Source organism: Sinohyriopsis cumingii, chromosome 2 (genome assembly GCF_028554795.1).
Source record: "Sinohyriopsis cumingii isolate HCF-2022 chromosome 2, ASM2855479v2, whole genome shotgun sequence".
Taxonomy (NCBI): domain Eukaryota; kingdom Metazoa; phylum Mollusca; class Bivalvia; order Unionida; family Unionidae; genus Sinohyriopsis; species Sinohyriopsis cumingii.
In genome coordinates, this window is record NC_142962.1 from 51,699,822 (window position 1) to 51,771,910 (window position 72,089).

The 72,089-nt window shown below is 35.3% G+C and overlaps 1 protein-coding gene and 1 pseudogene across 1 annotated transcript; one reads left to right on the top strand and one right to left on the bottom strand.

Annotated features, from left to right (window-relative positions):
- Positions 1 to 3,601: 3,601 nt before the first annotated feature.
- LOC149804845 (uncharacterized) lies at positions 3,602 to 6,921 on the top strand (annotated as a pseudogene).
- A 5,328-nt stretch (positions 6,922 to 12,249) lies between these two features.
- Positions 12,250 to 59,712, bottom strand: LOC149804846 (tubulin epsilon and delta complex protein 1-like). Its single transcript, XM_089945223.1, has 8 exons — positions 59,528 to 59,712; positions 50,110 to 50,209; positions 48,020 to 48,225; positions 40,428 to 40,595; positions 31,221 to 31,319; positions 29,870 to 29,956; positions 20,141 to 20,335; positions 12,250 to 18,213 (listed from the first exon to the last, which is right to left on the bottom strand). The coding sequence occupies exons 1-8, from the start codon at positions 59,639 to 59,641 to the stop codon at positions 17,803 to 17,805; spliced, it is 1,380 nt and encodes a 459-aa protein (XP_089801349.1). The 5' UTR covers positions 59,642 to 59,712; the 3' UTR covers positions 12,250 to 17,802.
- Positions 59,713 to 72,089: the final 12,377 nt, after the last annotated feature.

Sequence of the window (72,089 nt, forward strand, 5' to 3'; positions counted from 1 at the left end):
AGACACAAAGACACAGTGATCCCATTCAAGAGTACTCTTAAAACTCTTATGGTACGTGTTTAGGCTCGAATAAACATTAACACAAGAAAGAGTGAAAACAACAAGCTTTGAAAAAAATTATAATAATTTATTTTCCTGGAAAAATTCTGTATAAGTGAAAATATATGAAATTACGGTTTAAGAATTAAATCCAAAAATAATTCAAGAATAATCCACGAATAAAATTTTTGAAGTCCTAATAACAAAATGTTCTAATGATTTCAAATTCTAGTCCCGACGAAGAATCCAAGATGGAAGACGACGTACGCTGTACCCTGTAGTGTTGAAGTCTACAGTTCCTTGTAGAAACTAGAATTATCACTCCGGTTTTGGAAATTTGAATAAATTGTTATAAAAACTGCCCTTGTTCAACAATTTCACATGAGCACACTATTTTTCAGGAAAAAGAATTATTCATTTTGGAATCCAGGTAATTTGAAATAACTCCAAACAGCACAACATACAACTTCTAGTATAAGATGTCCAGCTTCTACTGAGAATAACTCTCCAAAACAAAGGTATATCGTCTTCTAAAACGCAAAAAGGGGGTCATGTGATCATGTTCCATAACTCCGTAGAAATTAGGTACTTGTTAAAGATCACGCACACCCAGTGTGGCCCCGACGAAAACCAATCATTTTACCCTAAGAAATAAAAAATAAAATAAAATTATTGTTCACATCTAAAACACGTATTCCCATCATAACCTCGACAACAACCAATCATTTAAAAATAAAAATAGAACTTATTTATGTGAGTGCTACCAATTTTGAATCAAGGTCAGGATCTAGATCAACACTTGGTGTTTATAAAACGAACGGTCAAGGTCAAACTATTTTCTGGAAAAAGTATCATCTCCAGTGAATAAATTTACATTACAATAGCATGTAATGAAAACAAATATTAAAACTGACAATTAAATTGAATAAATTAATATTAAATCAGATATAATTAAATCAAATATACATAACAAAACTCACCTATTTCGACTGCAAGAACAAACTTAAAGACCTAATAATGTTTCCTACCTTAAATATTTTTAGCATATTTTTTAATGTTTTCTAATTTCATGGTGTTTGTTTTTTTGTAATCATATCATTATATAGTCTTTTGTGTTATATGTGTTGTCTAATGTTGAAAAGTGCTTAGAGCTTCTAAAGATGAGGCGCTATACAAAATTCTCATTATTATTATTATCATTATTTTCTCATCTTCAAGACTGGGAAGTATGACTAAAGAGCGTCAAAATGTCCCGAATGATTTGATTCACTTTCAGTTTTCTGAAGGCTGCATTTCCGTTGGCATAGTTTTGTAACATAGAGATCTGTATAAGTCTGAAAGACCATACCAAGTGGTAAGCAATATCTTTATGTTTGTGCAAAACATAAGTTTAGAATTTAATCATATTTTAATGTAAGAAAAAGCTAGCTGTAGACAAAACGAGTCACCAATCAGCATGAAGCACACCACTAGCCAGATGGAATGTAGTTTAACATTAACAATGCCTTGAGATTTGCCACTCATTATGCTGCAACACATGGGCATTTAATCGAGTCTTATAAAAGGTTATTCACTAAAAGCAGAGCTTAAAACAGTGGAAAGGTGTACAATATATGTTCATCTTACATTTATGTCATGAACTGTTTACCTGAATATATTTTCCGTTGCAAAAATATTTTTTTTTCGTGTGTGTAAATAGTCTGTTTGGATTGCCACAAGCTGTCTCATCTATAACGTAATATACCCTAGTTTGTGTGTAATAAATAAAGTATGTTGATCTGTCCAGTTTTTTTTATGAAGAAATAGGACAAATATGTATAGCAAATCTCTTTCACTGATAAATTGTCATGCTAAGTAAAGAAAATGGCATGTTGCAACTTATTATTTATATTTTAATGCTTTCTAACTGATAAATTATTTAATCCTAAGATACATCTAGCATTTTCTAAAGGGGAGGTTATTCACAGAACTGTTTAATCTGAATCTTTCTGTGTTAAACTCTAGTCTGTTAAAAGCAATACTTGAACTTTAGAAACTGATTTAGACCAGGTCAATGACAACCACTGAAAAAATGGCGGAGACCTTGTTAATTGCCGATGCTTAAGACATAGTTAATCCCTTTTTTCAAAAAGTATAATTTTTGTAACTTTCCTTTGGCTTGTAGGAAGAAAATCTATACTGGATATTGCAATGTTTTTAAATTTGAAAAAATTACAAGACATTTTTATAGTAGAATCTAAGAGATTAAAGGTTCCAGATGCCGTCCATGGAGACAAACAATTTAGCCCAAACATTTAAACCATATAAACTTACGAACAACTGAACATCAGTTTTTGACATCAACATTGTTGCCTTCTTATTAAACCCAATAATCTGATTAATAATATCTGGATTTAAGGCAGTATAAAGATATATATTGTATATTCTGGAGAACATTCATTAGCTTAACATTCAAAGTCAGTTAAAGTGCGCCAATTACAAATATCGGGGTCACAGACGTTTTTTTGATGACCAATAGTATATTTTTGATGGGAATTTGACTTTTAAGTTAACCCCTAGGCAATAACGAGTTGAAAAAATAACAATAACATTCTGTTTGACTCATTTATTGGTCAACACGGACTCATTTTGAAGCCTACACAGTAAAAACCATTGTGTCACAAATTTGGGGTACTAAATTTATTTACATGGCAAGAAAATTTGTAGCGAAATAAATAAGTGAAATAAGTCTTCTATGATAGAGAATTGTCTGAATTTTGATAAAAACACTCTGTTTTTATGTCAGTATATTTGGAATTTAAAAAAAACAACAAATTATTTGTGTCCCATAAAATGCTGTGAATTACGTTACAATTTTATGATAGCCGTATTGCAAACATATTTGATTAATACAGTAATGGTACCAGAACAAATATGTACATTAATGCTTCGAAATATTTATAAATCATGATTTAAAGGTGTAGGAATAATTTTGTCCTAAAAACCAGTCTTTGATTTCAATTTTTAATTTTTTGCATTTAATTGTGAATTACGTTACGGTACCTACCTCATAATAAGTATATGGTATATGCGTCAAACACTGTGAGTTATAAACACACTTATGTTAACCATAATTGCCATATAAACATTGCTTTTAGCTGTTGTAACATTTCTCATATATTTGAAAATGCTTATGTCCGTGAATTACGTTGCGGTGAATTACGTTACGGTATATTCAGTAAACATGGTTTAAAACTATTTCCTAGGAACAAATTACCTGGAAACATTATTTTCTGACACCGCCTAACATACGGGCGTTTATTGAAAAACGGAAGTTGCCAAGCGGGAGACATTTAAAACATTTTCTGGTGTAAACATTACCATCACTCGTAAGTACACATTTATTTAACAAGAAGAACACTTAGTATATAACATCAATTGTCAGCGAAAATCATTATAAAACGACAAAATATATAATATACCGAAGAACTGTGAACATGGAATATTGATTCCATTTGTATTTACGTCACGTGAAGGCACACAGTTTAGTGTAACGTAATTCACTACTGTGTAACGTAATTCACCAACATCTAATGATTTGCATATTTCGTTAACTGCTTTCAGGAGATGACTAGAATGAGCAATGCTGAACGGCAAAAAAGATACAGAGAGAGGAAAAAGGAAAAAGAAGGCGAAGAATACCTAAAAAGGGAGGTACAAAGAGTGAAACGATATTATGTACCAACAACAGAACTTTCTGATCGATCATTGTCTAAAAGACGGAAGAAGATACGACAATGCATGCGAAAACATCGTCAAGGGAAAAAAAGCACACAGCACCGCCAGCAAGATCAGAACGAAACAGAAATGAGATCTAACGAAGAACCTGGACCATGTGACTCAACAACAGATAGGGAAGTACCAAGCACATCAACCCCTGGACAGCCTTTTTTTGTCAAAATGAATTTCAACGAAAAGAAGCGTAAAAGGAGAACAAATAAATCTCTATCAAGAACAAACAAGAAGATAAAGACTTTAGACATGAAAGTTAAGACACTAAACACAAGAAATGCTACACTTAGAAAGAAAGTACAACGATTGAATAGAAAACTCAATAAATCTTCATCACGTGTAGATACAATTAGAACTCCACAACCAAGTACTGACACTGAAACAGGTGTTCCTAGTACTACCACACCGAAAAGTCGAGCTATTACGGAAGTAAATCAACTCAATATGACTCCAAGATCAAGAAAGAAAGTACGACAAAAACTCCTTTTTCAAAATTGTTTAGTTGGAGACACTGAAGAGGCAGCACAGAGATTGAAAGGAAAAGCTAAAATAAGAACAACATTGGGAGTTATATGTGGTAAACTTATTCACCGATACAGAATGGGCAGGCAGATTAGCCGAAGTCTTGGAGTACATAGAAAACAGTTGCTTAAAGCAAGGGTAGGAAAGAGCATTAAAAAACAGCGACTTAATGCTGAACGACAATCAATGAGGACAAGAGTTAGGCTGTTTATGGAGAGGGATGATAACAGCACATGTCTGCCAGGGAAGAAAGATGCCAATAGAGGAGACGAACACCAACAGAAAAGAACATTGAATGATTATATTTATAACTTGCACAGAAAGTTTTTAGCGGAAAACAGCGACACAAAGATAAGCTTGACAACATTTAGAAGAATGAGACCTAAACATATTAGCGTTGTCAAATTTAGCAACAGAAAGACATGTTTATGTCAACGACACCAAAACATGGTTTTAAAGTTAAAGGCACTTAAAAGTTTGGGCATTCCGACCTCCGAAAATCCAGATGTTTACGTCGAGCAAAGGTCAGACGAAGAAATCGTCGAAGGAATAGAAAGTATCAGCGAAGAAAAGATCAAGTTTTCAGAATGGAAGAGGGTAGACATTGAGAAAAACGGAAAGTTCTTTAAAAGAATGCAAATAGTATCAGTGGAGAAAAGTAAGACAGACTTTGTTGCACTTTTGAGATCAGAACTGACAGAATTTAGGAAACATATTCACAGAGTCAAAGAACAATACGGTCAGTCAAGACGTTTGAAAGACATATTGCCGACAACACATGTCACATGGATTTCGCAGAAAATTATACTTGCGGGTTTGCGGAAGAAATCCAGTCAGCATATTTTGATAAGAATGCTGTCACGTTGCATCCATTTGTAATTTATACCAAGGATAAAGAAGATGAGGTAAAGGTAAAGCATAAATCACTAGTAGTAGTATCTGATGAGTTGTCTCACACTTCATCGACAGTCTTTGCAATCATGAAGCATGTTGTAAAAGAAGTGAAAGCTGTATTACAGAATGTTGAAATGGTTCACTATATGACGGACTCGCCTACGTCACAGTATAGAAACAAGCAGATTTTTTCTATAGTAGCACATCATGATACGATCTTTCCCGGTATTAAAGCTTCCTGGTTATACTTTGAAGCTGGACACGGGAAAGGCCCCTGTGACGGGGTCGGGGGTACTGCCAAACGACTAGCTGATATGGCCTTCAAAAGACACTCGGCAATAATTCAGTCAGCAGATGATTTTTTCCAATGGGGGAAAACACAGGAAAATAGCGCACTTAAGTACATATTTGTCCCAAAGTCTCAATGTACAGAAGCCCATGAAGAACTCTCGAATCTTGTCGGAAAGCAAGTGAAGGGTACTATACAGGTACATGCAGTTATTCCACTTGGAGAAGGCAGCATTGCCGTGAGGAATACGTCATGCTTTTGTGATAAGTGTTTCGTCGACGGTCAACCAGTACCAGCATGTGATGGATGGACAGTACATCAGATGAGCGAAACCAACATAGTCCAAAATTCAGAAGCTGAACAAACAACAGGACATGATGAAAGTGAACAGCAGGCTACAGAACTAATGGAATGCAATAAAATAAACACAGATGAACTTTATCAAGTCAACACATACGTAGCAGCGATTTATGAAAGCAGGTGGTACGTTGGACAAGTTTTAGAATACGACGAAGACGACCAGGAATATAATATTAATTTCATGGTGGCTGGAAAAAACTCTTTCAAATGGCCTGCGAAACCAGATCAGATTTGGATACCAAGTTCCGACGTATTGTGCTCATTGGATGAGCCGATAAAGCAAGGAAAGACCCGCAATATGTTTAAATTCTCAGGACGAGACCTTGAGAAGGTCAGAAATCTATTTGACAGACTTTGACTGTACATCATGAACATGCAACAGGATATATACTGAAGCGACCATGTGCAGTAAAACGTTAGTGAATTACGTTACAGCATCATTTGTGTTTTATACAAGCAATATAACAGTATTGAGTACACAATCATTTGTTCCAAAACATTTAATGGTGTAAAATGATCATAGCCCATTGTTTATCTTTGTTCAAACCGTTGTGAACAGCACAATTTCATTTGTGAAACTTGGGATTTTTGAATATTTCTTCGCGTTGGGAATTTAATGTAACATTTTAAAAGATTTTATGTTTTATGTGTTAATATAGTTGCAAAGATATTGCAAATCATTGTAACAAAAAATAATCATAACCCAAAAGTTCTTTTTTTCTACAATGGTTCCAGTTTAAACATAAATAACAAGGATATATATTTTATGGACTTTTGTGAACTACGTTACAAATAGTACTACTTCTGTAAAGTCTAATAAATATCTGTTTGGTAAAGTTTCAAGTCATATTAATTGTTAAGTATTATCTTAAATGGTTAACAAATGCACAGATTTAATTAAATGGTCTTTAGACTTTAAAATAAAAGGGTATCAACATTGAAAAATAGCCACTTTTTCTTAAAAGCGTCTATTTTCCTTTTTATTGTTTAAGTATAAATGAGTTGACCGATATGTTTTAGAGTTGGTTAGTGTATTGTTTCTTAAATGTTTTATTTGGTAAAACAATCATATATCTATCATATAAATGTGTTTTATAGGCAATTGTGGTTCTTTTTACGATAAAATAGATTTGATATGATTACAGTAGTAAGAAGTAACGTAATTCACCATCCAAAATACCCCCACATGTATATTCATGTTTTTCTTGGTGTGAATTTGTTATTCAAGAGCTACCTTTTGTGTTTTCTAATTGTTCAAATATAGTTCTTTCAAAATAAATACATTTGTCTTGTTTTCAAAGCCGAAAATCTTCAGCCGTTTTTCGTGTGCAAATGGCGCACTTTAACTGACTTTGAATGTTAAATGTAAAATGCTTCGCATTGTTGAAAAAATGGCACAAGGCAGATAACCCTGAGGACCATATCTAGAAAACGTCCGGTTATATCTAAACTTAGGTTGATTCAGACCCAATTTCCAGGGAATGAAAAGCATATGATAGGAATTTATAAACACATAATTTCGGGGGGACAAATGGGTCCTAATGTGGCAGCTAGTGGAGGGTGTAAACCCCACCGGCTTGGTGCAACCCCAGGAGATGACTATGATGACTTTGGAACTTGACTCATGCTTGCATACAACTCTACTTCGTGTACAAGAGCCCTGAGTGGCCGAGTGGTCTAAAGCACTCTCCGTTACGGATCACTGCCATCTCACCTCTGTCTGCGTGGGTTCGAGTCTAGGATTCGGCCAATGTGGGTATGTGAGAAAGCTTGCCAGTAGCTTCTCGTGGGTCGGTGGTTCTTTCCGGGGTTTTCCCCGGTTCTTCCTCCACCATTAATACTGGCCGCCATGTATAGCTTATCGTATGCTGAAAAATGGCGTTAAACCCTACAACAACAACAACAACAACTACTACTTAGTGTACATTAGGACTGAACAAGTTATCTGGATAAATGGGTGTACTCTTGTTACCAGTGGGACACACTTTATCTTTCATACAGAAGGAGAGTTTGCCTACCTACAAAGATAACCAAGGATTCAGGTGGCTAAATGGACATTGGCCACCACCTGTAGAACCCACCATATCTTCCTCTCTGACCAATAAGGCCTAGGTGAACCAGCTACCTTTGGTACCAAAAAGAGATGCTGGCATGCCTTGTTACTTTTGTTTGGCCTGTCAGTTTATCTTCCAAAATCTTTGGGATAAACCAATGGGTTTCCTTTAACTGTGGCCAGATAATACAACTATCAGTATTTGTGTTTTTGAAGAATGAATAATTCATGAAGGTGAAGAGGGTGATGAAAATAAATAACAAGAATATCAATAAACAAACTTTTTATGGATATTTTGAGTCATATGGTGAATACCCTGCATGTAAATCTGACTAGCGAAAACCTGGATATTAGTGTTAAGTCCAGTGTCATGACAGGGAGCAAAGGAAAATGAATTTTGGCCATATTTTCTTCATATTTCTTCTTTCCATAACATGCTTGTTTTTGTTCTAAGAAAATAATCCCCCCCACTCCGTGAAATACAGCAAGTTAATTTCAATTTAGGGACATAATTATTTACAAGCAAAACAAGAATCAACATAGTAGCCACCCTGTATCAAGCCTTGGTCCTGTCCACACAATTTATGCCACCCCTGCATCAAGCCTTGCTCCTGTCCACACAATTTATTCCACCCCTGCATCAAGTCTTGGTCCTGTCATAACAAGCTGTGCCAACCCTGCATCAGGTCTTTGTCCTGTCCACAAAAAGTCCTGTTTCAATGACATCATCATAGCTGCTGAAACACAACTTGACCCATAAATCATATATATATATATAAATGTCAAACCAAAGAACACAGAGTTTAACAGTATATGCAGCCACTGTCATGGTGATCTGTTACAAGGCACGTTTTCTCATCAACTTATTTAGTATTCAATTTACTCCTATGCACAAGTCCATATCTCATCTTCAATCAACATAACCGCACTTTTTTTCAAACATGCACTGATATTAAGAGCATAACTATAACATCACATTTATTTCACAAGTTTGATGTTTGCAGAAATTATAACCTTAGGTTGATGGTTAAATCTACTTCAAACAGATTATCATATATCTGTCAATGGAATTAAAATATTGTTAACATTATCTAATGCAATCACAAAAACTAAATGATACGATTAGTAAATGTTGGAACTTCCAACACAGACTTTGTGAACACATGTAGAAAGGAATGTATTGGGAAACCAATTTACCATGAATTGATACAAAGCAATAAATGAATCGCAGTGCAATAATTTTGGGCTAAAGATGATGTCGACAATATTTAGAAGTGCATACATGTGACAGAACAGATAAGTCAGCTTAGGACAAATTGGGAGATTTGCAAAATTTGATTGAGAGTTTTGTTTTCAAAAGAAGGAGGATTTTCAATAAGAATGGTGAATTTTTTCTTTGTGATTCAATTTTCTTATCTCACTGAAGATCCAAACCTTGGTCATTTTGCGAGTAGTTTAAAACTTTTCACTTGCATGGGAAGTTTTGTGTGATTTCCGAGTCAGGGAACGTTATTTTAACTAGAACTGAAAAAAGATCTGCTACCATAAAGATTATGTTTGGCTATAAAGCTGGCACACAGTGTCTTGGCATGTGTAACTTTATCCACATTTTATGCAGACTCAGTGATGGCATATGTTTTGGTCACATTTAATGTGCTTTGATGAACTGGAGTTTATGCTTGACACATGATGTTATTCTTTCCACCATAGCAGATTTTAAAACCAATTTCTTGGGAAGAGCAGAATGCCTATTCTTGTCCTTTTGAACTTGATTCCATGCACTGAAATTCCCATTTCCATCCATCACTGAATTTTGTGTGATATTTAGGTTCCTTAGATTCTGGTATTTTAGCACTGTGAGAAGACACACACGTGGACATCTTGACCAAAACTAAACTGACCCAGTTTTATGCCATTTGAGCTCTTGAGTAATCCAGCCATGGTCATTTAATATCTTTAATCCTGTCCAAATTACTTTTGATCACACATATCATAGGCTTTAATCCATCTCGGCAACTCTAAGCATGAAAGAAAAACCTACCCAACAGAAAATCAGCGTAATGTCAACTGGTTTATGCTGATTGAGCTCTTCAGTTATCCAACCATAAACAATTGTCTTTAATCCTTTCAGAATTACTCTTTATGATCACACATAGTATAATCCTTGTCAACAAAGTTCAAACACTGAAGCCAACTTACCCTGCTGCAATAATCAAAGGAATGTTAATTGTTTTGTACTACTGGAAATTAGCAACTAAACCTGTATTGCCCTGCTTATGCCAGTTCACAGCCATATTATCAGTATTACAGCAAATGTACCACACTGGAAACAGGGTGTGAAAATGGAAATGTTTTTTTAATGATTTTGCATAAGCAGGATATATCAATGAGTAGTTCGAGTGATGAGAGACACCCCTAATCTTGGAAGAAAAACCCTCATGGCTAGGAGGTTCACATGTATGAAAGTCTAACTATGTGTCTAAACAAGATCTGTGCTGCTGTTATGCACACAATTAAGTGAACTAGTGCCAACTGTCTTTGTGGGCAGGGCTAATTCAAGTACCCATCAATTTTTTATTTAGCTTTGTGTACAAAACTGTTAGGTGATTTTTGCAAGTGTTTCCAACCTGGCCATTTCAAAGTGTCTGGGAAACTGAAGTTCCAAAGTGACCATTGCACAAAGGTTAGACCATCTAACGGATAATAGCCTTTGTGCTAAACCTTACATTAATCCATCTAGTATCTTTTAGTTTAGAAGTGGAAATGAAAAACAGGATATAGGTAAATTAATAAAGTCCGACACATGGACATGGTTAAAAATCCATGCCTCCTTCCACTACATGTGATGGGCATAAAAATACTCTTTCTTCACATGAATGGCAATACATTCCCTATTTTATATCTTTTGTTTTGCCCGTATGTTCTTTCCACCCAGAAATTGTGGAAATACATGTAGACGTTTTATCAGAACCATGTACCATATGCTAAAAGACTATATATAAGGATCATTTCAATAGAATTGTTTCATTCAAAACTATCAATGGAAGAATATTTTTCAAGGGAAAGCATATTAACCCATTTTATCCTGTTTACCAATTTCAACTGCAGTGCCTGATTCCTGAGAAGCAATTCTAAATACATTGTGGTAAAATGGAGCATCATACAGCAGCAGCTGCTGAAATTGTGACTACCTTCACCATGTTTACTAAAAATGTAACAATGTTATTTCTTTTATAAAGTATATAAAACTACATATCTCTGAAAAGGTAATAAAATTTGCAACACAGTGATATATGTTTTGTTATCATTTACCAATGTACATGCTCACAACTGTATTTTGAAATATGACTTGAAAGAAAAAAAAGCAAATTAAATAACTTACCAAGATGTTCAGTGAATCTTTTGTCCATGAAAATGAATGAAATGCTCCTAATAGTATGCAAATAAAGATAATTCAATTTCTAGTATTTTGGTCCAAATTTGAAGTTTCTAGCACTGTTAGTTCAAAAGTTATAAAAATTTTACTAAAATTGGACAACATGACACAAGGAACAATTTGTTTACTTCACATTCTGGAAAATGTACTTCAGCGTGCAGTTTCTCATGAAAACTTGTCACAAATTAATCCTAGAAATCTTTCAACGTAACGATTTGTTTCATAAAGTTTTTCCAGATTAAATCATCCCAAAATAACTCAAAATAATGTTTTGCATCGGCTTCTCTTGGGTGTTGTTCCTTCTATCAATTTAAATCTTGGCTGCAACCGAATTGAAAAATCATCCTGGACCCATTTTTCTTGAAAGCCTTCAAAGTCAGCTTCATTCTCCGAATCGATGTCGAAAAGTGCATGAAGCCATGCATCATCTCTTTCATCAACTTTATTAAATTCTAACCAATCATTTAAGTCAATATTATCATCAGAATCATCCAAATCGTCAACTTCAATGTCGCTACCCTCGCTATCAACATCCATGATTACATCAGAGTTGTCGTCCATCATTTTATCAATCGACTTTCAAGTCAACAATTTCTTTTCCAACCGCGTTTTTAAAAAAAAATTCACTGCGCATACGTGCTTTAATCATTTCCTGTGTAGGTGAAGAGGTACACATATATATGTGATGTATAACACGTGTTTCTAGAGACGCTACACACATACATAGTAGAGTACGACCGTAGTTATATTCAGGATAAAATGGGATACTACGACTCCAGGCGTATTCAGGATAGAATGAGGTATTACGACCGCAGTCGTATTCAGGATAAAATGGGTTAAGACAAGATATAAAATACATTAGGAAAAATATGACATTACACAAAATAAATTTATGCACTTTTTACTTGAAAGATACTTCATACAAAAGTGTTTTAAAAGTTTAAAACAAAGAACAATGCTTAAATGTAACAACAACATACAAACCAGCAATCATACTTCTTACATCACAGTCTGAACACAAAATGATTTTTGAATGACTTTTCCAATTTTTAAAAAGGTGTAGAGAAACAAATCTGAAATCCAATTATGGTTGTATATGGGTCTAGATATGGGTCTAGTCATACTGCTGTGTCAAAATATTTGACGACGGAAAGTATCTGAAGATCCTGGTGAATAAAGTCAACCAATCTATTATCAAAAATGCATTTGTTTCTTGTGAAACATCTTTATCTCACTATTTTTATATTAAACAAGATGTCCTCTACTGCACTGTATGAAATTGTTTTTGTTTTTCATTGTAATTTTCCATTAAAACATAAAATAAACAAAATACCAACTTATCACTTTCACATATGCTGTACCAATATTAGGTAATGAAGCATGGTGAAACTGTTTTGTTAAATACAAATGAATACATGTATACTTTATACTAAAATCAAACTTGTGCATAACATAAAACGTCTTCACTATTATTTTCTTCAGCAAAAGAAAATAGCATCAAAATGAGATAAAATTAAGGGGAAACTGAATAACGTTACAAACACATGACAGAACTGTACGGAAATGGTTTATCTGCTTTAGCCTTATGTTCATATATTGTAAAACCTGTCCTGAGAGACCACCTCTTCTGCCAAAAAAAGGTTTATTCTTTCATGACAGGTGATCTCTCATGACAGATCGTAACACTATACAATCAATAAATCTGTTCACTGAGAATCTAGTCTCTCAGGACTGGTGGTCTCCAGTAGCAGTGGTTTTTCAAGACAGATTTTACTGCATATGAACTGTAAAAGGTAAATTGCAAATAATGTGAAATGGCTATAAGATAAAGGTCTACAATTTGACCATTATTGCTTATTTGATCATATATCATTGTGAAATTCAAATAAAAAATTCGAAATATCCAAAAAAAGCATGTTCATATTCAAGTTTTTAACTAATGAGCACTATAATTAAACCATAAGCAAGATTGTGCCATTTTCAAGCATATTGAAAGAAAGAAAAAACCATTAAAAAACACAAGTGCAAAAGTTGCAGATCTATCACAAAAAGAAACAAAGAAAATCAATCACTACTCTTTGAAGATTCTGAATTAAGTACCACAATACACGATGCAAAACAAAAAATGCCAAGAACTTGTGTCTTGCCTGCTGCCCTGTAATACATGTTTCCCAATAAATGGTCTTGAAGATGCCCAAGACTTGTTATAAATGGACAGTGTGTACTAAATCAACAGTCCAAGTATGATACCTATAACTCCATAGTATGGGAATGGAACCATTCAAAAATACTTTAACTGGACACTTAACCATCATTTTTTAAAGAACTTTTATCTTGTCTGATGATCACAGAAAATATATGGGTGTGTGGACAAGAATTCAGGGCATATTACTCTACAATCTGATGGCTATTCCAAATTGACTTGAGATCTATTGCATGTAAAGCAGAGCTTCCTAGTTCTGCACTGCAAGCACAATAGCCACACCTTGCAGTGTTTAGGAGTTATTATCACCCAAACTTATACAGTTTAACCTTGACTAAAGGTCAGACTGAAGGCAGGGGTGCAAGTAACTGAATGGGCAGTTTCTTCCTGTTTTTATAGACTAAGGATGGTGAAAACAGACAGCCATTTGTGCCAGATCTGGCCAGTGATCTGGTTTTATGCATTAGGGGTGTGGCTTTAAAAATAACTTATTCAGCCCGTTCCCAGTAGCAAGTTTCCCATGCTTGTTATAGACCAAATATAATAGTTACTAGGGTTAGGGGCTCATGACTTTGTAGAAAAACATAACCAAAGGCTCACCCATTGCTGACACCCATGCGGTAATAACTGTTTTCAGAACCTTTGAAAGATTAAACACCAATGTCTTGCATACGCTACAGACGGGGAAATGAAAAGCAGAAAAAGTGGAATGTACAAAAATGATATAAATCCTATACAATGAAATACACTAAAACCTTTATAATGAATTCAGACGACCAGTAAAATTTCTAAATCAAAAACAAATATTTGCTTTAAAAAAAAGTGGAAAAGAGTTTTGTATTTATAGCACAATGATTTGGACTTAACTTAGTACTTTGTTATATCTGACAGTTGGCAAAATGTTGTTTGTTATGAAAGGGTTACAGTTAAGATGTTTATTAAGTTCTTGGATAAAATATTTTCTCTGTTAGAATATGCAAATTTAACTTTTCTGGCCAAATTACTGATCTTACATACTTCAAAGGCTTTGTTATAATGCTCCTTTGCAACAATGCTTTAAGTACATCTCTCTCATGTTCCTATAACTAGCCTTCGAGAATATGCAAATTTAACTTTTCTGGCCAAATTCCTGATATTACATACTTCAAAGGCTTTGTTATAATGCTCCTCTGCAACAATGCTTTAAGTACATCTCTCTCATGTTCCAATGACTCGCCTTCAATATGAAGTCCAAGTACTGACATGCTCTAATCACAGGTCTTGACAAAATATTGAATACAAAGTTTTGTTAAGGCAGAGTTTAGTGAGCAAACTGATGTCAACACAAGTGAAGAGGATAGTGTGATGTTCTCCCTGGATCAGTGCATGATGCATTATGCCTACTTGGGTCTAGTAAAGAAGATATAAATTTTCTGGATTATGTTAATTCTGATAGAGCCATGGTCACATCTGTGATGTGAACAATTTAAGATACTGTTTGTGAAATTTGTGGTCATGATGAAGCAAACAATTTTTCTGCTACTGGAAATGACAAAGACAAAGTTAATTTGGTACCAGCCATTGTATTGACAGCCAGCGAGATTCTAGATATCATAGTGGACATTAGACTGTACCTACAAGTATATAAGCATTTACAAGTCAATGAAAAACATATCAAGAAAAAACAGCCGACTACTGACAATATTATTCTGGCTGGTAAATGCACATGTATGCTGTCAGACACTTTCTATGGATGGTAAACTTGTTTAATTTATGCATTGTATCATCAACATGATCACACACATAAACAGTTTAAAATATAACAGTACAGTGGTCTACCTTAAAGATAAATTCAATGTGATAGTTTTTTGTCTCAAAGATTCCCAGCTTATGTTATAAAACTCTGAAAATTTAATTTCTTAAAGGAAGGAATCCTGCAGATCTGGATGTATGCATTTTGCTAGGAGTACTCAGTTGAACAAAGACTTTATCTGATTGTGGTTTCTGGTTTTGTTATATGTGAATATAATGCAGTAATATCATAATTCTCAGCATTACATCCATCAAATTTAGCAGAGACATCATAAATAAATTATCACTGTATTCATCACCTCTTTTAGATCCCTATAACTAAGGAACTGCTCAGTCAGTAAAGTATCAGACATGTAATCCATGGGTTGCAGGTTCGATCTTATGAGAGGCACTTAGATCCCATTTCTTCTGCATGATATAGCCAATAATGTGTATATAGTGTTGCTAAAGTCCCCAAGTGGTTTCAGGGTTGATACCCACCCAGGGCAACCCAGGTCAGCTGCCTTGGTGTGTTCTTGGGAAAGGCACTTAGGTCCTATTTCCTCTGCATGATATAGCCAATAATGTGTATAAATTGGTGTTACCCCCCTCCAAAACAAACAAAAAACCCTCTAACCAAATCTCAAAATATTTACAGGTACCAATGTTATTTTAACCCTCTCTTATAATGCAAAACAGGAGCAGCTGTTACTCAGTGGTTAGCATGCTGGACTCACTACCAAAAGGGTGCAGGTTCAAATCCTACCACCAGACCAGCCTGGGGCAGCCACCGTGATGTGTCCTTGGGCAAGGCACTTTACTCCAAAGGTTTGACCTTTTGATCTTAAGTGAAACAGCAGGACTTACTTACAAGCAAGCTATGTAAGAGATATTTAAAGCACATGCTCTGGTTGCCTGAGGCATTAACAGACCAAGCTCAGATTATAAGTAGTAATAGGATAAGGACTTCTATTATCTGTGGGTTAGATTTTAAATTAATTACTGAAATAAATGCCTACATCAGAGACCTGGTCTAACAAACCAATGTCTATGACCAATATTCAGATAAAAAATGGAAAATAATGCTTTTGGGACATGACAAGAACTGCAGTTAATTGAGGGTTACTGAACTCAATGCACAGCCGTATCCCTGAAGTGTGTACAAGGTCAGTAGCATCTATTCTCCAATTATATTAACACTTAATTTTCATCCATGATTCTGATTTTGGAAATAAACTACTATACTTATCATAAATATCATTTATTATTAACATTACTATTACTTAAAATATATGTACTCTGTAATTTTGCACAGAGACAACAATTCTATATACTTTACTTAAGACTGTTGATTCAGTAATTGGGAATTTTGAAAATGGTGGTACATGAATAAAGAATCAACTTTCTCATTAATTGTGACAGGATCTTCTGAGATTTGAAGAGCAGTCTAAATCATTGCTATTTTCAAACACAAACATACCAAGTGGCAATATATGATGGAATTTCATCGTATGGTTTACAAGTACTATACTGTTAGCAATTTTCTTTGCAGCAATAAATGCTATGGTGGGATCTTCCAAGTTATGATGATTAAGTAAAAGTGGAGAATACGTTCTGGGTCATATCTCAGAAGAAGAAAAATATTGACTAATAAATTGAAAAAATACAGTAATTTCTAAAAATGTGTCAGAATGGAAATAACGGACGTAAGATATGTTGATGGCTCTTTTGAAAACAATCCTTAATCAGTGAAGTGTACACTAACAATATTCTAAAATACTGAGATACAATGTATTTTTTAAAATAAACTTTTCTTCCAGAATTTGTTTCATGGATAAGGAATAATGAAACATGCAAACTTTTAAATTAAGCTGGGCAAAACAACAATAACTGAATGAGATTTCGGGCAGGATAAATGTCAGGGATCATTGTTATATCGAGATTTAAGATTAAATATGACAAGTTTTCCCACCAGTCTTGATGGCCCAAAAGATAATGTACAACTTTTTTGCTCCAACTAAAACCAAAATTCTGACATTTCAATGACTAACATCAAACACCCTCCAATCCAAATCTTCAGTTAGAATTCTTGGGGACTGGTTGAATGAAAGACCTTAATAATTAAAATTCCATCTGTATGCATTATGAGAAGATGTACTGTGGATTCATTTATTTTCATGGATGTCAGTTTTCTTGGCTGTCTGAAAAATGACATTTGTTATGTTGCTACTTAAATTTGTAAAATGAGGAAAGGATTCTGTTGCTTGCACAAAAAGGTTCACTGCTTGGTTAGTCTCTAAGTTTGTGCACTGTAGCAACAATGAAACTGTGGGTTGTAGCAACAATGAACCAAGAAATACAGGTCCTCCCCCCAAAATTGTATGTTATAATTTTTATATAAATATCATTACTAAGGAAGTGTATTTTCCCAACCATATACAATACAAAATCAACATTCATTTGATTCATCGAACTGTCTTTGGTTGTATACAAATAGCATCTGGAATTCTCTCTGCTAACTTGTCCAGCTCTGCAAGGTAGCCCCTCTGCTTTCCACTGGCTTCAGTCTCCATTCTTTGAAGATATTTCTCAAGAGCAGCAATCTCTGTCTGTATGTCTGTAGGCATGTCCAGTCCCTCCACTGAACCCAGCACCCCATGTGCCTGCAGAGTGCCGGTCCCTGCCCCTTGCTGTCGGAGATTTGTGGATTTCTTGGATGGGTCGTTTTTTAACAGCACAAGACGAGGCTCTTGATATCTGTCTTCAGATCTGAATCCATCTTCATGGTCAATGCCAAGGGCAGCTCTTTGATAGGCTATCTCTTCATTAATGGCTGCTAATAGGTTGTTCAGTTCTGGTTCAGTGATGGCACGCCTCTGCAAATAATAAAAATATGATATGGAGAATATCGGGAATGTCAATTTATGCCAACATAATGTCTACTGGCTATGCAAATTTGACCTCTTTGGTTTAATCTCCTTTTTCCATCATGTACAAAGGTCTTATAATCCATAATTATTTCTGGGTACACAAACTGTCATACCTTAGAGAAAAACATCTATCAAAAGCCATGCTGCTGAAAATTGTGGAAATAAATTCCTGTTCAAATGATTTAGTACAGTGGTATTTCTTTCATAATTGACATACTAGACACAATGATTCTGTATGCATTAACAGCTTTTTACAAACTATTTTTGCAATCTCTCATGCAAACTGTTTCTTTATAAAAAATGATGTGGGGTAGAGCTAATTCCATTACAGTAATGTGCTGTGAGAGACACACATTTTCGTTCTATGACAAACTTGAATCGTCTGACAATATTATTGGTGTCAAAGAATAGGTGGAGGATGAGGAGTCATCTGGCAATAATACTGGTGTCAAGGAATAGGTGGAGGAGGTTGAGTCATCTGACAACAATACTGGTGTCTAGGAATAGGTGGAGTAGGTTGAGTCGTCTGGCAAAAATGTTGGTGTCAAGGATTAGGTGGAGGAGGTTGTGAAAAGAGTAATGAAGCCATTTTCTCAATATAAACTTGCATACAAGTTGAGTCCAATTGAGTCCAACTGAAAACAACAAAGGCCTTGAGATGCCTTTGTAAAAAGCACTCGCAGATCAAGGTTAATGTTGTTTGTTCTACTGAGTACTCCTAACAAACTGCATAGACCCAGATCTGCCAATGCATTATCTTCACAGCAGATCTGGGTATGTGCAGTTTGCAGTTGGACTCAACTTATAAATGAGTAGATAAGGTATATCAGACAGGAAAATTAGGGATATTAGGAAGAAACAATTCCTGACATTGAATGGAAAACCTAGGATGAAAAGAGGCTAAAATTCAAGTTGAGGGAGAACAATGAACCTGGTTCAGAGGTATTGCAGGTACTCTGAAGTAAAAGGTCCTGACCACTAGAGATGTACTTGAATTAATGAAAATGGAATTAATAATTCATGATGTCACCCCTTTCTTGTTCCAGGTGGTTCATCATCTATCTTAATGGGATTAAAAAATGTGGCACCAATGTCACTCCCACACCAGACAGGAGCAAATAAACCTAAGCTTATGGATGGGAACAGCAGTCATCATGAAATGGAAGAAAAATATATTAATGGATGTCCGCTGGTCAAAATATAATGCAACCAGTGTTATGTAGGGCCATGAATTACCGCATTTTCTGAGAGAAATAATCTTGATATTTCAATGAAGTGAAATCTGGAGTTATTCTTAGACTCACCATGTAGTCAAGAGGTAAATATGGCCACCTCTCATTAAATACAACTCTAGTTCAAATCCAACAAGGCTAAAATTATTTTTCTTCTTCTTAATGTGCTAATTTACTTAGAATTGGCTAGGTGAATTATGATAAAGTTTATATTTTCTGTGCAAATAATCACAAAAGACTACAGAACATTAACAGTAAACAACTGATATCAAGTGGGATCCAGTAAGAAATCTGCTATTTCAATCTGTTAAACAGTACATCTTGCTAACCAATATGTTCCATCATATAATAAAAGGAAAGTTTGCTTGCTATGAGTGAATAATGAATATAATTCATCTCATGGGTGAAAAACTTGTGTATTTTAGCTCATGGTTTTGCCACTTGTGACAATATTGAGTCTTTCATCCACTCAACAAAATATATTCGTAATTCACTTGTTTCAAGCAAACATCCTCTCTCTCTCTAAAATATATAGAGTTGTTGAAGTGATGAATAAAAAACAAGCAATACAAGATGTAAATTCTTTTTGGTTTTGAAGGATGTATATAAGACCAAACAATAAAATTAACATTTTCTTTCACCTTTGTTTCCCACAGCTCCTCCAGGTGTTCAATAATGGATTCATATTTCATGATGGCTGCTTCCAAATTTTTCCTGGCAGCATGCATTTGGCCAATGATGTCTGGAGGAATGTTGTAGTGAACCATTGGCTTGGTGTCCCTTTCTTCCTGCTCAGACTGGCTCAGCTTCTTCAACCTCATGTCCAAAACACTCTCCTTAAAATAAAAGTTTCATTACAAAGACCAAAAATCTGGATGAAACCTTAAAAATCATTCTAGTAACAACCACTCTGTAGATGTATAGTTCCAGTTTTCATCCTGGTTGCTACAGGTTTTAAGGGGTTGGTGTTTTGCATACAAGTTACCAAAGTGACTGCCATACCTGCATGTATCTTAATAATGTGCACATTCATTTAACTTAGCTACTAACATTTCCTACCCCTAGCACTGAGCCCTACTGGAAAACTGACAAAATGCATCTTTCCCAAATGTAGACAATACAGACTATGAAAACAATATCCATGGGAAGTAACTCTTCCAAAGAGACTTTAAAATAATAAACAATGGGAAGTAACTTATCCAAGACACAATTATAATTACCTCCACTTTGTCACTGCTTTGTTGTTGTTGTTGTAGGGTTTAACGCCATTTTTCAGCACACGATAGGCTATACATGGCGGCCAGTATTAATGGTGGAGGAAGAACCCAGGAAAACCCCGGAAAGAACCACGACCCACAAGAAGCTACTGCAAGTTTTCTCACATACCCACATTGGCTGAATCCAAGACTCAATCCCACGCAGACAGAGGTGAGATGGCAGTGATCCGTAATGGAGAGTGCTTTAGACCACTTGGGGCCCTCCTTGTCACTGCAAGGTGCCTACTAGATGTTGTTCAGTTTAATCTAAAGTGATCAGGTTCTTCAGTTTAAAGCAATGAATCAAGTGAGATGCTTGAATTTTTTGAGAGGTACGAGCTGGCTCAATGATGTGATCAGATAAGTATTCTCTGAGAAACATAATTTACAATAAATATTTTCTATTTCTTTAGAATAGGTTAGCAAATCACATTATTGTTAGGATTATAGGTAAAAGCATTATGCATGAGCACCCAACTTTTACTCAAGTTACTCTTTAAAAAACATGTGATGGATAAAACTATTCTCCTAATGAGAGGCAGTATGGAATAATTTACTAGCTACATGTATCTACCAAGGAGCCTTAGATAAAGAGCACAGAGAAACACATGGCATTTCCTTGCCAATCAACAATATTCCTGGCAAATCCAATAAAAGTTGTAAATGACTGGCTACAACGAGGCTGCACTGGCTTAAAAAATCTGGTGCACATATTGGCAACCACCGCCAGACAACACATTTTATTCTCTTTCTTGCAGAGCAAAATCATGAAGATGAAACCGAGAGAATACTGACTGTGAGTGCCAACAGGTAGTCTCAATAATGTCTCAGATCAACCAGTTGCAATGATGCAATGTTAGCAGAAATGACTCTTATCTCATGAGGTAATGTTTTTTTTTTTATGAGGCACATTTGATACCATGAGATCATATGAAAAAACAAAAACAAATGCCAAGCAAATCACTCAACAGAGCCAAGAGGTCAAAGTTTGGAAAGTGATGTCTTGTTATTTCTATTTCATCAAGTGAAAAAGTCTTAGACAACCAATACAAACGCTTTCAGTGCATTTCAGGATGCATTTGAGAGCATGAACTGGGTCTCAGAATCTCACCTCTCTTTAAATTTCTGGCTAGGACAGGGAGCAATTGATCATTTTTCTAACTAAGAATGGATAACAACCATTTCTTTCCTTGAATCCTTGCTGTGCCAACAGAACCACTAAATGATATGAATGGAAAGAGCTTCATTGATGTTCTGTTCAAAGGCTCGAACTTAGGACAATCAGGTCATGTAAGAACCCATTAAAACTTTAAATGGTGGAAGCTCAGATCAATGTTGGTCAAGAAGTCCAGAAGATCCTTGTTATGGTCTATATATGCTCTCCAATGATGTCCGAAGGTCTCTGAAATTATGGTGGTAGCCTTTAATAATAATTGGTGCTATTTTTGTCTCCTCCAGGAACCAGAGAAAGAAATTAACCAGCTGCAGGATCAAGGTCCACATGTTATCCCTGCACCAGCATGTAAATACATAACAAAAGTATCAGCAACATAAAAGACCAGGGAACATAGATCTGATGATGTGGTCTCCCAAACTCTGGAGAGGTGCTGTGAATCACCTGTAATTTGTTGGGTATCAATTTTTTTAAATAGTTTTCCATGGGTAAGCATAATCACACATTCAGAGTCACAAGAAACTATGCAACAAAATGATGTTCAAAATGCCCCCTTCCCTGATGCTATTGGCTAGGCACCACTCTTTTGTTAAATTAACAGTACTGTGGTATTTATAATGTTGAGGATTATATATCACGATACATTTATGCAGACAAGGAATAATTAAAATCAACTGATTACATTTATTATGCATGCGGCATTTCATGGAATTTGATAAACTCTGTGCTAATATAATAAAAGCAAAATTACAGGTGGTAGCCTGCTTTACTTTGTAAACCACATATCATATTCATTTATAATAATATTCATTTCAAATATGCAGTTCAATGAAATCTGGAAACAATGAGAAATTAAAAGCAATAAAGTTCAAGAATATTACATGTCAGTCACAGTTTGCAGAATCTGTAAGCACTTGTATCCTTGAATAACACAAGTCACTATTTATTCAGGAAAATATCCAACTTAATGTATGGATCCTGAAGCACTGTGTTTACTACTGGACACTTCCATACTGCATAGATATATTAAAATGAAAGCAATTACCATGTCTGATTCAAACATTAGTACTTTTATGAATGAAAACACAACTTCAGTGCATCTTGTTTCTGTTTGTTCACACGACTATTCATTATTTCACTGAGCAAATGAAACACAAGAGCACTTTGTTATTACTAAATACATTTCTAAGTATATTATCAGCATACAAGTCCTACTTTCTCAAAACCCATTCAAATCACATCAATTCAGAGTGATGCTTTGTCAAGTGTCAGGCATATTCACTTCATTAAAAGTGACTCAAGAGTAGCAGTTTTCAAGCTGGGTCATCCAGTTTATTTAATGTAGCAATCACCTGGACTGTCACATAAATTCAGGGCTTGCAACTTTACTGTACAACATAAGTTTACTTGAGACAGCAGCCTCTCGCCATACTGGGCCTTGAAAACATCAAAAAACTCTACCACATGAGAGGCAGTGAATCACACAAGTTCACATTATATCACATTCCAGTCAACAAAATGAGGACTCCTTAGATTGAGGCATGCTGACAAAGGCAGATTTTAATTCAACTTTCCTGATCTTTGATCACTGTGTCCATGACAGTGATAGTTGTAGAAGTGAAACTGAATTTTGACAGAACAGTTATATATGGAACAGACATAAACTTTGTTTCAAAAATGCTTTATTTAAAGTTACTGTTTTTGTTTTATCGAATAAATCATAGTAAGAGCTTTTTCGTGTAATTGCAGTCTTTAAAACAACAAAATACATAACTGCATTCTTAAATATGGCACTGGAATTATGCTTGTCTGTTTGTACATGTCTGCAAAATGATGCTGGCAACTTCTTTTATTCAGAACTCCACATATATGCAAAGAGTTGGCAATGAATAACTTACATAATCAACCTAACTTCTGCAGTGGGAATTAAATCTGTTTTCTTTCAAATGCATGGAAGTGAATGTCATTATACTCGTTTTAAGAGATGTTATACATTGTTGCTCAGTAATGAGACAAGGCAAAAGGCTGCTATCCCAACTATGTGTAGTGGCATACTGAGCAAATAACATCTACACGCGTGGGGGTGGGGGGAAACAGTTCTTCAGAGACCTTTCTGCTGATAGCCATTCTCAGTTCTGCCACAGACACAGGAATTGTCTTTGCTTGTCTCTGCTTGATTGAATAGAGAACATGTTGAACCACATAACATCTATGAACTTGTCAGGCCAGCTCATGTCAATAATAACAGCTTTCCATTTGGCTTTGGCATGTGATAAAAGACCACAGCATTCTTTGCTTCTTAAGCAAAATCAGGGTATCCTTCTGTAAAATTAATGCCAACCCAAGAAAGGGAGGAAGCTTGATGAACAAAATACCTAGTCCATATGAAACAACCTGGCTGGATCACCAATTTATTGTCCAGAAATATGTCAATCCAACCATGATGAAAATGATGAAGAACTGTTCCTATAGAGATGCTGTTCATGGTCTGCAGGAGCAGACATTCACTGTTGTATACTCAGAAGCTTAAGGGAGGAAAAAATGGGCTTTCTGTCGACTACATTAGAATATTTTTAGAAGTGTCAATTGCTGCCATCTAAATTGTCATGTGGATGAAACAATTTTTGTTGATTAAAATTTACCCATTTCTTCTTTTGGAAATGTCTTGCCCTTGGGTTGAGACAGGCTTGGGTGAAAAAGAGAGGATGATGTGGGCTGAACAGGCAATTCTTGTGAAGCTTGCTGCCTCACGGTCTTCAGTATGGCCTCTGAACAACAAGATGGAAGCAAAAGGTAATGATAACAGTACCATGGAATGATGTAGTTTGAGCAAAGACAAAGGAAAGCATCCTGTCTCACTAAACCAATGTTGTACTCATCACCTGTAAAGCAGTCATGGCATTTGCCATAGTGTGATAAACTGCTCTGTTAACCCCTCTGCATGTCTTAAGATTGCAAGCGAAGTCAAGTTAAGCAAAGACATGACCTCTGCTATCTTTTTTTATACCAATTTCAAGGTTGTCTGGACCATTTGAGGGGAAGACATGTTACTGCTACTGTATCTTTGTGAAAGAAACTCGGGACTTCTACATGGTAGGTGTCAGAAAGCATTCTGTAAATAGCTACCAACACTCAAAGCAAAGATAATTCAATACAATGATATTGTCTTATACATGGACGGTCGATATTTCCAAGTCAGTCAATTTCTATATGATGCTAACTATATCAAGCAGAAGCTTAACCTGAAGAGCATTTAGTATTCAGGTAGTCATATAGCAGTAACAAGGGGAGGTATTTATAACAGTAACTTGGAAGGGTTTCTTTTTTAAGAGATTCTGTTTGTATAGCCTATATCATTTATAGATGAGAAAGACAACTGATTTTGTAACATATTCAATGGAGAAATACCCATTTATAAACACATACGCCTCAATCCTGATCTGTTTTATGGTGGATACACACCTACTAAAATATGTCTTGATCATGAATGGATTCAACCAATGTGAGTATGTGAGAAAGCTTGCCAGTAGCTCCTCGAGGGTTGGTGGTTCTTTCCGGGGATTTCACGGGTTCTTCCTCCACCATTAATATTGGCCGCCACATATAGCCTATTGTGTGCTGAAAAATGGCATTAAACACTACAACAACAACAACAATTCATCATGAATTTTCTAGGACCAAGCAACATGTGGATTCATTTAGTCTAAAAAAAATAATCATGCATGTGTTTACTGGGTGCAACCACATTGGGAGAAAGCAAATTTTGAAGTAGAAAATTTTTCTGTGATAATAATTACCTGATCATAGTGCAACCACTATCTTTTTGCAAATCCAGATCAACAAAGCTCATTATTAGCAACAAAAGTTTGGAAAGTTGTTTGCCCACTTAGGTAGAAGTCAGACAAGAGTGATCTCCCCTCTGATTATGGGCTTAATAATAGTAATAATAATAATAATAATAATAATAATAATAAAGACTTTATTTAGAGAAGGTAACTCAATTAGTTACAGAACTAATCTACCATGAGGGCTCGTGGACGCATTCCAAATTATAACGGGGGGAATCTAGGTGGGTGTAGCATGATCAGGTAAGTATTATGAAAGAAAAATTTCATTCCAAAAATTTGTTTCTTCAAATATACTACTTGGTGTCATTTTCTTTGGGATGGAAGAAGGCAGAGCAAAAATTGGGAAGGAAGCTATTTTATGTCTGTACTTTTTGTCATTAGTGGCTCTTGGCAATTGTGATCTTGTCTAGGTTTGTAAGACTTTCCCAGTTTGGTATGCTCTTGAGGTGGGGGCTTCCTGTTTCTCTAATCTCTACTATGAAATAAAGATTGAGCTCTAGGACATTTGTCCTGTGCAAAGTTTGCCTGTGTGACAACCTATTTTCAAACTTCCTCTACATGACCACTGAAAAGCAGGTTGGATGACAGTGTCCATGTTTGAAGTGTTAATTTATGGTGTTCCTTAAGGAAGGCCAATGTGAGAGAAAGGCATCTCTTTCTGCAGGCTGCAAGGTCACTGACACTGCTATGAAAATGGCAAGTGTTGCGTAAGAACATGCAACATTCACAAGACAAACTACCAAGTGTGACCAGCAGGATTATTGACAGACATAGGTCGGCTGTGTTCCAATTGTTGAAATATAGCCATGGATACCTAGTCAAGCACAGATCATATTGCAATGTCATTTCAAACCAGATGCGTTGATAAAGGACTTTAGTAAATACAAACTTATGAAGTTATGAAGTTTTTGTTTACATTCCTAGGCCTTTAATGTCTTTGTTGACTACTGGGACTCTTAGTTTGAAAAACAGGCTCATGACACTTGTGTCATGAAGCTGTTTCTCTAAACAGTATAATAAATCACTGACTCAGCCAGTCCTAGGTACCTGTTTGAATGTTGGCTGGTCTTTCTTGGCCAAAGTTTTGATGAACGTGAGAACTCTTAAATTTCCCAGTGATGGCATAGGAAGAGGAAGGCAAAAAGTTAGGATGTCAACACCAGAAAACTTCTTTGATCAATGCAAAGAAGACTGAATTCTATCTGGACACTTCTGGACATAGCTAGATTAAGCATGGCAGATTGCACTTGTGCATGTGAGTCCTCAAGAACAAAAGAATGGGGTGACAAGGCTGTCTAATGCAATGCTTGTGATAAAGCTGGTACATACAATGTAAAGTAAACTGATGGTCCAGCCAAGATGTGACACTGATACCTCCAGATATTCACTGAGTGAATCATCAATGGTCTAGGAATGGTATTGAATATCTCTGACTAGAGGGTCACGATTGATGGTGTTAGGTCATGACAGAGCCTGTGCTGGTACTGTATTTGTCAAATGTCAGTCAACAATACTTCTGGATGGATGTTTCTGGTAAGTGACCATTTGTTCTTTAATGCCTTGCCAGGAATACAAGAAGTCTGAGTCAGAGCAGGTGCTGGGCAAGCAATTCTGGATTTTCATGAAGCCAGTATTGGACATATCAAGTAACAAACAGATCACCATATTCAGTCCTGGGAAACTCTGGGATAGGTTGAGGCCATGTAAGAGCTGGTGTTAACTAAGAAGAAATTACTCACCTGACTTCCACCTATGTGGGCAGATGACATTAGCACTTTTGCTGTTAAAAAAGACGATCTGGAGGACTGGATTTTTTAGGCAGTGGATGTACTCCTAATGTATTATGATCATGTAGCATTTCTTATGAACAAAAGAAAAAAACCTCCAACATGGAGAGTTGTAAATATAGCCAAGAGCATCTATCTCTTCTAGTCTGCACATACACATTATTAGTAAGAGACACTTTTTATGGCATTGCTGACATATGCTTATTACAACAAACATCAAAGTTATAAAATATACCGAAGTAACAATTTCCACCCATCCACCGACCCTTTTCAAAGAAAATCTCAACACCTGGCATTAAAGTTGGAAAACTTGTAATGATTGTTATGAGAATTTACTCCAAACTTTGAGAAACAAACATCTCCAAAACTGTGAAATCAGCTGTACTCTCACACCGGAACATCTAATGCTACTCAAATACTAGGTTTGAATGTGGTTATACCTCTTTTTATTGGTTAATGGTATGCAATCTATGTAATCAGTGAATAATCACATGATATTAATTATTACACATGTTTGGCTGTGTGCTAATGTTTGCCAAGCACAAAGAAAGGACTTTGAACACTCGGGCTCAAACTATTTTGTTTGTGAACACTTACAGCAAGTCAAATATTATCCCTATATTGAAGTTATTTTCAGCTATTTGCCTTGTAATCTCAAAGGTCAATATAGTGAAATACTTATGCTCAGTACTTGTTTTTAATGATTCTTCTCTACTCAACACCAACGATATTTTTCATCTTCATGTACTGAATTGATGATTGTACAATATGTAAGATATTTCATGAAAAATTTGATTTCAAAGTAAACTTTAACTTCTTCCAATCCAATTATTAAGGGCTCAGTCAGAATCAAAAGAGAGAAACTGAAAGTTGGAAATCACTAACTGATGCTGGGTGAGCCTGGTAACTGTCAAGACTACCCTTTTAAAAGTAAACTGACATTGGCTGAGCCTGATAAGTGGCAGACTACCATTTGAACACTCAACTCAAGCATCTTATGTCTGTGGAAGCTACAAAAATCATTATATGAAGAAATGATTTCCATGTCACTAAAGTCAATTAATAATGTAATGAATGAAAATACAGAAATTATTATTTCGTATCTCCTTGATGAACGAATGGGTGAGAAAAATGTTCAATACGAGGTTCAGACTAAAACAAAAAATTCCAAATCCTGGACCATATTAATCTGCCTTCTGCTTGGCACAGCTTTACATAAGAAACTAATGCACTTTTCCACTGGAATTTCTTTATCTCTGTGCCAACACCAACACATTCTTTCTGTGAGCTGCTCAGGAGAATAGGCAAATCAGGCAACACAGCATGACTTTCCATTCTTATACGACCTGCCTGGCACCCCGTCGTAAGCGTGCAGGTCAAAAGAGCGCCGACAAATGCATGAAGACAAAAGCGTGCAGCGAAATATGCCTGTTAAATGTGTGCTGTCAAAAGCCAGCAACATAAACTATTAGCGTCTAATCTTATTATGACTCTGATTGATAAATGTCTCATTTCGAATAAAATAAACTAATAGTTTGAATCACTGTATCCAGTGAGCAGTCATCAAAGTGTGTACACTTTTAATATTAAGTAGAAATAAAGTAATGGTTTCAATCACTGTTTTCACTGAGCAGACAGCAAGGTGCATATTTACGCAGTATAAGCCTAGAAAACTATAAATACTAAATTTATTTTGTAAAACTTAAAAAAATCATATCTTTATCTGCGCAGAATCGCATATAATGTTGCAACTTGAAAAATGATAGACAAAAGAAAATGAAAATCATTAATTTTTATAATTGTTTTGCCTTGTTTGTTTGTCTTGACTATGCTCATAACATTGCTTTTTGAACAGTGATAAAAACAATACACTGAAACTCTTATTAATAATATCAAACATTTTTTAAAAAGTGAATATTTGCTTATTTATTTGACATAATAACTTTTATAATTTATGCCTTGTGTGCTTTTGTCTTGGATGCTTTTGTCAGTGTGCACTTTTGTAAGCAGGCTTTTGACCTGCGTGCTAACGACGGGTTGTGCTTGGTTTGGCTCAATGCACTTTTGTGATGTTTGCAGTAATCAAACCTCAGAATTTTGTGTTTGAAATATCTTTTCTCTGTGTATTTGGTTTATCTATCTGCTCATTATATAGAAACAATGACACAAAAAAAACCCTGCAAATATTTGCCTGAGTGCTCCAAAAAGACTTTTGAACCATCAGGCTCACTCTTTCATCATGCTCTGGCAAATATCTGCAACTAAGCGAAGCATATATTATTGTCATATTTCGAACTTTAATTACCATCCATTTCCAAAAGACGTCTTCTTGCTCTTTCCACTGCAACAGGTTCTGCAACCGTTCATTGTCCTTCTCCAGAAGCCGAAGAATCTGGAAAGGTATAGTTAGCAGTTCCAAAATTAATGGATCTTGGATTTATGAATTTATGAATGTTTAATGGCGACTATGTTAAGTTCTACCTTTTCTTTCACTAAGCAAACAAATTTTTAGTTTTACCTTTTCTTTCATGAAGCAAACTAATTTTTTGTAAAAGTTATTTTAAAATAAATCCATAGTCCTTTCATACAAGGTTTAGGGCACATATCTCCTAAGATTTCTTAATACAACTATATTGAATACTGGGCCCCAAAACTAAATGGTATTCTATTTGATTTTAAATAAGGAAAAGCTTTTGAAGAAAGAGAATACAAAGGTTATTTTATTGCAAAGCAAGCTGACATCGTAAGCCGACTATGGATTCTTTTAAGTGTACTGATTTTTTATTTTTTAGCTTTGAATATACAAAGATGGCCAAGATATGAAAGCTAACTTTGGTTCCTTTTCACCACTATTCACGAATATTTTGAAAATAAAGTGAAACAATGGAACAGTTTTTAAAGTTACACAATATAGTGCTTTGTGCGTGAACATCAATGACCCAGCATCATCCAGAAGATTGGGAGAAAATAAAATCATGTGATGAATTCGTGAAGGCCAGAAGAGAAACAGATCATTTCACTGACAATATGATCATTAACATGGATGAAACTCTAGTGTACTTTGATCGCATTCCTAGATGGACTGACGATAAGATGGGCATCAAAAGTGTGAGAATTAGCAAGACTAGTGCAGATTTGAAAAAAATCTGACTTTTGTTCTCGCAGTTTCCGCTTCAGGTGGTATGTTGCCTCTAAAAAAATTTCACGGTATGAGAAAGCTACAAAAAAAAGAGATATTCATGTACCAAAAGAATAGATCATACGTGTGCAGGAGAAGGGTTGTGATGATGAGATGGTGCTGCAGTGGATTAAAGAGTTTTATCTCAAGTATACAGTTTTATATTTTTAAAAATAAAATTTCAGCTGGAGTGCAATTTCCGACATGTAATTTTCGAATGATTTAAAAGGTGTCCCACAACTTACAACTCGAAAAAAATGATGTGTCCCAGAACATACAGTGCAGAAAAAATTACTTTTAAAATTAAGTTATGGTGTCCCAACAAATACGGTGTCCCAACATATAGGGTAAATATGGTAGTACTGTAGTTTATTTTCATAAATGATCATTGTTCACTGGGTTTTAAAATGTATGGTTAGTAGTAATCATCAAATCCAAGAAAATTGGCACTGCATGAATAATGATGACTTCACAGTACCTTCTTGAGATGTTCTGGATTTCTAAGCAGATACACTTCCATCACTGATAGATGTTTTTTGTCTCCAGACAGGGACACTCCTTGTGTGCTTTCGTGGATCTAAATAAAACAAAAATAATAGTCACAGCATCACTAACTGGCACAAAATCAATAAAGAAATTTCTCTTCATCAAAAGAAATATAATTTCTTCTAGTTTTCATTCCATGACTTTTATGTCGCTATTAACGCCTTTGACCATTTAGCTGCACACTTGCCAAAAGTTTGTTTTCTGCCAAGCTGGTCCAAACCTTTTTGTTCTGTGGTATGTTTGCCAAACTGAGAGACAGATGATCTGGGTTAAATTCCCAACTACACAAGTCAGAATTTGTCTCCCCCCTCCTGTTATAAATCCAAATTATTTGAAATACTTGCATCCCCCTAACAGAGACTCATCAACAACATCTTGGCCCAATGTTGCATAAAGGGTACTCTTAAAAATTGTCTTTCAAAATCCAATTCCTGTGAATAAATAATTTACTCTCCCATTCATTTCAAGATTCATATGTGTAACAGAGAACACAATAGCCTTGTCTAGTGAAATACATATTTATGATACTTCTGATTTATATCAGATATTACATATCAGGAAGGTTTCTATTACATTTCAGAGAGATTTATATCAGATATTACATATCAGGAAGGTTTCTATTACATTTCAGAGAGATTTATATCAGATATTACATATCAGGAAGGTTTCTATTACATTTCAGAGAGATTTATATCAGATATTACATATCAGGAAGGTTTCTATTACATTTCAGAGAGATTTATATTATATTTCAGGGAGATTTCTACAATATTTCTGGGAGAGTTTCCAGTTCTCAATTAGTTTAGTGGGTATTTAGTGGGTATTTAGTGGGTATTTCCAGTTCTTCTCACCTTGATGCAGGGGGATAGTGTTAGAGTCTGAATCAAGAAGTCTCTGATGATCAGGGTAATGTCACATGTACGCAAATGAAAAACTTTAAACAATTAAGCTGGAGAAATAATTCAGCTGAATATTTCTTCTCATTTAAACAAAGCTGTAATGCAAAACAATTAAATACAAACATTTTAAAGCAAAAATCCAAAGACGTAATGAACAACAAATGACTTCAAATATATAACAGTAAAATTCAAAGATATAATGTACAACATGACTTCAAAAGTATAAGAGCAAAATTCAAAGATGTAATGTACAAATTAGTACTTCAAATATACTTTTGAAGAAATCCAAAACTATAATGTAAAAATAACTTCAAACATAACAAAGCAAATCGAATGACAGCTGTGGTCACCAACACTGCCAAAACTATTACGATCCAAATAGATTTGTGAATGTAAAATATGTATGCCCCACTGAAGACAAAATAATCTAGATTTGTCTATAAAACTGTAAACACATATGCCACCACTGAATCTAAGTTTAAAATTTTTTTAAACATGTAAATTGCAGTTGTAATGGCATAAACATCTAAGGGCTGTTCCAGTAAAACATATATCCCCCCCCCCCCAGGATGGCACTTCAAAAAAACTTCTGAAGGAGGTTGTGTTTCAAACTATTTTGATCCTGACAGTGGAAGGTTGGTTAGGAAAATCACTTCTGTTGTGGGCTGTGTTAACAAAATGAGAAGTTGCTGGTGGGGTTGTCAGAAGAAAAAAAACGAATATATATTCAAAATCGCATTTAACCCCTCCTAGTGGTCTAATGTGAATAAAACATTGGGTTAGAAAATGATGCCAGTACACACGAATGCAGTAATTTGTACAAATTCGCATACTTTTATAGCAGTGATACGTGTTCCGCAAATTGCGTCAATGTCGCGGATATAAAACATGTGCTATGTGCAGTATGCAATTTTTAATAAACTTTTAACTTTAAAAGTGCATTTCGCGAATTAATTCGCGTTGCCAGTAGCAGTCTCGCAGTGCTTGATGCAACATCCAGATAGCTGGATACTTCAGTTCGACATTAATGGCTGTTAAAATAAATGTGATTGGTTCATTTGGCACTTAGTTCCAAACCATCATTTGGTATTTGTATTACAAATTGGATTACTATTATCTAGCATACAACATTTTGAAGCAGTGTCATTAACTAATGATGAAATTGATGACAAAACATTTGATGTTATTCTGTTATATGGATACTTTACTACACTACTAATCTGTTCATTTTGATTCTTTTTTACCATCTCCTTTAGTTTTACTGGTACCAGTACTTTTAATAAAATTGTAACTTCTATTTTCTTGCAATCTCAATATTTGTGATCATGCATTGTCAAAAGGTGAAATGTGCTTAGTTTTGTTGTAAAATCTAAAACTATTAATTAGCTAGGGACTAATGTAAAAAGTGGGTCAACTTCATGTGTGCAGAAATTATTGCCATATTACAGAATAATTGTACAAGATGTATTTTGCAAAGTTGTAGAACCAGCACTCGTATTGTCACCACATATTCCATTTAAATAATAATATTATTTCTGCATATTCCTATCAGTATTTTCCCAGTGGTATTAATTTTCTGATCTGATGTTGTTCGTTTCTTGTGCAATTTCTACACATCAAGAATTCTCACAGTATCATTAAAAAAAACAATGTAATCTGTACCCAATTGAGTTGTTTGAGAAGAAAATCATTTTTTACACCCAAAAATCACTGAAGCAATGAGTTCTGGCATTAAAGTCGCACATTAAATAACATTTTGAGTAGCCACGATAGTAAGTTAGGATGCAACTGTACTAATTTCACCTTTGGTATATTCAAATCTTGAATTGATGGAGGAACATGGCTCCAAATAAACACATCAATATTAGAACCTGTTAAATGACTATGAATCAAGTTTATAATCTGAGTTCAACTGAACTGTTAGAAAATTTTTAATTCTTTTGACAACATTGTAATTAGCTGTCAAATATGGAGTAAGCCTATGGTCTTTCTGCTATCCCAACCAAGACTCCACCACAACCACATGACCATGCCTAATGACATCACAGTAATAATCACTATGCAACTAGATATGACATCTCTTTGAATATTCTGCTTTCAGTACAGCCTTAACAGAGTGGAACAGTAAGAAAGAGTGACAGATATTTAAGTGTTAGGGAGATATTTAACAATGGCTTTTCCTCCCGCCATGACTTCCTCTTTGGAGATCACATGCACACAACTGAGATTAAATCCTGAAATCCTGGCAGCATCCCAGCAGGGGAGATAACGTGACTATTTGATTTGATTTTATTGGTCTCTGGTTATCCCATAGTATTTATGTTACTTGAACATTATCTTACAGTGTGTCCAGTCAGCATGGTTGAAAAAGGCTTACAAACATTGAGAGTTGTTGAAGGACTCACATTACTACAGATATGAAAGAACGAGAACCATACTATATATCAGTGAAGATGAAATAGAGTATACATCGGTTTGACTGTCCCTGATTGGTTGATAATGAAAGTAAGATTTTAGTAAAAAGTAAGATTTTAGTAAAAAGTATCGTTTGAAAGCTTGTCCTACTTGTAACTGAAAAAAGTGAGGGTCATTGTTTTATTAACATAACTTCCGTCCCTTTACAGACCTGAGTTTGGAAGACTCGTTACTGAAATCAGCAGCTGACTCTTTGGTGAAACAATGAAAGCACACATTTCAAATTTGTGTAGGTCCAGAAAATGGTGCAGCTGTTACGGTTTTCTTTTCACAAAAGCTGTCGTCATAGATGTGTCTATATTGATACAAATTTGATCATGAGCACTCAAAATTTTAAGTTATTGAATTTTAATATCATGGTGTTTGCACAGGTTTACAGTGGGAACTGAATTAATACGACGAGTCCTGAATTCTTGAGTTTTGTGCAGAAACATGGAATCCAAGCAGAATACATCCACACATGTTGAGGTTTTCAATCTTGGATTTAGTCTCCCTGTTGCATTACACATTGATATGCATATTCACAGACAATTAGTAAAAGTAAGTGACAAATTTAGATATATATCATAAACAAGACAAACAGTATGTGGGGGGGGACAAGATCATAAGAACAGGCTAGAATGGAGAAGTATAATAAAAACAATAATGAGTAGAAGTGTGCCTCTTTTTTTATGTGTGTAACATTATTTTCTCAGCTTCAGTAAGAAATTACATCAAAGGGAAAACAATAAAGGATGTACAGCTAACTAAACCAATGTGAATTTAGCTACTTAAAAGATGTATCAAATCGATTTTAACCTTCTGGTTATATCTGTTCTAGTCCTGTTCTGTCAATTCTGGTGATTATGTCCACTGAATCAGTATGGTTGGAGAAAAAAATTGACAAATGTGGCAGATTATGATACTTCTGCCTGTGAGATGTGAATAATTGTATTTCTTGGTTTGTTGATTCTGGTTGTTGCTCAATTCAAATGCATCATTGAAAAACAGTGATGCATTCTCACACTTTGTTACAAATATTTATTACAGATGCATATCTCCAGATATCGGTGAATACAGCTTGAATAAGTTATAACAGTTCTAGTTGGAATAATGGTCATTGTTAGAGAAACTTTAAGTGAACAAAAATGTAAACTTTTCAGCAGCGTGTGATGTAGGATTGCTTAAGACTTCTCCATCTCATAAGCTCACCATGAAAAATCCATTTGTACCAACTGATGATGATTTTTTGGTAACTGTCAAAAAGGCATAATTGATAATATTCAAAGGTCTAAAAAAATTACTAGTGTCAGAATTTATAAACTCATACAGCTGTGGCAAAGATGATGGACTAGTACCTTTGCTGCTGTTGCCACAGTTGATTAGTTGGTTGATTTAGTTTGGTTTGGTTTGTTTTTTAATTTTTTTAAAAACCATATATTAGGTGGAGGAAGAACCCCAAAAAGACCACCAACCCAAACTGGTTGATCTGTGACAAACTCACTCTGTGAGATGTGCAAGTGATGTAAAAGCAAGCACCTTAGTACACTTGGGCATATGGAGCCTCTGTTGATTTGACGTTTATCTCCAACAGCTGAAGTCATTTAGACATGAGATCTCTGGTTTCGGTAGATCATTATGGCCTTTACACCATTTTCAGATGAAGTGAATCTTTAAATGGCAGCCAGTTTTACTGCTGAAGAAAATCCAAGTACTTTTGAGGCACCAAACACCACTTATGTAGAACCACTGACCTTCCACAAGTAACTGACAACTTTCTAATTTACACATTGGAGGCAAGTAATTACATGACAAGCATCTTGTACCACTCAGCCATGGAAGCCCCTCAGATCCGTATCACAAGACAAGCATCTTATACCACTGCCATGAAAGCCCCTCAGGCCACAGGTATAAGTCTCAGAGGAAAGACTAGAAGTGGGAGATAGAACCTGTGACAACTGGATTGAAAGTGCAGAATGTAACTGCTAGGCCATCAGTGATGATGACGATGCTGTTGACAATACAGTTAACTGCAATGACATTTATTTTACGAGTACTCTGGGAAAAATGATTCCTTGACTTTCATCCATTTTTTAAAATCTAATTAAAGATTAAAAAAAGTATTTGACTTGCTATATTTCTTATGTTTTTTTAAAACTTTATATTAGTCTTGCAACAAGCATAAAAATAAGACATCGGTAACTGAAATATATGTTCTTACAAGAAATGATATAGTGTAGAAGTAGGCAGATGCATCACTTCTATAGGCATTAATAGGTTTTTTCCTGACAAATCATGTATAATAAGTTTAATAAAACATTTATTGAAAGAAATAATAACAAGGAATCATAGCATCTGGCCATACATTTTAAGCAATACAAGATTTAACTACAGTACATTTAAGTTTTTGAAATAATGATCTAGTTAGGGAGTAATCATTTTTTTATATTTAACAAGGGTAACTCAATTCAAATACAAATGTATCTAGTCTCCCTTAATCCTTACCTACTTTGTAACAAATCTCTATCCATAAATCTTACTACTTAACCTGTGAGGGAAAATGAAAAGTCGCTATTGAGTGGAGTATCAATTGAAGTGTTTTGTCTTTACCTTTAAGTGTTATATCTTATCATTACTCAGAACATATCAGGTGTAAAAGAAATATAAATTAATGAGCACAGGAATTTAAAACAAAAATATTTTATCAAGAAACGAGTCAAAATCAAGTTCTAATTGTTTTACATTTTTTATAAAGCTTTCAATAGAAATGACTGATCTAATTTATATAGGCAAAGAAGTCCACATCCTTGTTCAAAAATATTTAAAACTACATCTAAATTGTTAAGTATTCGGTTTTGGAAGTTTCAAATGGCCAATGAGGTTGACCATAAAACAAATGTGGCCATAATGTTTATCAAATAGTTCTCATATTCTGGCATAATGCAGTTTATACATTTGTAGACAGGTAGTGCCTTTTGACAGTTTATGCATTTGTAGACATATAGTCATTTTGACAGTTTATACATTTGTAGACAGGTAGTGACTTTTAACAGTTTGTACATTTGTAGACAGGTAGTGCCTTTTGACAGTTTATGCATATATAGACAACTATCACCTTTTAACAGTTTATACATTTGTAGACAAGTAGTGCCTTTTGACTGTTTATATGTTTGTAGACAAGTAGTACCTCTTGACAGTATATATATTTGTAGACAAGTAGTGACTTTTAACAGTTTATACATTTGTAGACAAGTAGTGCCTTTTGACAGTTTATACATCTGTCAACTAGTGCTTTTTGACAGTTTATACATTTGTCGACAAGTAGTGCCTTTTGACAGTTTATACATTTGTAGACAAGTAGTGCCTTCAGAGACCATTTACATTTGTTGACAAGCATTTCAAAATCTTACAGAGCTTCTACAACAATTACCACCTGAAACTGTTATACTAGGATCATTTGCAAATAAGTCAATGTTTGTGTGCTCTGTCCATATAGGAAGGTCATTTATGAAAAAAGAAAAAGTAATTGTTCTAAAGTTCACCCTTGGGTAGCACCATGCTTAATTTCCATTGAATCAACCAAATTACACCCATCAATCATAAACCAAAATAAATGGAATTAAATGCTTTTATAAATATACCTTATACAATGTCTTATCTAAATAGCCAGGTTAAACGTTGAGGAAAACCTGGGAAATTCTTTTTCTTTAGCAATTAAACCCTGTGCAAAGTATGAAAATGGAGAGCACCATTTAAGCAATCAGTTTCTGAAAGTTTTTATATAATGTAGGGAGAACAGAAATTGGCCTGTAATTTTCCTTGAATCAAACCCAGAAACATTTTTAGCTTTATTGGTCATAGATCATAAACGCTTTTAGGATTGTCTGTTGTTTTTAGTCCCTTTTCAAACATCAGTCCATCTATTAGCACAAGTTTGTTATTGCTACTTCTTCACTTGGAGAATTGCCGTTAAGCTTTACACAGACATTCATTCCATTGTCTAGATAGTCCTAAATAAAATATGGCCACCACAGCAGCCATCTTGAAAATCATATCTTATAAACAGAGACTTGGTGTGATGTCTAGTTGGTTCTAAATGAAAATACTTCCACTTAAACATGTATGGCTGCCACAGTGGCCATTTTGAAAATCTTGTTACACCTAATAGATGGTCATATCAACATGGAATTTTCACTAAAACCCTTTTATGCTGTCTACTTGATTCTAAATGAAAATGGTACTGATCTGACATTCAGCTTGGCCAGCATGACAACTACATGTATTATTCTAATCAAAAGCAGCATGCCTGAGAACAAAGAAAAATAGAAAACCATAGTGATCACTTTAGTAAACCCACAGGCTAGTAAGGAAACAAATTCATGATTCTGTATTAGAATAGAAACCCTATTATAAAATCTGTATTCATGGACGTTAAATTAGTAGGTATTATGTTGTTGTAGGGTTTAATGCCATTTTTCAGCACACAATAGGCTATATATGGTGGCCAGTATTAATGGTGGAGGAAGAACCTGGAAAAAACCCGGAAACAACCACCGACCCACGAGAAGCTACTGGCAAGCTTTCTCATACCAACACTGGCTGAATCCGAGACTAAAACCCACGCAGACAGAGGTGAGATGACAGTGATCTGTAATGGAAAGCGCTTTAGACCACTCGTCCACTTGGGGCTCCCAATTAGTAGGTATTAAGGGACTGATCAATGACATCTACAAATAATAAGCCACCATGAAAATTTGTGATTTCACAGTATCAGAGACATACATGGCTGACAGACAAACAAACAAAAGGACAAAAGATTGATTATAATGAATGATTGCAAATAAAAATATGCAGTAGATTATATGATCTATAAGAATTCAGTAGATTACCTCCAGCCAACTGTTATTTAAATCGCTTCTGTCCCCAACCCAATATTAAAATCACTTCTACTGCCTACTAACCCATAGCCAGAAATTATGTTACAAAAATATGCTTCTGTAGGGGGCAGTGTTTTTCAATGAAAATATCTGATGGTGGCTCATAATTTTTTTTTAATTGCTTCTGTTGTGGGTTGGTTGAATTTGAAAGTGCCTTCCCCCCGGGGGTAAATATTTTACTGGAACAGCCCTAATCAGGTCATTTTTATATGAAGTCATAATGATGCATACCAAATTTAATTTGCCCGATTCAAGAACTTTCGCTATGTTGTGGTAAGAAGGTGTTTTTGTCAACAATTTTAAGTTCTAAACTGTTTAATAATTTGTGTAAAATTGGAAAAGTGCTGTAATGGCCTGAAAATCTAATTTGGCCATCTACAATACATAAAACAAATGTCTTCCAAATTTCTTTTGTCTACCTTAAGTAGGCTTTGCTCAAAATGTGCTGAGATAAAAAAAAAGTAATGGTCTGAAAATCTAATAAGATCTATAAATGATTACAAATGTGCCTATCAAATTTTACTGTTCTGCATCAAGCAGGCTTTGTTCAATCAGGCAAGGAAGGTCTGGTCACACAAGTTCAATCTGTGGAAAAGAAGTTGACAATTGCTCTAATGGGTTGAAAATCTAATCGGATCATCTAATTATGGCCACAATAATGTATATCAAACTTCATGGCTCGTTGTTTAATAGTTTTGTTCCATCACGCTAAAATGGATTGGGGATGGACATATGTAATTATGAAGGTAAAGCAACAAAATATGCTACAGTTGGGGCATGAAGAATGTGAAACTTTTGACATGCTTTTGGACATGGATATAGCATTCTCTTTCATCAAGTCATACTAACCCTATGTTGAATCCTGGTTCTTTCACTCTGTAAGGCATAGAACTGGCGCAGACTGAGCCTCAGTTTTCCATTTAGCTGCTGCAACTGCTGCACCTTCTGTACAGCTGTCAGCTTACCAGTCAGAGAATGAGACAACTGCGAGGAATTTGCTGATTCATCCAGACCATCCTGTATACACAGTGATAACAAATACAATATAATCCATTGTCTTATCTTTGTAAATACATGTAATAGGAATCTAAAGTTCTATAAAAGAAAATCATGTCTTCTACACAGACCAAAAATGACATATAGTAAAACAACTTTTGCTTGAATTTGATTTGTAACATTTTTTCAATGTCCATTTTCAAAAACTATATTAGACCAATGTTAGTTGAAGAGTCAACAATTTCCTAATAATTTAAAGTAGAAAACCTCTTTGAGTTTATTGTAATCATGACTTTACAATGTATTCATTAATATCTTATAATAACAGGTTGCTCTGAATTAACGTTCAATTATGCCTTATACCATATGCTTTTTGATAAAGAATGGAATCTTTTTTCTATGCAAACGTCCATGTTTAGCTATAAACTTCTAAATAACTTCCACTATTTGGCTTAGAAGTTAGCCAGCATGTAATATATGAAAATGTGTGTGTGTGTGTGTGTGTCAGAGAGAGCATTATTTAGGTATTCCATCTTTAATTTAAATAGTACTATTTTGTATTAATTATCATTTTTTCTTTCACAAATGGTAACAAAAAGTCATCCTAGATACATGTAGGTTCACACATACCTTTTAAACTTATGCTTACTAATAACCTCGCACAACAGAAGATATCAACACAGTTTGTTTCCTTGCCACTGACATTAATTTCATACACAAACTGATTAGCTAAAAGCAAAATAGCAACTCTTCTGCTGGTTCGATTTCTTTGCCATTACAATGACAATAAACAATGTATTCAGGTTGAAGTGAACAGTTGTTATTTTATATTTTTATTATTGTGTTCAATCATCTTCTTGAATCATACTTTATAACCAACATGCTGTTCCAATGTTTGATTCCTGTGAAAGAAAAATCAATGCCAAAAAAAAAAGAACTTGTAAAACTAATCAAAACAGATAGTATCTGATTTTCATTTCAGTGCATCATTTGTTGCTAGGAGACTGTTGCAGAATTCAGTACATTTCAACCTGCACATCTCTAAATTAGTTGGCAGTATCATGGTTGTGTATTAATAAACCCTGCATAACATATGACTAGTTTCACAGAGGCATGATAATATAAGTGCCAAATAGTCAGAGCCCATTTGACATCAGTACTGACACTGGTAGCATTGTTACTCAATACATCTTTAATGATCTGATTGTCATGATCAGTACACTGAATCATAGCATACATTTATCATTTGGTAAGTGTATCTATGTCAAAATTGTTCATTTTATTACTCCATGATATGGCATTTTTCAGCTGCCCATGTGATTCCAAATCCACGATCCTCAAGAATTCAAAGAATTTTGCAAGCAGTTAGACTTTGTCTATAAAACTTGACAATATCCAGTTTAGCTTGATAATTAATCTTTGACTGTGTCATGTTTACTTTATCAGAAACTAGTGTTATATTATTTCTCTCTATAGATCTACTAATAGTTATTGTTTCTTATAAGTAGAAGATTCCACCAGATGTAGAAACCGGTAAAGGAAGTGAGTGAAAAAGAGAGGAATTTTATGTGCACATATAGCCATTAACACGCACACAATATCTTTGAGATTAATATTCTTTTTTGAAGTGACTGTGTCCAAAGATCTGTTATTTAGTCCACAAAACATCATCTTTTCTTCACAACATAAAAATTCAATATGAGAATGAACCTAACTTCATCACTGTCTCTGTATTGTCAGAACAGTACATGATCAGTTAGCTTTTAGGATCAGGCATGTGGCCAATTATAATTTTAATTGTAACTGATTGTAATCAATTACAGTGTGAGCTGTAAATGTAATTGTAATCATTAATTTCAGAAACTGTAAAGTTATAATCATAACTGTACTTAATTGGCAGTGTAATCACATAGTGTAATCATGATTACAACCAAAATATCACTAATTATATTCTTAATAATTGTAAGATTAATAAAAGTTTCCATAAACAAAAGACCATGAATGTTGACAATTACAATAAGGAATAGGCAATTTTAGGTGGCCAATATACAAGCTAATATTTCTAAAATTATACTGTGTTTTATAAGTTTAGGTGACCATTCATTAATTCAGAAATTCATGTTCAATTAGCAACTTGATCATCAGGTATAAGTTAAAAGTTAAGTAGACTTCTAATAAATGTAACAGTAACAACTAAAACTGTTGATGTGAATCTGAGGTAAAGTGCTAAGTAGTGCTCATTTGGCATGCTAATTTGTATTTAATAATTGTCAGTAGACATTTACATACATTTAAAATTGTTTGTTTTTCAGTTATACAAAGTATGAAATCTGCCCAAACAAGAAAAGGATAAATAAATAAGAAGCTATCACAATCATAATCATCCCTCTGTAATCATAATCTTAATCATGGTTTCCAAATAAAGTGTAATGTAATTGTAATTATCAGGGCCAAATAACCTGTAATCAAAATCATAATTGTAATTGACCACCTGTAATTGACTCCATGCCTGTTGAGGAAAAGTTCTGTTTGCATACATTCATGCAGCAACGACAAGAACTATACTATCTCAAATGTTACTTCCCTCTCTATATAAAAACTATTATGTTAATGAGAATTCATGCATTGGGTAAGCATCAGAACTTGTGAAATTCTGTTTCACTTCAGTCAGCTATTAACGTGATTTCGTTGTAAAAAGTTCTGATGTTTATCTTTCATTCTTTTTCTTTTCACTGCTGGGATTGTAATACCAATCACTTTCATATGATAATTAACAAAGTTTTTTGTGTAAACTGCAACAAATATAAGGCAATAAATGCATCTGCACATTCTGATGATATAGTATTGAAAAAAGGAATCATAAGATTCATTGTGCAAAATGTAGTATTAATATAGCAACCCCAGATAACAATTTACCTGGAAATCTGATGAAACTGTTGACCAACTGTAGAATTTTCATTGCAACATCAATACATGTCATCTGATTGCAACACATTTTATATATTGTAAAAGCTAAAAAAATTAGCTATAATGGGCATGTTTTCTTTTTATATTTGACACTATATTAATGGAATTATTACTTTATAATCACAGAAAGTAACAGATTTCATGCGTCATTGGTAATAAGTGCTGATCATGCCATGGTCACGTGACACCTCTCTTCTTTGTTACAAAATGTGGGTCATTAAAACTTCATGAATATTCATGAAATTTTCATTCCAATTAGAGGAGATGTAAACAATTCGGTCAGTGGTTGTAACAAGCTCCTATGATATTCCTACACAAAGAAATAATCCCTCAAACTTTACACACATTTGACCAAAAGTTTGGCAATTTAAATAAATGCATCACAGATCATCTAAATCGACATATTCCAAGCTTTATTTTGCTACCAAATTTATCTATTGGAAACATTTATAAACAAACTGCAACAAGAATTGAATTTGTAAAACATTTTTGAATCTCCTCATGCTGACACTGTCTGCCATACTGAATTTTCTAACAGCTGATAATGATGTTAACCTTTCCACAAGTGATGTTCCAAAACTAAACTTAATATTAATTTCGTACAAATTGGTGTACAAGAAGAACATGCTAAAATGATTTTTTTTTTAAAAATAGTTTTTATCGTATTAACGCTTGTTCTATGGTTAGACAGTATACAGTTGCAAAATGAACATGCAAAAAGTAGATTTTTGTCCACTATAAATAGACTCAAGTTGTCAATGCTGTAAATATCCGAACTGACAAAAAGTCATCGGTTTTAAAATATGTTCAACCTTATATTCAATATGTTATTGCATTTGTTTAAATTTTGTAATGAGACAATGAAATAATGATTAAAAAATCGCATCACTATCAGTTTTGGTAGGACACTTTTTTGTAAAATACTTTGATGGATGTAGCAAAGTAACTACATGCACACTTAAAGTGGGTTCTTAAATTCCCAGTGCACTGAATAACATTTGATAGGATCAATAATGTTTTCAAAATACAAAACAAACAGATATATGATATTGAAACGTTAGTTCTAAGTGAAAGATTGCAGCATTTTCTGGTCCATTTTGCAAGGAACTAAATATAACATCACAGGATTTAGAAGATGAAACCAACTTGAATCCTATTCATGAAATTAGGTCTTGCAACATTGTTTCAATGACAATTATGAATAAACATTGCATTTTTTTTGTTTTCAAAGTTGTTTTACATACATATGAACTATTGCTAATGTGATACATTTTGTAATAAGTTAAATGTCATAAAAGTTGTGAAGTGTTTATATGCTTTTCATTTATTAATGAAGTACTGAAATCAGACAACAGATTTAATGAGAGCAATGAATTCAGCAGGAAAAATGCTATCAGGATATCAACAAAAAGAAAGTTATAACGTTTTTTTTATGGAAAGAACATTTTACTTTGATTCCATGACTGCCACATAATCTGAATACATTTATATAAGACACAATTCTAGAAATTTGAAAATATTTTGGAACTTAAAAGTTGCATAACTTTTTATCGAATAGAGATATTTAAAAAAAAATTAAACTGTTTTGGAATGCTGTTAAACAAGTCTATATGAAGAAATCAAGTGTTTGCAGTTATTTCAATATCAGAAAAATGACTGGGGCTACTAAATCTAAATACTGATTTACATTATGTCTATTACATTATTTTTATTACAACTAATAAATATGTATAATCAGCCAAATTATCATGTTTTATTCAGTATCAGAATGTAAGCAAATTTCTGACAAAGACATAATCATGTAGATAAATTGGTGCATATCTCTCTTGCTCTATCTCTCCATGAATATCTTTAGAGTATGCTTGCTGGGGTCATACATAGTAAACTGTGCCCACTTTATCAAGACCATATCCACTCCATGACGGGCATTCCCTACAACTCTAGGAGCAAGCGTGGTGTGCATAGCTATTCTCTGTGATCCACTGTGGTGACTCTGTCAGGGCACACAGAGAGATGGTGGTGGGTTTTTTCTTAATCCTCTCCCCCCCCCCCCATCTCTCTTTATCCCCACTGCAATTTGTGGGGTTTTGAAAAACTGTGAGCTGTGCTGTACTGTCAATGACCTATATATCAAGTAGTATTCTGACTGTCTGTATGGTGAATAGCTTGTGTACTAATGAAAATTATCACCCTTCCTAACTAATTTTCCAGACAATTAATATATATATTGTCAGTGTACTGATTCAGCTAGCAAGTTCAATGCTGGTCAGAAATGGTCTCAGTAAACTTGAATGCATCATATCCTTGCTTGCCAATAAATAACACTTTCAGGATAATGTTTAACAATATGAATTCTAGCTTAATTTCTGGTGCTTACTGTTTGCAAAACTAGACAGGTCTGTTCACTGAGTACTGGTGATAAGTGTGTACTGGCTCTAACTGATGTAATTACCATACTATAATTTCCATAAACTCTTGGCAAGCTCATAAACTGTGGAAGATACAATTTTGCTTACTCTGTTTGAGATGTAATTACCATACTATAATTTCCATAAACTCTTGGCAAGCTCATAAACTGTGGAAGATATAGTTTTGCTTACTCAGTGTGAGATGTAATTACCATACTATAATTTCCATAAACTCTTGGCAAGCTTATAAACTGTGGAAGATATAATTTTGCTTATTCCGTTTGAGCAAATGATTAGGAAAATAAATTGATTAAAAATCAGCAAGTCTCAATTATTGATATTTAGCATCATAACGCATATTATAACGATGTAGTACACACTCTGCTGACTAAAGCCAGTTCTAATATCTAAATTATTTTATAATGTTAAAGATCACCAAAATGATCTACATCTCTTCAAATCTAATAATTAATATTTTCCCTCAAAACTTCTTGAATAAGAATTCAACAAAGCAACTCTAAATATAGCAATGATAGCCCTAAAAAAGCCAAACCACTTTGAGTGTTTCAAGAATTAATTATGGAACTTCATTACCTGTATTTCTAATGAAATGAAAGGCAAAAATACCAAACTAACTATTCAAAATGAGGTTACCAGAGAAAACCTGTTAGTATAATAAATGTGAGACATTAAGAACAAGAAAACTCTGCAGATTGAAGTTTTTGATTGCTTTATCACAAATAAATGTCAACCAAATTTCCTTTACTGGAAATTAAAACAACAAAGATATTAACCTACAAACATGCTTTAAACTTGATATCATTAAATTTATTTGCTGTACTAACAATGCATATTCTCCGCATCAAGTCTTTGGGTACATCACAATGAGTAATCACTATTTGTAGAGTGTGACAGCTATTTTCATTGCCTTAAACTGACAACACCATCCATTTTTACCTTATTATGTTTGTTAATTCATTATTTAAATATGCTGCTTACTTGTTACAAATCTTATCTAAAGCATAAATTTAATAAATAGGTTTTAACACATTAACCCCTAGCGACGAGTTAACGTGGCAGGAAGTAGTAGCCTACTGCCGAGCTCTTTAGCATCATGGTCATGCATGATACACTAAAGTGGGTGGTATTATAGAAAGGTAGACAGATGTAGCTCTACAATGATACCAAATAATCTGGAATATCTAGTTCCACTACAAGATACAGAGGGAAAATCTCATTTTTTGGACCCAATTTTTTTCTACCCAAAATTAGCCTGCAGTTGGAATCCGATTTTGTGTCCTGATTTTAGACTTTTTGGTCTCAGATCTAAGGCAAACCGGTACGAACTGCAAACAGACAGATGAACCTTTGCAAAAAGTAGGACAAGAAGGGCATTTGAAATAAAGAGTGGTCTTGATACAAAAGTAATGGCTCCGTTAAGCAAAAAAAAAAAAACAACAAAAAAACAAAGGAACTCCAACTTTTACCCTTCTGCTCATGTGTGAGCCAAATAGCCAATGAAAAACAATGTTTCTAACACAACTAGGCAGTATGTTATTGAAAGATCACCTGGGATTTGGTGTTTTCGGATCTATTCAGAAATAGCTTTCAAAATGCATTTCCTACTCGAATTTCAGGCGAAAACGACAAAAACCTCCAGGGGTTAATGTGTTAAAGGAAAACTAAAAAATTCAGGATCAGTACAAAAAGCACTTTTATGAAACATCATCTAGTGAGAAAAATGATTGCAAATATTGCTTGATGTAAAACAGACTGTAGATTTCAACATGTGTGTATGCCTGTAGGAACATGTAGTCAATAGCAGGGTGCAGCTTGGCAATTTTCTGATGTATACACTGTTGTGCAGGTGGGAGTGAGGGGAATATCCAATAAATTTAAAACATGGTATTTTTTTTCTGTTCTATGTTACATATGTGTGTATATGTATATGCCTAGCTAAGCCAGTAGTAAATATAGCAAACAATGATATAACAAAATATTACTTAAATATAATGTATTTAAATACATTAATTTTTTTAAACAGCATATGAAAAAGATGCACTTGCTTACCCTTTGGAAGTCATATATATCATCATCAATAGGAGATGAACATTTCTCCATAAACTTTTCGATGATGTTTTTTGTACAGAGAAGCCAGGCCAGCGCCAGAAGGAGTTCACGACTCCCCGTCAACATGTCATTTGGCAGCAATGAGAAACAACGAGACAGGAACCCATAGTTCTGCATCTTCTGTTTCACATATATTGCCATCTCCTCTGCAAAATTGTATGGTAATTATAAACTTGTATGGTAATTATAAAATTGTATGGTAATTATAAAACAAGACAAAACTTACTCAAATCTCAAGTGTGAAAGTTAAATAATCTGGCAATGTATGATGTTTTTCTGTACTTTAAAATCTACCCAAGAAGGTGCATTAGTAAGATGAATTTCGAAGTGGTTATACTTATTTTCTTGCATGTACCCAATGAAAACAAGAATTCACCAAAGTGATTGACACTCCATTACAACTAGCTGAAAAGAATATCTTAATTTACACCACAGAGTGTTGAAACTAACTGTGATAGTCTTTAACAGGAGTTTTGAATTAGCTGCTGGGGTGCACATACTGGATGTCAAATCGGCATCATTTTCATTTAGACCCAACAAGCTATTATAGGAAGTCTTCTGGTACAAACCTTATGCTGATATAACTTTCTGTTTTGGAGCAGTAACATAACATTTTCAAAATGGCTGCTATAATGGCCCTACTGGATATCAGACTGGCGCCATTTTCATTAGGACCAACTAGACATCATAAGAAGCCATTGGTGAAAGCAGAATCCTGATATGACAGCCATGTAGTAGAAGTAGCAAAAAGATTTCCAAGATGGCCACTGGAAGTCTGATTGGCAACAGTTTCATTTACGACCAATCAGACATTATAAGTTATTCAGTGAAAATCCCATGCTGATATGACATTCAGTCACAAGAAGATTTTAAGATGGTGACTGTGATCGTCATACTGGATGTCTGAACAGCACCATTTTCATTTAGGACGAACTACCCATCATAACTAGTAATTCAGTAATAAACCCATTCTGATATGGCCATCCTTCAGAAGGAATAGCAATAACAAGATTTTCTTGATAGCCATTCTGGTGACCATTTTAGATGTGCCAGCAGCACCATTTTTAGTCAGGACCAACCAAACATCATAAGAAGGCTTCTGCTGAGAACCCCATGACCATATTACTTTCATTCTGAAGGAATAGTAATAAAGAGTTTCAAAATGCCTGCTAAGGCAGCCACAGAGGATAACAGATCAGCACGATTTTCATTTAGGATAAACCAGACACATTAAGAAATCTCTGTTAATATTACCATCCATTCAGATGGGGTAGAAATAAGATTTCCAAAATGGCTACCGTGATGGCCATATTGGATATAATAGTGGAACCATGTTCATTTAGGACCAACTAGATGTCGTAAGAATTCTGGTGAAAAGCTCATGTTCATATGACTTTCCACAAAGGAGTAGTGCTAACAAATGTTACTGCTGCTCCTCCTGAACAAAAGTCACAAACACTGGGGTTTAAATTTTCAAGATGGATGCCATAGTGGCCATATTAAATGTAGAATCAGCACCATTTTCATTTAGAACATTATCAGGAATTTAGGAAAATATAAGCAAATGAAGAATTTCAACCATAACCTTGTAAAACTGCTGATGCTGCCACTGCCATCAGAAAAGTGATTGCTATGTCTCACTTGCCATGAACATGAGCTTGTCAAATATTTCTTAAATACCAGTGTTAAAAACAAACATCAAATTTCATTTCATATATTTACAAAGCTTGTGTACTGAAAACTTATGTAACATTTCCCATCAAACTTGTGAATGAACATATATATATTGTTCCATATTAGCTGACATTTTTTTCATTCTTTTTTCAAATGTACTGTCATAATTTCAAGAGATACGGCAATATTTTTCCTTGCACCATTCTAACATTAATGACATCACTGATAAACAGACACTGATTAATCAATCCATAAACTGATCCATGCATTTATGTGCACACAGACGCATACAATTACTGAAAGCTATCACCTGTATAAAGGTAAGAAAAGATCACATAGAGCTTAATCCTTCATACCTGTGGTCAGCTGTGAGAAGGCACGAATAACAACATCATCAATTGTACCATTTTCAAGGAAGTAGATCAGTTCAAACAACAACCTCCAGAGAGGAACAACCTGAAAATTATCAAAGGTTGTAATGTTTTGCATTTATGGATGTAAATAATGACTAAAGCTATGAAGCAATGATCTTTTATATAAAGAAATAATAAATAAAAACAAGGCTACAGACCAAGCATAGACCATTTTATCATTTTTTGTCAGAGGCATCTTTGTCTAAGGTACTTAAGTAATTTTAAATAATTCTATCTTGTTATGTACTTCCTCACTACTTTTGTATGGAAAGCGTAGATCAGTTCAAACAACAACCTCCAGAGAGGAACAACCTGAAAATTATCAAAGGTTGTAATGTTTTGCATTTATGGATGTAAATAATGACTAAAGCTATGAAGCAATGATCTTTTATATAAAGAAATAATAAATAAACACAAGGCTACAGACCAAGCATAGACCATTTTATCATTTTTTGTCAGAGGCATCTTTGTCTAAGGTACTTAAGTAATTTTAAATAATTCTATCTTGTTATGTACTTCCTCACTACTTTTGTATGGAAAGCTTATATCTTTAGTTTATGTTAAAGGATTACCTGCAATTTGCATAAATGTATGATCTGGGGAAAAAGTGCTTTTCTGGCATGGGACATGATAGTCTTTTACAGTTGCTGTGCTAATACCTTGCTTTACAAAAACTGCTAATTTCCTGCATTTCTTGGACTAACATTTCTTTATGTTAATGCCATCACAATGTTCAGCTGGATTTGCTTTCACTGCTCATTTTTAAACAGTTTGTCTATAAAACTGTCCAAGTTATCCTGTGGAACAGGCTTCTTGATATTAAAACTTGGTGTCAAAACAGGCCACAGGGCTGGAACTGGTCATGGTGCTGGCTCATCACAAGTAGCAAGCCCAATTGCAGAGGTCTCAGTGGTAATTGCACAACTCTTTAGTGTAAGTTCCTGTACTGCTTTATCCATGCTCTACCAAACTTTACTTTATTTGTAAAGAATGCCTAAAAAGAAATTCAATTCCCATTAGCTCTATTGTCACTCAAATTGCTTCCCTAAATATCTATTTTCTGTAGAGCTTTAGTATTAAGAAATATTTAAACTGAAATTTCATTCCTTTTAGTTTCATCAGCAGTCATTCAAACTACTTCCTCATACATCTCTATTGTCTCACCATGCACTGCTAGAGTATTACCTACATGTAAAGTAGGTTGAGGCCTGTTAGTGCACTCAATGCCATAAAACCAATATGCAATAGGAATCATAATGCCTTTATGTATTACAATGAATAAATAGACACATTATAATATCTCCTTGCTTCAGTTGTTGTTGTTGTAGGTTTAATGACGGTTTTAAGCATATTATAAGCTATACATGACAGCCAGCATAAATGGGGGAGGATGAACCTGACAAAACACGACCCTGGGAAAGCTACTGACATGCTTGCTCACATATCCACATTGGCTAAACCCAAGACTCGAATCCACATGGACTGAGATGAGATGTCAGTGATCTGTAAAGGTGAGCACCCTAGATGTACTCTGCAACCTGGATCCCCTAATATCTGCTTGTAGTTGTTCCTCAGTTTCAGTCTGAGGTGGGGTGGGGGGACTAGTCTGACCTAACAAGGAAGTGTTTTCCATTTTTATTAGTGATTATGGAGGACTGACTCCTGGTACCTTATAGGCTGACCACTACCCTACCCAACCATCCAGGCTCTTCACTCCAGTTTCTTCCCAGGCTCACAGGAGTTAATGCAAAACACTGGCCCCTTTTACATCTACCTGTGAGTGAGATTAACCATTAAGACACAATGAAGACAAATTATGCAAAGGATTTTATTTTTCTGAAAGTGTACATGTTTTATGTGAAAAACAACTAAGGAATGAACATGAAAGCATAATGCATATTACCCTATGTTAAAAAAAAAATATCAAAATTGTTAAGTGGGTATTTATCAGTTCACTTGAAAATAGAATAAATCTGCACTATGGAGTATTAAGGTTATCTCAAACAGGAATGAAGCTTTGTATTTACATGCTCGTTGAAAAGCTAATTCCAACAAAAGTCATAAGGTCATTAATGAAGTTTCATCATCATCATCATCATCATTGGCGACTCGGTCTCGAAAGACCATGCGAATAGCGCCCTTGGGGTGTTGCCTGTCTCTGTTGGCAACGTCTGCTGTGGCTATGCAGGCCTATACGTGAGTGACAGTCCCTACTGCAGTTGGTGCAGACATACTGGGAAGTCTGCATTACTGTGGTTGCTGTTGCGTTCTTCTTTCTCTTACGTTTCTCTGCCACCAACTGGCCTCTCCTCGCATCAGCAACTGATATGCCATTGTTTACCACCAGTCTCCAGGTGCCTCGGTCCTCAGCCAGCTCTTCCCAGCCATCGGGTGAAATGTTGCATGCCTTCATGTCCCTCTTGCACACATCTTTGAAATGGAGTGAGGGGCGTCCGACTCTTCTCATGCCAGTGGCCAGCTGTCCATATAAGATGTCCTTTGGCAGCCTTCCATCCTCCATGCGTCGGACGTGACCCAGCCATCGAAGGCGGTGTTTAATTAGCAGGGAGTACATGCTGGGGGTACTTGCACGCTGCAGGATCTCGCTGTGTGGAACACGGTCTTGCCAGCTGATTTTCAGGATGCGTTTTAGGCACCGTATATGGAAGGAGTTGAGCCGGCGTTCTTGCCTCATGTAGGTACTCCACGTCTCACTTCCATATAGAAGGGTGCTGAGAACGCAGGCCTGGTAGACTCGGACCTTGGTGTGCTCTGTCAGCGCGTTGTTTTCCCAAACCCTCTTTGTTAATCGAGCCATGATGGTGTTTGCCTTTCCAAGCCTTCTGTCCAGCTCCATATCAATCGAGAGAGTGTTGCTGATGGTTGACCCTAGGTAGGTAAAGTTGTTGACTGCTTCCAGGGTGACACCGTTGATTTTGATTGAAGGGGCAATGGTGGTATCTTGCACGCTGACATTTGTTTTTTCCAAGCTGATTGTGAGACCAAAGTGCGTGCAGGCAACAGCAAAACGGTCTCCCAGTCTCTGGAGGGCTTCCTCGGTGTGGGCCACAAGAGCTGCGTCATCTGCAAAAAGCATCTCCCTGATGAGCACAGCTCTCACTTTGGTCTTTGAGCGCAGTCGTGCCAGGTTGAACAGGCTCCCATCAGACCTGGTGTGTAGATATATGCCATCCGTGGACGTGTCGAAGGCGTAGGACAGGAGCAGGGAGAAGAAGATCCCAAAAAGTGTTGGTGCCAGCACGCAGCCCTGCTTCACACCACTGTTAATTGGGAAGGAAGTTGAGGATGATCCATCATACAGGACTGTTCCCTTCATATCTGCATGGAAAGAGATTATCATGCTGAGGAGTTTTGGGGGGCAACCGATCTTACTCAGAAGTTCAAAAAGGCCCTTCCTGCTGACCAAGTCAAAGGCCTTGGTGAGGTCGATGAACATCATGTAGAGTGGTTGACCTTGCTCTCTGCTCTTCTCTTGGAGTTGTCGTAGGGAGAAGATCATGTCTGTCGTCGACCTGCCTGCTCTGAAGCCGCACTGTGATTCCGGGTACACACGGTCTGCCAGCAACTGCAGCCTGTTGAGTATGATGCGGGCGTACACTTTACCAACAATACTCAAGAGCGAGATCCCTCTGTAATTATTACAGTCACTGCGGTCGCCCTTGTTTTTGTAAAGGGTCACAATTGTGGCATCACGCATGTCTTGGGGGACTACTCCTTCCTCCCAGCAGCGGCAAAGTAGCTTGTGCAGTGGTTTAATCAATGCTGGTTTTCCACGTTTGATAGCTTCAGGCGGGATGCTGTCACTACCTGGTGCTTTGTCGTTTGGAAGGCAGTCGATTGCTTTGCTGAGCTCCTCTAAGGTTGGCACTTTGTTGAGCTCTTCCATGGTGGGCAGATTCTTTATGCTGCTGAGGGCTGCATCAGTGACTGACGTTTCTCTGGAGTATAGTTCTGAGTAGTGCTCCACCCATCTGGCCATCTGTTGCCCACGGTCTGTGATCTTCTCTCCCGTCAGGGATTTCAGGGGAGCGACCCCTTTCACTGTAGGGCCTAGAGCCTTCTTGATGCCACTGTACATGCCTTGGATGTGTCCGGACTCGGCACTGCGCTGGATCCCTTCACACAGTTGTTGCCAGTACTCGTTCGCACACTGTCTAGCAATGCGTTGGGTGTTACTTCGGGCACTTCTGAGAGCAGCAAGCGTCCGTTCATTAGGGCATTTTTTGTAAGCTATGAAGGCTTTTCGTTTCTCCTCGATTTGTGGTTCCATCCTTGATAGGTGTGCATTGAACCAGTCCTGGCTGGGTCGTTCCTTCTTGCCAAACGTTGACATAGCTGTACTGTAGATGGCACCCTTCATGGCGTTCCACTTGGCTGTAGCGTCATACTCAGGCAGGTCCTGGAGAGCCTTGTTCAGGGCAGACACATACTCCTCCACCTTGGCAGGGACTGACATCTGTGCAGTGTTTATGCGAGGACATCCTTTTGGTTTTGTGCGGTGTAGCACGTGTGGCTGTAGTCGCACTCTGCTGCTCACAAGGGCATGGTCGGAGTCACAGTCTGCACTGTGGTAGGTTCTGGCGGAGAGGACGCTGTTAAGGGCAGAGTGCCTGGTGATGACCAAGTCGAGTTGGTGCCAGTGATGAGATCTGGGGTGTTTCCATGACACTTTGTGTTGTGGCTTACACTTGAAGAAGGTGTTTGTGATGCACAGGCCATGGTAGGTGCATAGCTCCAGCAGTCTCTGGCCGTTTTCGTTGGTCTTTCCAGTGCCATGATATTCGAGGCAGGTAGGCCAGGACTCATGGTCCGCACCTACTCTGGCATTAAAGTCGCCGAGGAGGAATAGTGGTTCATTTTTGGGGCATCCTTTGATTTGTTCGTCCAGCTGCCCATAGAACTGATCCTTCACGTCTTCTGATGACGTGAGGGTTGGGGCGTAGACACTGATGATGTTGACAGGACCTGAAGTAGTGGTGAGGCGGATGGACAAGAGACGCTCAGTGCCCCCTGTTGGAGGTTCAACCGAGGCCAGGAGATTGTTTTTGATGGCAAAGCCCACTCCGTGCTGACGGGGCTCCTCAGGTTCTCGACCCTTCCAGAAGAAGGTGTAGTTTTCCTCTCTGAGGGAGCCACTAGAGGCGAGCCTGGTTTCCTGGAGGGCAGCTATGCTGATATTTAGTCTGGTGAGTTCTCTATCGATGATGGCCGTCTTTCTGGTGTCGTCCACTTCTCTGAGGTCGTCGGAGATGCCTGTACACATGGTGCGCACATTCCAGCTTGCAAATCGAAGAGCTGGAGTCTTCTTTATTGGTTTCTTGTTTCTTTTGTCTGGTGTGGAATTACCGTCTGCTTGTCATGCTGAACAACACACTGAGCTCCAGACACCCACTGGAGCAGGCAGACGATGGCGGGTCAACACCTTATTGACCGGGGGCTGCCCGGCTTGAGGCGGGCGATAGTTGGCCAGTGGGACACGATGATCCCTCCCACCGTCAAAGCTGACCCGTGGCGCCCCTTCCCTACGCCAATCGGGTGGGACTTATAACCCGTAAACTGTCAGCTTCCGTGTTGTTTCCTCACTCAGTAGCGAGACTGGAGTGTCCTCTCCAGGGCGCAAGCCTGGGTGTGGAATATGGAGATCCTGGGCTGCCCAGACGTCAGGATCCCCCTCTCGTCCTTGCTGGTGGGGTCCAAAGGAATGCTGAGCATGACATTTGGCACCAGTTTGGATGCAGGAGCTGCCGGAAGGAGGTCGTAGTCGACCCCCAGCCGCCTTAGGGGCTCCACTCCTGATTTTCTGTCTGGGTTTACTCCCGTAGCCTTTCCTTCTCCCGAAGATATCCACAAGGCAGTGGAGCCATAATCCAATGGATGGGACTTGGTTGGTTTTGAATCAGAGTTTCCTTCTCCTAGATGAACTGCCTGACAAGGCTAATGAGCTTCATCTGCCCGGGTTTGGGGTCAGAGTTTCCCTTCTCTTAGACTGGTTGCCTGCCAAGGCTAATGAGCCCAGTCTGCCCACCCAGTTATACCGCCGGGTACTCGGTCGCGCCACACAGCAGGCTCTGTTAAAACAGGGGGCACCGCGTGAAGGTGCTGCTGTGGACACAATAGTGTAGGAGAGGCCATATGCAAGTAACCTCCTGCCCCGCAGAGCGAGACAGTGGTCCTGTGGCGATCACTACACCTGGGAAGGAGAGGCTATGAGAGACGCTTCACTTTCCTTTGGCAAGCGGGACGTCAGGCCCAGGCCACGCACCCCCCTAATGAAGTTTAATAATCACAAAATTATGAATAAAAAACATTCAAAAATTCAGATAAATCACTGTATAAAATATACCAAGCATCAAAATATTACATTCCTTACACTCTCAAAGCAAATTCACAAACAGAAGTCTCTTGCGGAAACAAGGTCCAAAAGTCAAATGCAAAATTTATATGATGTATATCATCAACCCAACTCTTCTCCTGCACATATACAATCCATTCTTTCAGTGCATGAATATTTGTTTTAGCTTTCTCATGCCACAAAATATTATTGTTGGAGGTAACAAATCACCTGAAGTGGAAACTGAAAGGACTAAAGTCAGATTTGTTAAAAACTCTGCACCACTCGTGCTGATTCTCCATTTTTAACCCCATCTTACTGACACCACGTCCTGGAATGAGATCACAGTACCCTGGAATTTCATCCATGTTAATGATCATTTTATTGCCAAAATCATCTTCTCTTCTGGCTTTCACAAATTCATCAAATGATTTTATTTTCTCCAATTCTTCTAGGCAATGCTGGGTCATCAACGTCTGTGCATGAAGCACTATATTGTGTCACTTTAAAAATTGTTCCATTGTTTCAATTTATTTTCAAAATTCCCATGAATACCAGTGGAAAGGAACCAAAGTTAGCTTCCGTATGTTGGCTGACTTTGTATATTAAAAAAAAAAATGGGCACACTTGAAAGAATTCAAAGTTGGTTTCCAAGGTTGGCTTGTTTTGTAATAAAGCTTTGTATTTGATATCCTTTTAAAAAAATTGGCACACTTAAAAGTGTCTAAAGTAAATTTCTGATGTCAGCATGCTTTGTAATGAAAATAACTTTTGTATCTGATATCCTATCAGTTAAGTTCAAACAAGAAGTTTATTGCTTGCTGCCAATTGTGTTTATTCACCACCCAGATTTATATTTGCTTGGCATCTGTAGTCATAATTAATACAAAAGGGCATTGATATCTGTGGGTTATTTACCCATGTAAACACAGCAATAACTTGCTTTAATAATAATTTTTGTAACCCATGCTAAGGAAGAGATTGTCATCTGCACTCAAGAGAATGTATTTGTGAGATTCTGTCATATAGTTTACCTGGATATAATATAATCTTGGTTATTTTGCACCTTACACCATGTCATGCATGAATGGCAGATGCCTTCAAGCAACTGGTTGATTATTTTTTGGGATCCAGTTTTCAGTTGGATAACATATTCAAACCTCTGAGTACAACCAAACACGATTTGTTTCTCTATGTTCATGCCAATGAACAATATATGGTGTACTCTGTGACATAAGCGATACACACCACAATACGGATGCCTACACTGCATACACAGAGTTTGTAGATATATTTTTTTCTTTAATGATCATGATGAAAAAAAGAGGAATAATGGATAACAGTACAAAGTTAGTTTCTTTCATTTTATTATCAAATAAGTATTTTGTTTAATTTATTGCCACATGCAGTGGATGATTGGGGGTGCAAATTCAACACAATTTTATTTTGTTTCTTAAGTCTTCAAACATATGACCAAGTTAGAAAAAGTTTCAACATAAGTTCTGGGACAGCAAAAAAATTATTTATTTTATTGTGTCCCAATATATATGGTAAATTTGGTAATCTCATTCATTAATACCTTTGCATGACAAAAACAGATGTACATCAAGTGAGTGTTTCAAGAAGACCTATGCAACTGACTGTAATGCCGATAACAAGGGTTAGCAATAATAAAGTAAAGTTGCTGATTGGTTACCATAGTATTTTCATTCAAATAATCATTAGAGCCCTATCCACTTCAGTACACATGCTTGAAATGAATGAGATTGATCACCTAAAATGGCATGTACAACAATACCCACTGTTCATGTGGATTAATTTATGCCTTATTAAAAATTCCCCCAACAGGTTTTACTGCCAAATATTTTAATTTCTACAAATATTTTCTACTAGGTATATGGAATATGAACAGCAAAAACATTGTCACAACAACATGAAAATCTTGCACGTTTTGAAACTGTGATAGAAAAGATAAGTAACACCTACAGTATTAGTAGTGATATTAGTAGTGATCAGTTACAAAGAGCTTTAATACGACTCTAGGCTGCTTGGCATAGATATCAAATTTTGTAGCCTTGCTACTATGCAAAGTCATTTCCCATACTCATGTACTGAAATAATCCCTTGAGACTTTACAGCAAATATATCCCAATTAAAGAATAATAAGAATAAATGGGATTGCTTTTAAGTTTATTTTCATAAGAAACCCCAAAAGTCAAAGGAAATATATGTGATTCTTTAAAGTCGGAACATGTCCAATTAAGCAAACTGTTCTAGATACTGTTGTGATGTACTGTGTCAATTAATGAGTCTGGCTTGGTATCCGTATATTCAATAACCTATTATAGTCACCACACATAAAAAAGCAAAATAACTGTGATTTTCATTCATAAAAAATAAATGTTTCAGAATGTTCATTAGCTCAGTTTGCAGTAAAATAATATAGTCTGGACATTGTACAGGGGTTGGAAATATGTAATCCTGGTAGGTGTTTTTAGACCCCTTAGCTGGCATTATAGTCATTCCTCCATTGCTATGCCTAACTCATTTTATTTTTCAAACATTACCTTAAAGTTTGGGTCAACTTGTAAAATGTAAAGATATGTTCATGAAAACAATCTAATACAAGCAAAATGTATGCTGTTCTGTAAGAATTAAGTTCGTAAAGTTTTATAAAAATGCACGAGGGACGAAATGTGAGGTTGGATAGTGGGTCTTAGATATAGCCAATTATATATCGCATTATGGGGATTTTTCTATCTTTGTGTTTATTACATGTCAAACATAAGTAAAGAAGAAAAAAGAATGAAGGAAAAAAAAACCATCTGCACAGACGTATGTCAACGGAAATCTGCTGCACGACAAACATACTTTCGGAAGTCTACCTCCCATTCTAGTCCTACAATGTAAGACATGGCACATATTGTTTTTGTTTTAGTATAACCCCCCAGAACAAAAATATCGGGTGATGTGTCTTACGTTGTAGGACTACCTCTCATTCGAACTTACAGCTTCATCTTTATCGAACTTCGCAAGACGGAAAATTTCTGCCTTGATTTTCGTTGTTCCGTTTTCTCTTAAAATCTTTGTCAACAGTTCAATTACTTCTCTAACTTGTGCCATTGAGGAAAATCAACGTATCAAGTTTAATAAACCATATCGGACTTGTTTATTCCGAAAAATTTTGTCTGCTAACTGTACATAATACAAAACCGTTTACTTTAATGTTTAGCAAATGTGTTATTTTATTTTCATGGAATAATTAAACAATATGCCAGACTAAAACTAAATAATTTAAAAATCTAGAACGTACAGTATATAGTTTGGGGTTAATCTATAACCCCTTTTTCTTTTCTACCTTAATATTTTTTCCTTTTGAAACAAGTGAGCAGTACATTGTGCTGATGGGTTCTCGCCCCTGATGACGGTAATGCACATAATAAACTAAAAAATAGAGGCTTTTGGGACTACAGGTGCACGACGTGAGCTTGATTTTGAAGAAGAAGAAAAAATATGAGGAAAATAAAATCGTATTGACTGACAAAATTGCCTCAGATTACATGACCCGTTCTGTCATAGGACTCTTTTTATTAAAGAGACTATTTTACAGTATGATAGATAGGATCTTATGTTAGCTACGATGTAGTAGCTCAACTTGATTTGTTGTGGTTGACGAGGAACGAGTAAGGGTACTAATATTAGTACTAGGTCCTATGTCAGAACGGGTAATGTAATCTGAGTAAATCATGATTACCACCCACCAAATATATATATATATATATATATATATATATATATATATATATATATATATATATATATATATATATATATATATATATATGGGGGGGGGTTGAAAGCATAAAGCATAGTAACAGAATGTGAAAGGTTGATATTCAGCTTTTAATTTTACATCGAATAGTAATTAGCAACTTTCTAACCAAAATTAGAACAAAACATGAGCTTTGGCATTTAGAATTTTTTGAACCAAAATATCATTCCAGTATTCCAATGTTCAGTAAAGTAAATAATAATAATAATGAGGACTTTGTATAGCGCCTAATCTTTAGAAGCTCTAAGCGCTTTACAACATTAGACAACACCTGTAAGATAAAAAACAATAATATTATTACAAAAACAAACATGAAATTAGAAAAACATTAAAAAATAAAAAAACATGCTGAGAATATTTCAGGTAGGAAACAGTATTAGGTCTTTAAGTTTGTTCTTGCAGTCAAAATAAGTGAGTTTTGAGAGCCCTCTTGAATGTGATCACTGTGTCTTTGTGTCTAAGTTCAGTGGGCAATTCATTCCACGTTGCTGGGCCCTGGTATGCAAAAGAACGCTGTCCATATGACTTTGTTTTCATAGTTGGAATAATGAGTATATGATTGTCAGAAGAGGAGCATAAGTATCTTGCTGGTGTGTACACATGGGTGAGGTCAGATAGGTATGTTGGACTAGAGTCCGACAGTGAAATGTAGCACAGAACAAATTTTGTGTTTGATTCTGAATCGAATGGATAGCCAGTTTAGGGTACAGAGCAGCGGGGAGGTGTGCTCTGATCGTGGTACTCAAAGTATGCTGACTTGAAATAACTTTATGATCATTGATTAGATTGAAGTGTTATTGGATAATATATGTATTAATAGACAAAAATATATATTCAGAAATTAATATTTAACGGCCATAACATGTGCTTTAAATTAAGTATTTTCAAATTTTTCCATGGTAAAAATGAAAATGAGTTTGCTTACTGATTCAAGATTTTACTCAAAAATAAGAATTCAATGATAACAGAATATAAAAATTTAGTTACAGCAAAGTACATTATACTATTGTTTTACTCACAAATAACTCTATATAAAATTGTCTTTTTTAAATATAATGCAAAGAAAGCATGGCTGGTGTGAGAAATCAATAAATACATTGGGTCAATTTATATAGGCATTACTGTTTGATAGTGTTGATGCTGGACTGATTTATAAAAGATTAACTTATATTTAATTCACCATCTCCAGCATGTATTTGGCATTCATGATACAGCCTTACTGTGGTTCAAGTCCTACTTGGTCAACAGGACACAAATTGTATCTGCAAATGGAATACTCTCCAGCCCAGTTGATCTATGTTGTGGTGTTCCACAGGGGTCTGTTCTTGGACCTGTTCTCTTAATTCTGTACACTAAGTCGCTCTCAAGTGTCATAGATCATCATCCAGTGTCTCACCAACTGTACGCTGATGACACCCAAATATACAAATCTAACCACCCAACTGAAGTTGATGTTACCATCTGAGGTGTAGAGAGGTGCATTTCTGATGTGAAACCATGGATGACATGTAACAAGCTGCAGATGAATGATGATAAAACTGAGGCCATTCTGATCACAACACAAAGACTTTCTCATTCACATACTTTACGTCAAACAATAAATATCAGCAACACCAACATTAAATTCACACAATCAGTACAAAACCTAGGTGTTACTCTGGACAGTATTCTCACACTGCACCAACATGTCATGAACATATGCAAGGCTGCATATCTTGAGCTAAGACGCATCAGCTCAATTCGCAAATATCTTTCAGTTGATACCACTAAAACACTTGTGTGTTCATTAGTACTTTCAAAACTGGACTATTGTAACTCAGTTCTGTCTGGTTCATCTCAATATCTGCTCCAGAAACTTCAAAAAGTTCAAAACACAGCTGCTCAGATCATACTTAGAGTACCACGATCAGAGCACACCTCCCCACTGTTCTGTACCCTACACTGGCTATCCATTCGATCCAGAATCAAACACAAAATTTGTTCTCTGTGCTACATTTCACTGTCGGACTCTAGTCCAACATACCTATCCAACCTCACCCATGTGTTTACACCAGCAAGATACTTCGCTCCTCTTCTGACAATAGTATACTCATTATTCCCACTATGAAAACAAAGTCATCTGGACAGCGTTCTTTTGCATACCAGGGCCCAGCAACATGGAATGAATTGCCCACTGAACTTAGACACAAAGACACAGTGATCACATTCAAGAGGGCTCTCAAAACTCACTTATTTTGACTGCAAGAACAAACTTAAAGACCTAATAATGTTTCCTACCTTAAATATTCTCAGTATGTTTTATTAATATTTTCTAATTTCATGGTGTTTGTTTTTGTAATCATATCATTATATGTTTTTTATCTTATAGGTATTGTCTAATGTTCTAAAGCTCTTAGAGCTTCTAAAGATTAGGCGTTATACAAAGTCTGCATTATATATATATATATATATATATATATATATATATATATATATATATTATCATTATCAAAGAAAACAAACTACAGAGTACTTGTTATAGGAAAATTAAAACTGAAATGTACAAATAGTGAAATGGCACAATGGTTATATACTTTCAGTACCGTATGAAGAGTGTTTTGTTTTTTCTTTTAAAAAATCTTAATTTTATAGGATTTAAAAAGTAAAAAGATAAATATTAATCTCAGATATCTGAGAAGTTACTCTCTCTATGGTGAAGTAACTTGAGATGTCTTTCCACTTGTATAAGCAAGGATTATCTCCCTTAAACTAGAAAACGGTAAGTTTTGTAAAAGAATTGTGATAGGAAAAAGCAATGGTTTTAATTGCATTAAAACATAAGTTTATTCGGAAAAAATATCATTGTTGAACAGTAATACTTAAAACAATTAAACATCTCCATACATTGCATAACTACAATATTACCGGTTTTAAAAAATTAGAAAAGAAAAGAAAAGAAAGAAAGAATAGAAAAAAGTCAATATTGAATTAATCTGCCCATTATTAAATAAAATGGACCTATTATAATGCCTCATCCAATATCTGTGATAGGTGATACAATGGTATCCTGAAGAATGGTTGCAACTGTCAGGTTGTGTGACTTGCTTACAGTCTGTTGAGTGGTAAATTGAGACTGGGGGCAGGGTCCAGTTTTTATGTACAAATTTAATGCCACAATCAGCGACCTAGTATAAAAAATCAGAAAAAATCAAATACACAGGTGAGGTCAAAAAGGTCCATATTTTTAGATACCTATATTAAAACAAAGCATAAGAATAGTATTCACTTGACAAGAAAAGTCAGTGGCAGTTAACAGCAGAAGAGGTTTATGCACCCCAACCCCTATTTTATGCCTGCATTTTTCACATCCAAATGCCATTTTTGACAGCATGTGGTGCTCACAGTGCAAATGCAAGCCCTTTCCCTGGATGAAAATTTTGAAAAACATTGTCTACTAAATAGTTTGATGCAATTCAGAATAGTTGTCATCTAAGCCGTTTTTGAGATACTGTAGTTGCCTTGAACCCACGTGTCTACTGCTATGGGAGGCTAGCTCTTCTTCCTAGCCAACTATTGGAATTTCACTATCAATATACTGCAGAGCAACTATGGAAGGTGTACATGCCTGACATCAATTTCAAGAACAACACAAGCCCAAAACACCTAGTTCACAAATATATCCATATCTATAAATACTAAACAATAATAGTTGAAAAAGTCACACCGTACCCTTAAGTTAAGAAATTTGCCAGGGGCCAATTTACGAAACTGGACCCTGCCACCCTATAACACTATGCAATTCAAAATAAAAGACCACAATGTTAAAATATGTAATTCACTAAATTTATAAATGTTATACCAAAATCTGTATATATTAGACCTAACTAGTGTAAATGTTCATATCACAAACAACTACATGATTTGATTCATCACAATTAAAATAAGTGAGATTATTGGTTCAAAGTGACATCTGCCTTGATTCATGTGCAGGTATAGCACATTCTGTTCTATTTGGTATATATTTGTAATTCTCTCTCTCTCTCTCTCTCTCTCTCTCTCTCTCTCTCTCTCTATATATATATATATATATATATATATACACACATAGGAAGATTTGTACTATACAGTTCATCTTTCGACAGTGATAACACCACCATATGATTATAATTTTCTTTTTTTAATTATTACCAGGCCTACATGATTAACATCATATGGACATGTTATTTTCTTGAATCCTAAATTTGACAGGACCCCATTTTTTTTTTTTAGTATACAGTATATGTGTTATTTAGCACCAGTAATATAGAGTAAAATGTACTGGATAAATAAGTAATTCTAACACAAACAAACACAGACACATTTTTTGTTTACTGCATGAGCCCTGATCTCAGGTTAATTGTCAGTGTCAGTAATTTTGTTATTTCTCAGTAAAATAAACTATTTAAATTTGCACAAAGGTGAACAAGCTGCTTTAAAATATTTCACTATTAAATTGCTATATAAACAGTCTTACCTTGTTTCATTTCACATACAATTGGGGTTTCATTTTGTGTACAGTTGGGTTTTTTTTTCCCTAAATGCATATTTGAACTATTCAGCATACATAGAAAATATTGAGAAATATAATATTTTAAACAAATGTAAAATATCATTTAAATCACAGACTAAGCTTACTGGTAATAACATTTCATATGTTCCAAATCAGCCTAGTATTTAGTCCAAATCAGCTCGTAATCTGGACAAAAATCAGCCAGCAGTTTGGGTTGAATAAGTCTCACTGTCTGGTCCCAATCAGTCAGGGTCCCAATCAGCTTGTTACCTCCATGGCAATATCATTGGTCTTAAAGTTAGCGATCAACAAAAGTTAATAAAGACACTGACTATATTATATTATATATTTCTATTTGTTGTTCTTTGTTCTTTATTCAAATCTATTTAATTTCCATTTTAAATCAGATGATTGTGGGAAAGAGGTCAATAACAGCCGCCATGTAGATTCCAGATTATGCAAGGGGAGTTACTTTAATATCATGGTAATACCGAAAAAATATCTGTACAATGGCATACACTTGTCCTAATGTGGAGAATTTTATGTATGCTGCACAAAGTGTAAATCAACTTGAAAAACTGATGCTACTTCTGTTGCACTCATTCTGTCACCTTTTACCCTCAAACTATAGAAACTTATCTGAGAGAATTCAAGAATACATCTGTATCCACCTGTGATGGACTAGTAGTGCCAGGATTCTCATTGAGACTGGCCCACCAACATGAACATAAAAGTACATTTTGATGACCACAAACTGTTTAATCAACTCCAGGTGTTACAACAAAAAGCAATAAATCATTTACAACAATGTTTTAAAGTCAACACCTATCAATTTCCGAAAGCCATCAGAAAACATGCAAATTAACATGCTTCACATTTTTATTCTTATATGCTACCTTAGAATTGATCTCTTGATTTTTGACAAATATGGTAATGTTGTGATCTGACTCTTGCATAACATCTTTTGAATATTATCTGATCAATTTCTTACAGTGCTATCAATTTTAAGAAGATATAGATTATATTTGAGAACATTTGGAAAACAGTGAAATTCATGGGTGTATTTTTTAAACAGTGTACTTGCCAGTAATCCCAAGATTTTCCCGAAATCAACTGGTGATGTAGAACTAGTAACATATAGTCATGTAGTTTATATAGGATATATACCTGATAGGTACCAGTAATGCTACGCAGAAAAACCCAGAACACTTCCGAGTACCATAATACCACAGAACTCACAATATCATAGGAAGCTACCTTACTTTGTATATGATAAACTGAAACAAAAGTCTTTTAGAAAAATACATGGTATGATAGAAAACAAAACACTATCTATTTAAGAGTATCACAATCCATGTTGGATTAAAGAACATTAAAAGATTTATTCAATTATTTCTACTTCTTTATGCATGCTATGATAAGCACATTTTATTGAAACTTTGCAAAGATTGTTATTTCATGACAAATCTTTATCAAAATGTTAAGATACTTTCAGTTCAGTACGTTAAATGTGATTTTGATGGAGGTTTGAACATGGAATTAATATTGACCTCACTGGTTGCCGTAGTGATAGACTTAATTTTTGATATTATAATGCACTTGAAGGATCTGATGCAAAAGAAAGAGAAAATAATAAAAACACCAAGAGATACAGCTATATGAGAATACACCTGGTTTTCATCATTAAGCAAAATCAGCATTCTCTTCGATGATAATACATAAATTACTAATTATGATGCATGATCAAAGTTCCTGTGCTTGGAATGTCAGTCAAAATGTTTTCACGGGAAAAGCATAATAGAAGAAACACCACGATGTGAAGAAAATAAGTGAGATCTTTCATGGTTGGCGACAATGTTACACAATTCAAGGAAAGCTTGGGGATATGGCTAATTGGATTGAGACCGTTTACAATAACCTCGATAAAAAACAAAGAAACATTCACTTTGCAATTGTATAAGAACCTCAGTAAATGGGAATAGGTTGAAATTATACAGATAGAAAGGAAGTGATGGTGTCTAAAACATATCCTCTAAGACAGAAGATACATCGGCCAAGAGCATTCTAGAAAACAAACTGGCAGTCCCCTTTAAAAAAAGAGAGTTTGAGCAAGAAACTGAAAATATTGTTAAACAAAATCATATAGTATATGTAGACAGTACAAATGTATCAAGTATAATTAAGTTTCGACCTGTGAACAGCAAAGGCAAAGTGATAAATCAAAAGTATTTAATCAGCCTGTTAAAAACTTTCATTAGGAGATGGGTGTTTCGAGGCAATCAAATGAGACTGCAGTGCTGACCAAGACAGTGACAATGAGAGGGAACAGCAACATTCTTTTCAGAACATTAAGTTATTTTCTGGAGTACAAAACATATCTTCTTGTCCATGCTGCTGTTGTAAATTTCACAGAGAAAAAATACCCTTTTTAAATGTGTGGAATTTAAACCAATGAACAAACGTATCAAGCAATCAAAGATAAATGAAGGCGGTACTTTGAGGATAGAGTTTGCTACACTTAGCGACATGTCAGTGTACATGTTTTGTGAACAAGGAAGAGGTTGTCATAAAGAGCCGTAACTGTATAACCCATTCATTACTAGTCATGAGTCTGCAATCTTCATCGAGACTTTGCGTGATCATTTTCATCCATCATTAGATTCCAGGAAACCATGTATTCTCATGCACCTTAAATGTACATAAAGGATTTTGTTCACTTCAGATTTAGAAAACATTTGTCAGAAGAGTCGTTATCATCTTGTCTAGCAACAATCAAATGGATGCAGATACGATAACAGAATTTAAGGGAATATAAACCATTTATGCTGAGAAATTCACAGACAGAAAATAAAACATTCTATGCCTTCAAAATTTATCTGTATAGAATGATACTATGTACTTAATCTGTTATATGACTGGGATGAGAGGACAGAAAGAAATCAAGTAGACATTACTAATGTTTAAATGAATGCCTTTGAAAAAGAATCAATCCTATCAATATTCATGTAACATAATATTAATATAGTTGCTTGAGTATAAACTCATTACAGTAATTTATAAAATGCTTACCCTTGCATTGTTATTTTTATTCAAAAAATAAAAATTGTCTTCCATTTGTTATGATGTTCTAATAATAGAAGAATTATGTAAACAAATCTTTTAAATGTTTATAAAGTGTTGTGTGAATATTTTAAGATCTTAATCATAGCTCTCTATATAATACCACATTTGTCTTTTTTTCTGTAGCGGCGGCATCCTAAATTTTGAATTTTTTTCTCAAAAGCTTGTGTGTATGTGAAAAGACATCATGATAGCAATTATAGAATAGGTTTTTTAAATAAATATTGATATTAACACTAAATATGTTACTTTTAGGCTGTTCAAAATATGTGGCATTTCAAGGTCATAATCAAACATTTTATCAACGTTTTCCAGATTGCTTAGCTTTGTTCCAGGGTAAATAGAAAGAAAAAAATAAAAAATCAATTGTAATATTTGTATTCACTGCATCAATTTACATTAAAAAATTATTATAACAGATGATGGAGACTGGTGGCATTCTACGGTATGCTAACAGTAGCAGTTTTCAATCGATTTAGTTTAGAACCCAATACAGTCCAACACATTAGCTGGTGAATCAGATAACAATTATTAGTTCATGACCAACGAATGTTGTCCTAGTCAATTTTTAGAGCATTTTTTCCTCTCTCCTTTTTATTCTTGATATGGATTTAAAGGTATTTGTTTATTCTTTAGAATATGAGCATTTGGTGTGGTTGTCTGTGTGTTTTGACAACAGTGCACAGTGAGCAATAAGGCCTTGGTAATGATCTGGAAGTGAAATCTATGTTCCATTGCACATTGATTTGTTTTCAATCAAGCCTGTCAAAGAAATGCGGAACAAGTATGCATGGTGAACTCCAGTCACTTTTACTGAGCTCTATAAATCATTCTCCAGCAAATACTGAATTTCTTTTTTCAAACATTCCCATTTGAGAGGGTTCATCCTGCATGGGTGCTTTTTCATATGTGTGGAATTTACAGTTTCAGTGCCATGATATATGTTAATTGTTCTTCTAGGTACATCTGGAAATAAGTGCTCATATTAAAATAATAACTGTTTTTGTTCATTCTTTTCTTGTTGCTGCAAATGTGAAAGTTTCTGGTCCAGGTTATTATTAATTTCTGAATTCCAAAGATTTGTTACTCCAAAGTCAATACAGCATTCCATCGCTTAAATCCTCAGTGTTTAGGACAGGTACAATTACATTAATTGCATGATTAACCTGGCTGTCTCTATCCACATACTCCTTTAACATATTGAAATGGCAAAGATGTTTTTGTCTTCGTCTACCAGGAGTATTGATGATATAATTTAAATCATTGACTGTCTTTTCAGCTGTGTAAGAACCATAATACTTGGCCTAAAGAGGATTTTGTGGTACAGGCAAGAGAGCCAGAACTCTATCACCAGGCTGAAAACTTTCTTCCTTTGTATTTTTATCATACATTGATTTCATTTTTTGATGAGTGCAGATTGGTTCTTGCAACCTCACAATCCTTTAATAACTTTTACTTAAAATTTGAAATGTAATCGAGAAGATTAGCTTCTTTATCCTTGTGAGAAGGAAGTTTCTCTTTAAACAACTTAAGTGGTCAATGCAAAGTGTGTCCAAAACTTAGTTCAAAGTGACTGAATACTAAAGTTTCTTGAACTGATTCCCTAACAGCAAACAACAGAAATGAACGACTTCGTCCCAATCTTTACCTGTATCAAAACAACATGTCTTAATCATATTTTTCAAAGTTTGATAAAATCTTTCCAAGGCCCCTTGGCTCCCAGAAGACTTGAATTGGTGGATGTCTAATTCGTACATAACTTGCTGGAAAATTCCAGACATAAAATTTGACCCTTGATGAGATTGGACAGATTTGGGAAGACCAAACTGAGTTTAAAAAAAAAAAAAAACACTTTATGAAAACTTTTACTATTGTTCTAGTTTTAATATTCCTCAAAGGAATTCCCTCTGGGAATCTTGTTGATGCGCGCATTATGGCTAACAAGTATTGGTTACCTGACTTGGTCTTAGGTAAAGGACCGATACAATCTACTATTATTCTGCTAAATGGTTCATCAAATGCAGGGATATGTTGTAGACGAACCTTAGGTGTCTTCTGATTGGGTTTTCCTACCATTTGACAAGTGTGATAAGGTCTGCCTTATTTACAAACATCACCCTTAATATTTGGCCAGTAGAAGTGATTAAAGATCTTGTGATAAGTCTTATTAATCCCTAAACGATTAACCAAAGGAGTTTCATGGGCCAGACTAGTAATAAATGAATGCCCTCAATGGGTAAAGACTATACTGTTCCAGCTGTCATGGGTTCTGAGAATAAGTCTGATGAAAAATTTACACAATAGAGAGGAACATTAACAAGCCGCACTCTCTCCCTGAATGAGAACATTCTCATTAGAAAAAGACATCTCATTAAAAGGCAAAGTAACTGATAATACAAGACTGAGAAGCCCCTGTATCTCTTAAAATATTAATAGGGATATGATTGGCCGAATCACCCGAGAGTGACACAGAACCCTTCGATATGAATGGTTCATATTTCTCAATAATAAAATCAGAGTAGGGTTTATTAGACCCAACAAAGGTATTGCTTTCAATACATGACCGTTACCTTGGACTTTTATTTTAAAAAAAGAGCATTTGGAATATGTCTATTGATTCTGTTGCTTATTTTTCAATTTGTAGTAATCAGAAATAACTTGTCCTTTCTTCTTGCAATAGGTACACGTAGGAAAAGATCAGGACTTCTGATTAATCTTATTAGAAACCTGATTTATAAAAGTTTTGCCAGATTGAGATTTGGAAGGGCTCGTATTTGGCTGAAATACTTTTTTTTAACAGAAGACTGCTGAGTGGACGACAATGGCAAAAGAAACTTGATGAGCTAAGGAATCTGCTAGTACAAGCAGCATTTTCTAATGTTTCGACCTGATGCTCATCAAGATAAGTCTTAACATAACTATGGACGCAATTATCGAACTCTTCAAGTAATACAAATTGTCTTAGATTTTCATAATCTTGGTCAACTTTCTTGGCTAAACCCCACCTATCAAATAACTGCTCCTTTTCTCTTGCAAATTCGACATGGGTTTGTCCAGTTTCTTTTTTTTATATATAGTTTTTGAACTTCTGCCGATAAGCCTCAGGAACTAATTCGTAGCCATTTAAAATTCGTTCCTTAACCAAATCATATTCTGTAATTTTCTGTACTGACAGGGAAGCATAGATGTCTCGGGCTTTTCCAAAACGTGCACTCTGTAATAATGCAGTCTTGGCCATTTCAAATTTTCAGCAATTTGTTCAAAATGAGGAAAATATCTGTCTGCTTCTTTTTCTCTAAAAGAGGACACTAACCTAATATTCTTAGAATCATCAAACCTTGAATTTGTATGTAAAGCGGGGATGTGCTTTTCTCTTGCCAGCTCCAATTCTTTTAACCTAAATTGATATTTCCTTTCTTCCTTCTCTCTGCAATTCTCTGACTTCATTTCCGTTTTGCATTTGTATTTTCCATTTGTCTCTCTTTCTTTCTCTTTCTCCAATTGCATTTTTTTCTCTTTTTTCTGTAACTTCATTTGTGTCTCTTCTTTCTGCAACTGCATTTCATCTCTCTTTCCTCTTTATCTAACTACAGCTCAAGCTTTCTTAATTCTAATTCCATCCTGGATTTTAATTTTAATTCCTTTACCTTTATGTTAGAATCTGATAGAGACTTACTAATCAAATCCAAAGCACACTTATCCAGAACATTCTTTTCACCAAATATTGTACAAGAACATTTTTTTAATTTCTTGATTCGTTAAAGGGGTCTAACTGTTTCTGGGCAGGATGGTAGGATTTTAAATAAAGATCTCTATTTTAGATGACATTGTAAAAAGATTGTTGATTTCACTACAGGTTTCTAAAATGTGAAATAATACCCGGGATTTAGAAAATTCCAAAACAAAATGAATCAAAATTTCAAAAACAAAGTTTTCTGAAATATTTAAGCGAAGTTCGTATCCCAGACGAGCCCCCAGTTTTTCTGTTACGAGTCTATGCTCTTAAAATAAATAACAGAAAAGAGTGAAAGACAACAAGCTTTGTAAAATTTTAAAAATAACTTATTTCCCTAGAATACAAAGTGAAAATA

Bases quoted from the DNA above. Each gene is read 5' to 3' on its own strand.
- LOC149804846 (XM_089945223.1), bottom strand. From the start codon at position 59,641: ATGGCACAAGTTAGAGAAGTAATTGAACTGTTGACAAAGATTTTAAGA. The intron at 29,957-31,220 runs GTACTGTGAAGT...ATACCTTTCCAG, and splicing joins ATCCAGAACATCTCAAGAAG to ATTCTTCGGCTTCTGGAGAA. The intron at 18,214-20,140 runs GTGAAAGAAAAT...TATTATTTGCAG, and splicing joins AGGAGCTGTGGGAAACAAAG to AGGCGTGCCATCACTGAACC.